Source organism: Arachis hypogaea, chromosome 5 (assembly GCF_003086295.3).
Source record: "Arachis hypogaea cultivar Tifrunner chromosome 5, arahy.Tifrunner.gnm2.J5K5, whole genome shotgun sequence".
NCBI classification, from domain to species: domain Eukaryota; kingdom Viridiplantae; phylum Streptophyta; class Magnoliopsida; order Fabales; family Fabaceae; genus Arachis; species Arachis hypogaea.
The window spans coordinates 10,688,508-10,760,596 of record NC_092040.1 but is presented as its reverse complement, the minus strand read 5'-3'; the positions used below and the strand labels follow the sequence as shown (position 1 = coordinate 10,760,596).

At 30.7% G+C, this 72,089-nt stretch overlaps 4 protein-coding genes across 6 annotated transcripts; 2 read left to right on the top strand and 2 right to left on the bottom strand.

Moving 5' to 3' along the window:
- The first annotated feature begins 15,701 nt into the window (after positions 1-15,701).
- Positions 15,702-18,971, top strand: LOC112800721 (tubby-like F-box protein 5). The gene is made up of 5 exons (XM_025843092.3): positions 15,702-16,230; positions 16,785-17,185; positions 17,285-17,372; positions 17,706-17,835; positions 17,940-18,971. The coding sequence occupies exons 2-5, from the start codon at positions 16,832-16,834 to the stop codon at positions 18,610-18,612; spliced, it is 1,245 nt and encodes a 414-aa protein (XP_025698877.1). The 5' UTR covers positions 15,702-16,230; positions 16,785-16,831; the 3' UTR covers positions 18,613-18,971.
- A 9,546-nt stretch (positions 18,972-28,517) lies between these two features.
- LOC140184805 (uncharacterized) lies at positions 28,518-29,575 on the bottom strand. The gene is made up of 2 exons (XM_072237984.1): positions 29,500-29,575; positions 28,518-29,038 (listed from the first exon to the last, which is right to left on the bottom strand). The coding sequence occupies exons 1-2, from the start codon at positions 29,573-29,575 to the stop codon at positions 28,518-28,520; spliced, it is 597 nt and encodes a 198-aa protein (XP_072094085.1).
- Positions 29,576-34,405: 4,830 nt separating this feature from the next.
- LOC112800720 (U-box domain-containing protein 5) lies at positions 34,406-39,462 on the bottom strand. Of its 3 annotated transcripts, XM_025843091.3 has the most exons (7): positions 39,283-39,416; positions 38,799-39,033; positions 38,058-38,174; positions 37,730-37,915; positions 37,388-37,495; positions 35,987-37,149; positions 34,406-35,597 (listed from the first exon to the last, which is right to left on the bottom strand). In XM_025843091.3, exons 3-7 carry the CDS (start codon positions 38,112-38,114, stop codon positions 34,856-34,858), a joined length of 2,256 nt encoding a protein of 751 aa, XP_025698876.1. In that variant the 5' UTR covers positions 38,115-38,174; positions 38,799-39,033; positions 39,283-39,416; the 3' UTR covers positions 34,406-34,855. The 3 variants fall into 3 exon arrangements, with proteins under 3 accessions (XP_025698876.1, XP_025698874.1, XP_072092781.1); XM_025843089.3 differs by having other exon boundaries at positions 38,799-39,462; XM_072236680.1 differs by having other exon boundaries at positions 38,058-38,689; positions 38,799-39,331.
- A 2,246-nt stretch (positions 39,463-41,708) lies between these two features.
- On the top strand, positions 41,709-68,084 carry LOC112803251 (uncharacterized). The gene is made up of 2 exons (XM_025846761.2): positions 41,709-42,933; positions 67,939-68,084. Exons 1-2 carry the CDS (start codon positions 41,709-41,711, stop codon positions 68,082-68,084), a joined length of 1,371 nt encoding a protein of 456 aa, XP_025702546.2.
- The last annotated feature ends 4,005 nt before the right edge of the window (positions 68,085-72,089 follow it).

The following is a 72,089-nucleotide window of genomic DNA, read 5'->3' as shown; positions in this document are numbered from 1 at the left end:
TGTTATTAACTTATTATCGCCATAGCGGTGATAATGTTATCCAAGATCCAAAATACATATAAAGAAAAATAAAATAAAATAAAACTAGAAGCTACAGGTTTTAATTATTTTTCTGTTTTTTAAATTTTAACAATTAGTGTTTGTTTTGAAGTTATTAAATCGATAGAAAAATATATTTTTTAATAAAAAAGATTTTTTTTAGTTATTAGTAAATTAGTAAATTTTTAATAATAAAAGTAAAGACAATAAAAAATATTTTTTTTGTAAACTACCATTTATATTTTTTTAAAAGATTTTTTAAAAAAAAATATTTTTTACGTAATAAATAAATAAAAAAATTATTTTATTATATTCAAATATAATTAATAAATAAAAAAATTTACATAAAATATCTAAATATAATTTTTTTAAAAATTTTATCTTAAAAATTCAATCAAACAAAGTCTTAGTAACATAATCTTAATAATTAACTGGACTAGGATCCTAAAAGGCGTATTCACTGGGGCATAGAGCTAATGCCTAATGTCTATGGTGGTTGGAAATGGATAGATAGATTTTGCACGGTACACTATTAGATCTAGGACAGTGCATATCTGCTACACGTGCAACTGCAAAAAAGGTTACTAATGAGTACTGTGTTAAGTGTTAACTTCATCGTTTGACACTTGCTTGCTCCAATCTGTATCCAACAACGTTAACTTCACACGCTCCTTCAATTCCCCATCCTTGCTTGATGACTTGCTTCCCACCCCTCCATTATCTTTTCTTCTCTCTGCATTTTGATTCTATTTTGTTTTGTTGATTTTGACGGGAAGTGTCATCATATTTGTATTAAATTCTTAATTAAAATAGTAAAGTTTAATTATTTTACTAATCTTCTAGTTTTATTGAATTTTCAATTAAATTTTTATCATTTATTTTTAATTGAACTTTTATATTATATCAAATTTTGTAATTAAGTATCTGTCGTGATAAAATTGTTAGAATTAACAAAATATTTTGTTAAACAAAATAAATATGCCTAATATTTAATTGAATATTTTTTATAGTTTTGTTGGGCCGCCGTGTAGAGGTTTCGACCACCAAAAAAATTTCGGAGAGAAATTAACTAAGATAACATAAGATGAGAAGACACCACATCCAACTCAAAACCTTAAGATAGTAAATTAATAGGTCTCTCATCTTATAAACTTCTCACTCTTCCTTACTTTTTTTGATGTTGAACTAACTTCAACACTCCTCAGATTTGCAACATTAACAATCTTTCCCTCAAGTGTGAGCTTCCATATCAAACATCAACTCCCTTCTTTCTAACTCCTCCACCACGAATATTCGTCCATCACAGCGCCGCACCACATCGCGGGACACGCCGTCCGGACCACCTTTGTCGAAATGACTTTCGATGTTTCACCTTGAATACTCCTTAAACCAGACCGATTAACCATCGGCTCTGATACTAGTATAAAAGAGCTTAGCAGCGAAAACGACACAAATGTCCAACACAAGAATTATATAGAAGCACGCAAAATACAATATGACAGCAACTATGAACAAGCAAATATAGCAAGTAAAGCAATAACAAGAACACACCGAGATTTAACATAAAAAACTCCCTCAATATGAGAGGTAAAAACCACGAATCGTCCAGATCAATGAAATAACTCTACTATAATCAAATGACCACAAGAGAGTCTCAAACAAAGCACAAAAATGTGCGTATAACTAGCCAAAACATTAAAGCACCAAAGCTTACAAATGAGAAGCAAGAAGATGAAAAATATCCAAAAAAACAAAGCTGCTGTCGAAACCAATTTCTCCCTCTGTAGACCTCCAAGTTTAATATAATATTTTGTTAATTCTAATCTTTTTGTCACGGCAGGAATTTAGTTATAAAATCTGACATGACATAGAGATTTAATTAAAAAAATATAAAGACCTAATTAAAAATTTGATAAAATTATAAAAACTAACAAAATAATTAAAGTAAATACGATTTTTCTCAAAAAAATTTGACTTTGAGATCTATGAATTATAAGTTTCAAAATAAATAGTTAAACACTTTGCAAGAAATAAAAAGAAATTGATAACTTTATTATTGTTGAGTACAATTTTATAAACAAAATTTTTAAAATATTAAAAAATATAAATGTTGCAAATAAGAACAGCTATGATCAAATTGTGAAAATTAAAAATTAATTTAAAAATAAATTTAAAAAAATTGACGGACAAACTAAAGATAAAATACATACAAAATAAAATTATTCTAAACACTCACATGTACTTACATTTTATTGCTTTGTCGTATCAGTGTAACTAGAAACCTTCAAAGCTTCAATATGATTTTGTGAGTTGGAATGAAAAATTTTCTTCAAGTTTTTGTTTTCTATATTTATATGTAGTACGATTCAGTCTCATTTTTTATTTTTTGGAGATTACTCATATTCTCCTACATTATGCTTTAACTTTATCTACAAGACATATATGATTTATATTCTATTTTAACTTAGAGATTAAGCAAATCACCCACGTCTTGGTGCCATTATTTTTTTGGAGGTTAATTTTCTTTACCCAAATTCATAATAGTTACTAATTTAGGTCAAATCAAATATTTCAGCGCTTTTTAATTATGACGCACTGATTTTATTTGTCAACTGTACTTATTCTATTTACCTTTCAAAAATATGCTAAGCATCTATTACTCACATATTTCGACTTCACCTTACCCGTTTTAGAGTAGAAATATTTGCTTTTGTGCTAACACTACTCTTATGAACTTGTTTCTTCCATTTCTATTTCGATTCTTGTAAAAAATACTAGGTCAAAATAAATTTTTTGGTCATGATACGTGTAATATTTTTATTATTAAAATATCATATTTTCAGTTGTGTCATTTTGATGACAAAAATATTAGAACGATTTTTATATACTTAATAATAAAATAAGAGTCTTTAACTTGAAACAGTATTGCTGTTTTCTTTAAAAAATCAAAAGCTCTTTTTGTTTTTACAAACATACATACATACAAAAATACAATCACAATCTTCATATATATATATAAAAGATTTTTTATATAAATAACTTACAATACTGGACATATATATCATTACAAATTACGATTTCTATCCCTCTTGTAAAAATATATAATAGGACGAGAAAAAAAATTATAACTAAGATATATATAACATAATTAGATATGCAGAAAAAATTCCTTAAACGGTGAATTCTATGGTATAAAAGGAGAGAATCTTCTACACCTATATATATTTGTTGTCAATAAAAAAACTATTAAGTATCTAAAAAGAGAAAATTTAAAAGACAATATCTGCTAACTACTATTATTTTAATAAGTTGTAAAAAATTTTTATTTTTGTTGCTTTTTAATGCACGTGAAGGGATTTAATAACTAAATATAGTAAATATTTATTTAATTAGTGATTATGAAAATAATGTTGGACTTTTTATTTTTTTTATAAATTTTATTTATTTTGGATCAGATCACATTTATAAATAAAAATTGAAAATATAGACCTAAATTTTATAAAAAATTTTATATGTATTAAATATGGTGCAGCAGAGAAAAAAAAAGCTTCCTTCTAAAATATTCACAAGAAATACATAAAACTTTTTTATGGTAATTAGACGTGTTTTTTAGAATAATAATTAACAAAATTTATATTAAAATACTAATTAAATTAAATAATTATTTAAAATAACTGTCAAAATTTATTAGAAATCCCAAAAGCGTAATAATTTGGTTAAAAATTTGAGAAAGTAATATATATTTAAAAAAAATAATAATGATTACGGTTTAAAAGGTTAAAATATTTTCATAAATAATAATTATAGTAAACAATATAAAATTTGCAATATACATACGTAAATACAATTCTTAATTAATATGTGCGATTTGAATACTACTTTAAATTTAAATTTAAATTGATCTACTTTATAATATTAAACCGTATTTCATACTGTATTTTGATTTTTAAGTTGATAGATAAATAATTAATTATTTTTAGTTTATTATGTATTAATTTTTAATTATGAGATAAATTTGATTATTTTACATATTAAGTGTTAAATCTGATCAGATTTAAATGCATAATAATACCAAATTTTAAAGTTACAACACACTTCTTTCTTTTTTAATAGTAAATTTTATATTATCTATCTATTAATAATATATTAAAAGAGAGTTAAATGTAGCTTTTTAAGAGGCTAAGAATGAATATAAAAAATATTTTTAGCTCTTTTTTAATATATTACTAATAGATAGATGGTGTAAGTTATTTTCTACAGATTGAGTTCACTACTTTTAAACGCAGTAAAAAAGACAAAAGTGTCTTATAACTTTGAGATTTAGTGTTGTCCGTATTAAAATTTAATACTTGATATGCAAAATAATCAAATTTATCTCACAATTAAAAATTAGCATATAATAAATTAAAAAATAATTAATTATTCATGTATCAACTTAAAAATCAAAATATAATATAAAATATTATTTAATATTGTAAAATAAATAAATCTAAATTTAAATTAGTATTCAAATCATATATATTAATTAAAAGTTGTATTAATGTATATCACAAATTTTATATTGCTTACTATAACTATTATTTATGAAAATTATTTAACCTTTTAAACCATAATCATATTATTTTTCTAAATATATATTACTTTCTCAAATTTTTTTAACCAAATTATTACTCTTTTAGTATTTCTAATAAATTTTGATAGTTATTTTAAATAATTGTTTAATTTAATTAATATTTTAATATAAATTTTGTTAATTATTATTCCAAAAAACGTGTCTAATTATCATAGAATTTTTTTATGTGTTTTTTGTGAATATCTTAAAAAGAGACTTTTTTTTCCTCTGCTGCACCATATTTAATACATTCTTTAATACATATACAAAATTTTATAAAATTTAAGTCTGTATTTTTAATTTTTATTTATAAATGTGGTCTAACTCAAAATAAATAGAATTTACAAAAATAAAAAAAATAAAAAATCCAACATCATTTTTATAATCACTAATTAAATAAATATTTACTACATTTAAATTCCTTTACGTAAATTAAAGAGCAACAAAAATAAAAAATTTTTTGCAATTTATCAAAATAATGACAGATATTGTCTTTTTAAGTTTTTTTTCTCTGAACATTTGGTAACTTTTTTTATTGACAACAAATATATATAGGTGTAGAAGATTCTCTTCTTCTACATAATAGAATTTACCTATTTTTAAATTATAAAAAGACTCAATCAAACATAATATCCAAAAAATTTCACCACATACCAAGGACCTATTTTAACTAGACTTACCAATAATTCGTTTAATCTCGGCCTCCGACTCAAAATATAATCAAATCACGGCCTCTGGCCAAATATATAATCAAATTACGACCTTCAACCCAACATATAATCAAATCACGTTCAAACCATCATAATCCGAACCAATCAGTGACAATCACAAGTAATGAAGTTCAAATACAATCAAGAACAATTACAGCAAGTATGACAATTAGTGATTAAATAAAAATATTCACATAGGCAAAATAAATACAATATGCACACCTAAACAATGTCACATAAATGCATATAATGCATGTCTGTCCTACTGACCATGAGCTCACTTGTCGTTTAAAGTGTCAGAACTTGACACATCCGGTAGCTAACCACAATATGGAGCAAGTGGGACTAACCACAATTCTTGTGTCTACCCGAACAAGTAATACTCATCACATCCCGTAGCAAGTAGGACAAATCAGAGTACTTGCATCTACCCATGTCGGTACTTCACCATAATCCGGATGCAAGTGAAACGAATCACATCCCATACCCAGGCAGGTGCCTTTCACCAAAATCCTGGATGCAAGTGGGACAATACCACAACTCTTACATCTACCCAGACAGGTACCTTTTACCACAATCCTGGATGCAAGTGGGATAACACCACAACACTTACATCTATCTAAGCGGATGCATTTCACCACAATTCTGGATGCAAGTGGGACAAACCACAATCCTTACATCAACCCAGGCAAATGCTTAAAATCTCAACTCGGAGCAAGTGAGGTGAACCACAACCTTTGCGTCTACCTAGACATGTAATCAATAATTATAATCAACTCAATTCATAATCATAATTGAAATCAAATTCAAATACTTTAACTCCTCTAAAACTTCTCAAAACTAAATGCTTCAGTCAAATTAACCAACTTCAAACTTCTTTTCAAGCTCAAAACTTTCTTTCAAAGACTAAAACATGACCTTGTTTGCAATTCAAAATCTTAACTGAAACAACATAACCATTTATTCTTTAATAATCACTTTAAAGTTCGCTAAAACACCCAAAACCGTATTCTTTTCTTTAGTTAAATCAAAATCAAATAAAATAATTATTCAATCAAATTAACCAAAATAAAATTTCTAAATTCTCATAAAAATTTTGGCAGTATCTCCTCTAAAATGCGAAGTTTGTCACCTTTCTTGGGTTCCATCCAAACATCTCTCAAACCCTTCTCAATTATTTTCAGTATCAAATCAATTTCCAAAATCAAACCAATTTCAATATTAAATCATTTCCAAATTTCAAATCATTTTCAAATATCAATTCATTTCCAATAAATCAAGAAAACAAATTCAACAAAGTCAACCAACAAACCAGAATACCCAACCTTCTCAAATAGTCAGTAAATCATTCAGGCAAATAATTACATTCATCTAGAGCAACTCAGTTCATCCATAAGACTTATGTAATCATAAAAATTATATTTTTCATATCAATATCAACTTGTAATAATTCTTGATAATAAAACAATTTTAAGAAAAATCCCCTACCTCGAATAGTCGAAACCCATAAGTCATAAAACGCATCAAAACCTCCTTTTTCTCCCGGCTCGCAACAACGGTAGCCCGCAATCATAGCTCCATACTACTTCCGCATCAACAGCCGTACTTTAATCACGACATGCAATAACCAGAACTCAACCTGTATTTATAAAAGAACCAAGGAGTGGAGCAGTTGCAATTCCAATAATGACTTTTGACGAATAGAACGGCGGCAGAAAGCTTCGGCGGCAATGCAGTAGCTTGGTGTCACCTGCAGCAGCACCAACACCTTCCCCCGTCACCTCTTCTCTTCCAGTCAGACCCCAATGGCGACGACGATGGCTCGTGACAGCTCCGGCAATAGCAGCGGCGGCAAGGGAAACCACCAACCAGGAACAGTTCTGATGGCGGCATTCAGTTCAACGGCGGCAGGATCAACTTCCTCTCTTTTGTTGACGACAATGGCGATGGCGAAACACGATGGCAACAGTTTGGTGAGATGCGGTGGCATGGACCGTCGACGACAGCTCCTCCAGCTCGCGTTCCTTCCTGTCTTAGTGACGTTCGGTGACGACGCATGGACGGCGGCGACGCATAGCTCAACAACCCTCTCTCTCAACGCGAACACGCCGGCAAGGATGGCAGCATGTCGATCGGTGACGACACCTCCTTCCGAGTTTCCTCTTTTGCGCTCGTTTTCTTTCTCTGACGCATCTCTCTTCCTTCCCTGCAACGGTTCGGCGGCGGGCTGGACAGTGGCTAGACGTCCCTCCCTCCCTCCCTGTGCGCGCGCGTGTGAGGGTTGAGGAGGCGGCGGCATGAGTGAGTTGAGTGGATATAGAATAATAATTGAAAACCAAATATAATTCTATATAATTACTCTTGAGAATATTATTTATTTTTATTTATATAATTATTTTTTAAATAAATATTCTAATTTAAAAATTAGAGATAATTAAATTAATTTTTTTATTCATAAAATAATGTTTAAAATTTAAATATCAAATTAAAGTATATAAATTTTTTATTATTTTTTAATTACTAAAATTTTAAATTTTAAATACAAAAATTATTCAATTAATATAAAATTCTTTAAAATTATTTTTTATGAATATAATAAATTAAAAATAACTTATTATTTAATTTATAAAAATTCAAAATCTTACGGTATAAAGTTAGACCTTTCGTTCTCTTTTAACTATTTTTTCTTTCGATTTTCACGTTCAGGATAACACGTTTATATAAAAAATGTACATACTTTCATTCCTCCTTTTAGGCTATGTTTGGTTGAAAGAAAAGAAATAGAAATGAAAGAAAAAAAAGAAATTGAGTGGATTTTTATTTTTATTAAATGTGTTTGAATGAAAAGAAAATAAGAAGAAAAGAAATGTTAAAAAAAATAATTTTAATCTTGTATTATAAAATATATTAAAAAAAGTGAAGAGATAATATTAGAAGTGATTAAAAAAAATAAGTTTTTCTTCTTTTTTCTTTTCAATATTAAAAAAAAAAATTGATAGATCCCACCAATTTTTTTCACCATTTTTCTTTTTTCTCTAATTTCTCTTTATAACCAAACAATAAAAAATAATCATTTTTTTCCTCTTTTCTTTCCTCCCTTCTGTTTGCTTCTTGTTTCAATCGTTAACACATCAAACGTCAATGTCTGGTCGAAATCTTTTTGCAACAAAATTCATCTAAAATTAAGAGATAATAATAATAATAATAATAATAATATCACGGTGAATTGGTGATATTTTTGGTGTCTGTTTTTTTTTTTATTTATGAATTGGTGATATAAACATGCATGAATGATGATACATATCTTGGAAGTATTATGAAATATATAATTACATATTTTTAACACTTGCATTTATCCATTTCTGTTACTATATATAACACGAGATCTGTATCGAGCATAATGTTAATTACTCCCTTTAAGGCTGCCTTCTATTTCTATACACGGTTGTGAATAGTATCATCCACTTGTTGAGTCACCAGCCTTGTGGCATCGACCCACCAAATCACTCTTTCATTTTTTTATAATTTATTTTAATTTTCATTATAAGAAACAATCATTATAACGTATAAGAGTACTTTACTTTACATATCAACACTCGTGAATGCTATCCACTAATATCCAGCTGGAAGTTTCCGTACATCTCTCTATTTTTAAAATAGTGCTAAGCTAAAATGATTCATCACTTATTCTCCCCCCCCCCCCCCCCCCTTTTTTTTTTGTTTGGTGGAGTTCTTTTCCTTTTAATATATGCTAAAATAATTGCAATGTATGACGTATAATTAATTTGTTGTTAATACATTTATTTTTATTCTAATTAATAATTGGAAAAATTGCATGCGCTTTTATGTAGTGTGAGACGGCTTTTCCTTTGTTATAATATAAGTCAACCATCAAATCCATATCTTTAAGTGAGAATCAAATTTTATTAAGAAAAGAATCTTATTTACTAAATTTTACAGAAAGCACTAAATCATATACTATCAGTTACAAAGACTTTTCAAAGTAATCAACAACAAAGGTTCGGTTTAGTAAAATTTTTTTAAATTAATTTTTAAAAGATATTTTTTTAAATTATAGTATTTATATTTAATAAATTAAAAATAAATTTTAATAAATACAAATAACAATAAACATATTTGGTAAAATAATTTTTAAAATTTAAAAATATTATAATAGACATTAATATAAAAATTAAATTTAAATACTAATTAATATATGAAATTATATCAAACTTTTTAATTTTAATTATCATAAGTATAAGCTATTTTTAAAAAGTTTTATTTTATGGCTTGGTTTGGTAAAACTTTTGAAAAAGTACTTAAATTCTTTGTGTTGCATTTGTAAATAAAAAAAAATCATGTATTTGTGCTTGTAACCAAGGTTGCGAGAACCGGACCGGTCAAAGAACCGATAAAATTATTGGTTCAATGGTTCACTGGTTCGATCGGAATTTAACTGGGGTTCAATCGGTTTAATTAAATATTAAATAAAATTATTAAAAAATCTAAAAATAATTTTAAATAATAAATATACAAATTTAATAATTTCTAACTTTATAAAATTTAAAATTTCACATAATAAAAAGCAAAATTTCAAGAAGAAAGCTATGTAGAGTCAGCATCTAAGCATAAATATGCAGCATATACATATAGTATTCTTCCATACATTTTTTGAAACAGAGAAAATTTCATTCAGGATAAAGGAAAGACATCTAACATAGCCAAGTTCTGAACATGGCTTGGGGCATCTTCCATCCACATGCGATTTGGAGTGGTAAGAGCTAAGGTTGCTAATTCATGAGCTACTCTATTCTTTTCCTTCTTAACATGACTAAATTCCACAAATCTAAATAATAAGTGAAATGGCATCAGTAATAAAAGTTCCAAAACAAGAATTAAAACACCTTCTCTGTTTGAGGGCACCCATTACTTTTATATTGTCACTTTCAAGAATCACCTTTGAAAAACAACAGTCTTTTGCAAAATTCAACCCCAAAATGCTGCATATGCTTATGCTTCATGTCTAAATTGTTAATAACTACAACACCAGCAGCAGTTTAAATACAACACCAAGAACAACACAGCAAGATTATTAACAAAAAAATACATATTATTGTGTAATATAAATTATTAACAATTAATCAATAACACAGCAAAAAGAACAATTATTAACACCATAACAAGAACACAGTAATAGCCAAAAACACAGCAAAAAGGATTGCAACAGCACACCATTCCATACCATAACACAGCAAGAACGACTTTCCAATACCCAACACAGCAAGAACACAGCAAAGAGGAAAGGACTCACTTACCAGAATCTTCAGCGAGCACAAAAGAGCAGAGGGAGGCGACCGCGGCAGAGCAGAGGGGGCTGAAGAAATTGTGGCGAGTACGGTAGAACAGAGGGAGGCGACCACGGCAGAGCAGAGGGGGCTGGAGAAATTGCGGCCAGCACGGCAGAGAAGAGGGATACCTGCGACGAAGGAGAAGGAGGAGCGACTGACCACTAATGGACGACGCACACGAATGGCGGCTGCGGGACGCGGTGGCTGCGGGACGTGGTGGTTGCGGGACGCGGTGGCGGTGGGCTGGTGGCTGCAATGGTTCTCAGCTTCTCACTTCTCAGAGAAGAGAGGAGAGATGAGTGGCTATGGCTTCAATTGACAATTGGGATTTAGGGTTTTCACTTCAGCACTTGCCCTTTATCTTTTTCTTTTTCTTTTTTTTTTTAAATTGTATACAAAACGGCGACGTTTAGAGGATGCATTTTCGAACCGAAAACCCTCTAAAAAACTGGACGGTTCTACCGGTTCACCAGTTAATCGCCGATTCGACCGGTTTTTTTACCGGTTTTTTGCCAAATGGCTTTTTAGACTTACACGGACCAGTTAGCTAACCGGTTCCCGGTTATTCCGATTGAATCGACCGGTCCGGTCCAATTTTTAGAACCATGCTTTTAACATTTAAAAGATAATGATATTTTTAACGGGTCTGCTACACATACAAGCAAAAAGGCCCTACAAGTTTTACAAGTTTCCAGCCCACACATCATTCACACGCGCACTCATCTAAGTTTGAATGGAACGTAAATTACACGCGCCCCACTCAAACGGTTTCTCTTCGCAAATAGTGCTCCTTAATAGCGCACTCTTCCACTTCTCCAACCCGTTCGAAGAAAACACAAACCGTCCATTTTCGAGCAACATTCCAAACTACAAAGATAGCACTCGTTGCGAAGATCAAAACTCTCCATCAATACAACATAGAACTCTCGATCAACAATCTCCAGAAAAAACAAAGTTATAATACTCAAGGTACGTTACGTTACTACTTTACTCATATTCTATACTTTTCAGATTTTGAAAACGAAGAACTAGGTTTTACTGTTCTTCTACATTCTTCTAGGTTTTACTGTTCATCTACGTTCTTCTAGGTTTTACAGTTTTTAATGTTCTACTTGTTCTAGGTTTTAGTGTTATTCTTGGTTATAGGTTATATTGTTCTTCTTAGTTGTTCTAGGTGTTACTGTTCTTGTTGTTCTAGTTCTTCTGGTAACTGATTTTTGGAAGTATATTGCTTGATTTGGTGGGTGTATATGGAGTATTTTGTTGGGTGTATATTTCTGAACTGATATACTATAATATAGTGATCACTTGCAACTGTTCTAATATTTGCTTGTCCATGGGCGTATATTGCTTGACCTTGTAATGTTGCTTGACCTTGTATATTAATGCATGTTTGAGTAATATCTGACTGATATCTATGGGTGTATCTGACTCATATTTATAGTGTATCTCAATCATATGTATGGGTGTATCTGAATCATATGTATGGGTGTATCTTACTGATATCTATGGGTGTATCTGACTCATATCTATGGGTGTATCTTACTGATATCTATGGGTGTATTTTTTATTTCAGAAACAATGGCAGGCAGAAACTAAGCTGGAAAAAATGTAAGAACATATATATGTCTTAGACGAAATCAGTTTTATATAATAGAAATATATCTGACTATAATTTCGCTTTGCTTTGTTTACAGCAAACCAAATACCTTAAGTGTGCAACCTATTTGTTAAATGAGAAATTCAGAAACATGAGCGAGGAGAAGAAAACAATTGTTAGGAATTTGGGATTTGGTGGCCTGATGCACATCCCGCCACAGATTAATGCAAACGAACACACAACTTACACCCAAGTGTCAGATAGATTCTAAGGATATTGACACTGATTAATGTAACTATTATATGATTGATGTAACTGATTAATGTAACAAATTGAACACATGCTGTAAAAATTTACCAATTATGAGTAAAATTCTCTCTACTGTATTCAAAATGTCTGAATTACAGGTACAATAATATGAAAGAAAACATCAAACCAAATATACACCCATGACCTGACATTTTTTACACCCAAAGAAAGTTGAATATACACCAAAAATTCTATCTCCCTGATGCTTTATCCCTAAAACCCTGAACCCTAAACCCTAAACCCTAAAAACCTAAACCCTAAACACTAAAACCTAAACCCTAAACCCTAAACCCTAAAAACCTAAATCCTAAACACTAAACCCTAAACCCTAAATCCTAAACCCTAAATCCTAAATCCTAAAACCCTAAACCAAATGTCTGAATTACAGGTACTATAATATGAAGGAAAACATCAAACCAAATATACACCTATGACCTGACATTTTTTACACCCAAATAAAGTTGAATATACACCCAAAATTCTATCCCCCTGATGCTTTATCCCTAAAACCCTGAACCCTAAATCCTAAAAACTAAACCCTAAACCCTTACACACTAAAACCCTAAACCCTAAATCCTAAAACCTAAAACCCTAACCCTAAAACCATAATAAAAAAACAAACAATATTTTATAACATAAACAGCATATTGTGAAATATATATATATATATATATATATGTAAAATGTGAAACACAAGAAAATTCACAAAAATACACCCAAAACAACAGTACTTTTACACCCATATTCTGTAACTATACACCCAAAGAGTTCTCCGCTGCTGCTGGTACTCTGAACTGATAATTCATAACATGTCCTTGAGCATCTCTGTTTAGTTTTCTGTGCTGTTTGAGCATCTCTGCTTTACTTAGACAGCAATGGTGTGAATGATCCAGCACAACCTTTGAAATGATCCAAGCACCAACATCCTTCAATGTGTGTATATAAATTCTTGGTCGGAGATATTTTAGATTTTTATTTTCTCTCTCTGCTACATGTAATCAATTGATTCTTAATCTCGTTTTTCTTCCTATTTGTGCTCTGAACTCTTGTAGAAAAACATGCAGCCTTGGCGTAGTTCCTGTAAAATTTTCCAACATCTTCAAGGGTGGTAAAGGTCATTCTAACCTTGGGAACAAACTGGTCTTCAATAACAGAGAGAGGCTACAGAATTACACCCAATCAGGTCTAATCTAATACACCCAAACGACAACAACTTAACTAAAATAACAAAAAAGCCATAAACTTTAAATACACACATGCTTTCCCAAAAAATACACCCAAAAAATTCTGATCTACACCCGAGCGTCTGCTATAAATTGTAGATAATTAATCAAAACTAATACATTAAATTCAATCCACAGATTTATGTTCACACGTTAGTTTCACAGTCAATGTTACAAATTATTCAGGTATACCATGTCAAAAAAAAAAAAAAATACACCCAATCAGGTCTAATCTAATACACCCGAACGACAACAACTCAACTAAAATAACAAAAAAGTCATAAACTGTAAATACACCCATGCTTCCCCAAAAAATACACCCAAAAAATTCTGACCTACACCCAAGCGTCTGCTATAAATTGCGATAATTAATCAAAATTAATACATTAAATTCAATCCACAGATTTATGTTCACACGTTAGTTTCATAGTCAATGTTCACGAATTATTCAGCTACACAATGCTAGACAAATAACTGCAACAAAATTCAGAGTAAATCGTATGTAAATCAAACTTCAGCAACTATATCAGATTCAAATTCATAATCCACTTTGCCTTGATTCAGCTGACAATCTGAGGTTGAATCATCCATTATCTTCAAAACGAGTTCAAACTTTGATTTCAAAAACTAGAAAATCGAAAAGAAAACGAAGCTGGAGTTACAGAGAGAGGAACTAACGTCAATGACGAAGAACAAACCAATGAAAAAAGAGGGAAAAAGAACGATCGAAAAAGCAGGGTGAGAAGCGCGAAAAGAAGAGCGAAGAAATTTGGAAAGAAGGAGAACGAAGAAGGAAACAAATCTTTTAAATTTGGAAGTTATATATAGCGCGTGTAACGGACGTAGCACTTGGAGCGAATTTTGGGGGGCGGGGGGGGGGGGGGGTTAGGGGTTAATTAACTTGTAATGCTTACAAGCTCTAATCGCTTGTATGCAGAGCTTTTCCGTATTTTTAAAAGCACTTAAGATAAAACTTTTTAAAAATGATTTGTACTTATTAAAATTAAAAAATCTAATATAACCTTATTCATTAATTAATATTTAAATTTGATTTTTACATTAATATCTATTATAATATTTTTAAATTTTAAAAACTATTTTACTAAATAAACTTATTGTTGCTTGTGTTTATTGAAAGTCTTTTTAATTTAATTTACTAAACATAGATATTATAAATTTTTTTAAAAAATATTTTTTAAAAATTAATTTTTTTAAACTATTTTAAAAAGATAAAAACTTTACCAAATCAAATCTAAATATTTTTAAAAATACGTCTATCTTTAAAAAATTACAAATATAAAAACATAATCTTTTTTATTTACCAAAACACAAAATTATGAATTTGTACTTTTTAAAAACTACTAACGCTTCTTCAAAAATTTTTTCAAACCAAACCCTTTCAAACATTATTATTAATAGTACAATACATATTTAGACATTCATTTAATTTATTTATTTTTACATCAATAATGTATCAAAATGGAAAACCCACAATACTTATAACATAGAAACATATTAAATTATAGAAAATAAAATTCAAAATTAACTTTTTTGAACAATAATCAGTTAATAGTTTTTCTTTAGACTTTTCCCCTTTTCTATCGACTACTTTGTTGACTTATGACTAGTTAAAAAAAAAACTTATATTTAGAGGAGAGTATTATACTTTGTCCAAATTGATATTTATTTTGAAATAAAAGAAGCATTAAGCAGAACCGAACAGTAACAATATAACATACATGTAAGTATCATCACATAAAAGTAATAACAGTAATAATTGAAGTGTAGGCAAGGAGGGTTCATGGATGGACATCACATACAACATAACCGTTTTCTTGCAATGAAATCAAGGGCGGACACATGAGCCACGTGTAAGAAATAGGGAGATGGTAGAGCAGAGAGAAGAGAGAGACACTAGATTCCTTGTCGATTAAAATAAGGTTAGAGAAGACGAGAGAGAGAAGGGGAGGGGTTGGGTTTGGTACTCTCTCTCTCTTTCTCTCTCTGTGTAAATGTAAATTGTAAGAAAGAAGAAGGTAGAAACGACGGTCATTACTAAATTAAGGTTCCAAGAATGTGATCCAAAATATAAAAAACCCACCTTCCATTTCTCACATCTCACCCTCCCTTTTCCGCTGCTGCCTCCGCCTCCGCCTCATCGCTTTTCCGGCCACGCGCCGCCTCCATCTCCCAACACTCTGAATCTGAGCATAACGCGCTTTTTGCGCCTTCTTTTCTCCGATTCGGTTCTTCCCACCTCCGTTTCCTCATGGATCCGGATTCTAGAAGCTCATCTTGACCTCGATTCTCTTCTCTCTCCTGAGTTTCTTACCTTTCTCAGCTGATTCGCTGCGTTTTGATCTGTTTCTAACTTGCTTCTATGTTCCAGGTATTGCTTCATCTACTCTCTCTCTCTCTCTCTCTCTCTCTCTCTCTCTCTTTAATAAAAACTTTTCTTTGGGAGGGGTGTAGTTTCATGAATAATCGTTCTGCATTCTGGTTAATTGCCTGAAATGGGGATTAGCGTTATTCTTAGATCTTCGGGTATCTGCGTAGATGCAGCTCGATTTATTTATGTATTAGGTTATTCCCTTGTTATGCTGTTGGTAAATAGAAAAAAATGTGTTAGAAGTTTGTTAAGGATGTAAAAAGTTTAGATTTTAAGCTACTTTTCTCTGGAAATAAAAAGCACTCTTTTTTAGTAGTAACCTTGTTGGATGGTGAATGTGATCCAATGTAGTTTACCCTGAGATTGGCTATTTGTGAATATGGGCTGCTTATGGTTTCGATTTCATTCAATCTAGGGTTGCTTCTGGATGTGTGACATCTCTGTTAAGAGATAGTAGTACTGCTTGTTTATATTTGTTACATTTAACGATCATGTGTTTTCCTATTGGTATGGGAGATTGAAACAGTGGAGATTTACTTCAATTTCTGTTTCAGTGGTGACATTGTTGTGGTGGAAGGAACACCTTGTATGCTGAGCTGCAATGTCGTTCAAAAGCATAGTACGGGAACTCAAGGAGATGAGAGATGGGATTGGTAGCTTATCGAGGCGGAGCGCAGAAAGCAAGCATTGGCACAGTAGAGTAAAGTCACATGTTGTTCCTGATGTCACTCTAAATCCACTTGAACCTGTTCAACAGGGGCAGTGGGCACATGTACCACCTGAGTTACTTCTGGACATAATTCGTAGGGTTGAAGAGAGTGAGACATCTTGGCCTGCACGCACCGTTGTTGTGTCGTGTGCTTCAGTATGTAAATCATGGAGGGCTGTTACAAAAGAGATTGTCAATACTCCTGAGCAGTGTGGAAGGCTCACGTTTCCTATTTCATTGAAACAGGTAATATTTTCTTTTTCCGGTTTAATGGCCCAACTGTTTGTCTACTTTTCCCATTGGATATTCTGTTACTTATGTAATATTTCATTTGTGTATGATCAGCCCGGTCCTCGTGAGTCACCAATTCAGTGCTTTATCAGGAGAAACAGAGAAACTTCGACATATTTATTGTACTTCGGTCTTGTGCCATGTAAGTTTTCATTGCTTATGCAATCCATTTCATTTTTAAAAGAAAAGGGTTGTCGAATTTGCCGTTACTCTTTGAAACTTGGAGTTAATGATTTTGAATGCCGAAGTGCCGGTTTCTTGCCTTAAATGAATGGGATTCATCATAAATAAATGTCATTTACAACCTATTAAATAAGAGAAATTATTTCCATACACAAGTCATCATCCGAATCAGTTCGTGTGTTTTCTTTCCCTCCTTTCAAGATCCATCGAGCCAGCTTATTGAATTTGGATGAAATGTGCTCTTGAATGTACACCTAAGAAGCTTGTTTTTGCTTTGATTTTACTTATACAGCGGAGAATGGGACTGATAAGTTGTTATTAGCTGCTAAAAAGATAAGAAGGGCAACAGGCATAGACTTTGTCATATCTTTGGTTGCAAATGATTTTTCTCGGTCCAGCAACACATATGTTGGTAAACTAAGGCAAGTCTTGGTCAATTGAAACTATACATGAATTACATGAATTCTTTTCAAATTTTTCACCTTGCTCCATATCATATCTCCAACTCGATCACAATCTTTGGCAGGTCTAATTTTTTGGGAACCAAGTTCACTATCTGCGACAACCAATCTCCCCATCAAGCTGGAACTCAGCCAAATGGTCGTTCTAGTAAGAGATTCCACACTAAGCAGGCGTCTCCCAGGGTTTCAGCAGGTAACTACACCGTTGGCACCATTGCCTATGAGCTTAATGTCCTACGCACGAGAGGGCCACGGAGGATGAACTGTACCATGAACTCCATACCTGTGTCAGCTATCCAAGAAGGAGGCACCGCCCCAACCCCGACATCTCTTCCTCAGATAATTGATGAGCAATTCCCTTTGTCGCCATCACTGAAAGGAAAAGCTCCAATAATAGACGTAAGCTCCACAAGCCTCTTGGAGCTGCCAGTGCAAAGCCAAGGCTTGGTTGAGCCTCTAGTACTTAAAAACAAGGCCCCCAGATGGCATGAGCAGCTGCAATGCTGGTGCCTAAACTTTAAGGGTCGTGTTACGGTGGCGTCTGTTAAGAACTTCCAACTCGTTGCCGCTGTTGATCCATCTCATAATTTGTCCACCGCAGAGCAAGAAAAGGTAATTTTGCAGTTTGGAAAGATTGGGAAAGACATATTTACCATGGATTATCGATATCCACTCTCTGCCTTCCAAGCCTTTGCGATATGCTTGAGCAGCTTTGATACTAAACCAGCCTGTGAATGAGACCCATGTCGCAGGATCATCACCTGCTGGTCTGTTTCATATAAATATATATACACTATTCTAGGCACAGTCCATCACATGCAGCTGAAAATCTTAGCTATGCAGTGGTTAGTAATCCCGCCCCCTCCTCCTCTGCGGGGGTGGGGCTGCTCCCCCTTTTGTCCTCCTCCTCCTCCTCTGATGTGTTAGATGTTGATTGTGGATTTTAACCTGTATGTTATTTCCTAGCTCTGCTACTAAGATTAAATTTAGTAAATCTTCTATTGTATAATATATAGTCGCATAGTACTCTTAACTAATGAACCTCCTTTCATTTTCCTTTATCACTTAATTTGAAGTTATAGTTTTTCTTTGCCGAAGATTATTGTTTTCCTTCTATGATTACTTCTTGTCAGCAGCCATGCAGGCATTTTGCAAGATCCCAGTATCATTTTCACTGTTATTTCAAACGTTTTTTTGCTCATGTCATCGGGAAAAAAAAAATTTAAATCCTCGGCTATGTGGTGCATGGTGCATGTTGTTTCAAGTTTTCTTGCAAAATAAATAATTGGAGTTCGGAGAATCTTCCGAGGAAGACGAGGTTAAAGAATATCCAAGAGAAAATTAAGAGAGTAACAAAATGAATTCTAAAAGATGTTTTTTTTTTCCTCCAAAGATATGTAAATGTATTGTTTTGTAAAAGAGAAATATACTGTCCATTGTAGGAATAAAGACAAAGAAAAGAAAATCTTTTATTTTGATAAACACTAAATACTACAAAAAGAAACACTAACAAAAGAGATTGGAGATTTATAGAGAATGGTGTTCTATAATTTGAGTCATTCTTTACTAGAGTTTTTCTGTTATTTTCATAATTATTGTTGCTATCAGTTTCTCATTTTTAAAGAGCTTCAAATTTTTTGCCTACCACGACGTCTAACACAGAGATGCAAGGAGGGCTATAGAAGATTGTTCTCTTTCAATGCCTCTACTTGCCGTGTGTCACCAAACTGCAAATTTCATGGTTCTATTTTCCACCATAGCATTCACAAAAGGAGAGGAAGACCAAATCTCAAGAGCGGAATCACATTGCATTAAGGCGTGAGGATTATTCCATTGCCATTTCTGCATCTTGGGCACATTGTTAAAGTATTTGAGAATCTCTGGTTGATCAAATTGAGTAAAGATAATTTTTTATGGGCTGCTCTCCACAGAATTTTTTTTTTACTTTGAATGATAATTTTAACCTCCAAATTAATTTTCAGAGCATTGAATTCGTCATCACCATTGGAAGGCGCTCAACTGCGTATGAAAAAAAATTATAAGCCACCTAGTATCTTGAGGTCACATCGTACTGCTTCCTCTTGTTCCAAGCCCATTCAAATTTGTCCTCACCATCATTGTTTAATGGCAGGGAGAGAATTCACAAACTGAGCTCAGGAAAAAAAAATGTTTCAATTAGCTCTTTACTTCCATCTTTCATCCACTATAAGTAAATCATGTACCCAATTAATGTTTGTTATTGGATTATTGTTGTTACTGAGTCTAAAAGGGTAGGGGTAGAGATAACTATGGGTTCTCTCATGCCAGATTTCATATTCCATTTCAAACTCTTTTCTACCACTTTTCTTCCCTCTAGTAGACTTTGCCAACCCTAGGAAGGTTGATTTCTTTTATCTACCAAAATAGGGTTAATGTATCTATAGTATTTTTCTTTGAGCATACGCGCAAGTAGCGAATTAGGCTCAGTAATAATTCGCCAAAACTGTTTACCCAACAAGGCTAGGTTTTGAGCTCTGAGATCCTTGAATCCAATGTGCCTTCCTTTTTGGGTCTGGTCATATAATCCCAACTAACCAAAGCCATCTTTCTCTTCATTCCCTTTTGACCCGCCAAAATTGTCTTAAAATCCTGTGTATTTCTTCCACTAAAGAATCTGGAAGTTTAAAACATGAAAGCGTATATATATGTTTGAAACTTCTCTAACAGCTCTGATTAAAATATGTCTGCCACCTACTGATAATAGATTTCTCATCCCAGACTAAATTCTTTTCTGAACTTTATCCTTTATTGCACCGAATATAGATTCTGAATAATAGATGGAACGCCTAGATATTTATCTTCTGCCACATGTTCTATGTTAAGTAACTGCTAGCTGTTGTCTTCTGGCGAGTAGGGTGTTTAGACTAAAAAAATCGTTGATTTGTGGAGATTAATTTTTTGTCCGCTAAACATCTAATAATGATTGAGTAGAGATAGGATATTGTTGCATGATTCCTCATTAGCCTTCCCAAATAAGATAGAATCATTAGTAAAGAGAAAATGATTGACTGTTGGAGACCTTATGTGAATCTAAATTCCCTAAATAGATCTGTTTTACTATGCCTTGTATAGCAGATAGGATAATCCTTCCGCACAAAATAGAAATAGATAAGATGACAAGGAATCTCCTTGTCAGCTATTCCTTATTGGCTTTTTTTAAACCAATAAAGTTGACTTTCCACAAGAACATAATAAGAAATAGTAGTGACTAGTTCTCTGATCCAAGAAATCTATCTGGTTTCAAAACTCATTCTCTCTATGATCAACCATAAAAAATACCACTCAACTCTATCATATGTTTTACTCATCCAATTTAATAGTTATTTCACATTCCAATCTCCACTTGTTAGTTTTGAGATAGTGTATACATTCATAAGCTATTAGAATATTGTCAGAAATTAATCTAACCTTTAAAAATGCATTCTGGTTTGGACTTATTAAATTATTCATAAACTCCTGAAGTCTATGTACCAGAATTTTAGAAATAATTTGATAAAAGATTAAGGATAAACTAATAGGTCTGATTTGTAACATGTCTCTAGCATCCAGGATCTTAGGGATCAAGCAAATCTGTGTATAATTAAATGCCTTGAGTATTTTACCTCCACCAAAAAAGTTACGAACTACCTTAAAATTATCACCACCCACAATGTGTCAATGTCCCAATAAAATTGAAAAAATCATATTGTGAAGCCATCTTGACCTAGAGCACTTTAAAGACAAACGCTGAAAATGAATCTCTTAATTTTTTTTCATAGAGATTCGTCTCATTAGCCTCCAGTTCATGAAAGTGAAACTCTAAAAAATGTTAAGACAAAAATGATCTCTAAAAAATATATTTTGCTAGATAAAATAACTCAAACATTTGGTTAACGATTAATTTACTAAGTCAACTGTCAATTATTTATAAAATTAGTAATGTACCCCATATTCTCTCTCCTCACTTGCCACCTTCCCCAACTCTATTCCCATTTCTTGCCTCAATTCGTCCATTGCCATCAACCGACTCTATCATCGTCACTATTGTTGTCGTTATCATCATCATCAAATTGTCATTAAATTGAACCAAATTCATTAATATAATTAACAACTTCTTTTTCCAAGTTCATAGTCTCTTCTACAGTAAAAAAACCCAATTGTACGGTGTTTTATAGAGAAGAGTTGTAGATAAAAAATACAATTCTTCTCTTCACTAATTGGTATTTTGCAAGACACCAATTACAAAGATGTATAAAAACATAGCAGCTGGTTCCACTACTGAAGGGTGAGAATGGTGGGTGTTCGTTGAAAAAATTAGTCAAGAAACGATAGAAAATGTGAGGATATATTTAAAATTTAAAATGAGAAACTCTAAGAATAAACAATTTAGTATATTTGACTGTTATTTGATCAATATAAACACTAAATTGTCTTTAACTAATAAATTTTATAAATTTATGTGTGCAAACTCTAAAAAATATGAGTACAAACTCTATTGATTTATATATGCAAAACTCTAGTAAATATATGTGTAAATTATATGCTTCTTGTATGTAAAATCTTTGTAAATATGGGTGCAAATTATTGTTGGTCAAGTGTTGACAAAAAATGATAATATTTGCAGTATTACTCATTTAAAAATACTAGACAACCAAGTTTTTTTTATAGATTATCTACCAATTCGGTATCCATAAAAGATGTTATCGATAAAACAGTCTCTAAATGATTTAAAAATACGACAAAAAGAACCAATAAATATTATATTTTTTATAAGTAACAATAGAACTTTCCTATTTAGCATATAACTTATTCATTGGATCTAAATTTTTGTGGCAATATTTGAATAAAGATTTTGAAGATGCACAAAAAAAAATTCAGACCAAACTTTCATCTCTAGATTTTTCTTTTTATTTTTCAACAAGTTGTGGTCATTCACAATAACAAAAATTCACTTGAAAAAAGATTATCAAATTTTAAAGATAAAAAGATCTTATTTTTCTAATAATGATTGTAAAAATTTGCATCCAAATTTGATCGCTAAAATCGTTTTTAAAATATATATTTAATATCTAGTTCCTTTTGTCATGTTTTTAAATATTTCGAAAATTTATTTGTCGTTGACATCTTTTGGGGTTCGTTTTATAAGCGATGTGAATTTTTGGGTACCATTTCAATAGTTTACTCCTTTTTTAATCAAATACAACTAAGTCAAATTTATATATGTGCATTTTTTCTTCATATTCTTCTTCCTCCTTCTCTTCCTCCTTTTCATCATCATCATCATCATCATCATCATCATCATCACCTCATCTTCCTCCATCTTCTTCTCCTCCTCCTCTTCCTCCTCCTTTGTCGTTGTCGTCATTGTCGTCGTCGTCGTCATCGTCATCATCATCATCTCCTTTTCTAAAAAAGAATAAGAGAAAATTATAGCACTCTTATTTTATGTGTCACGTTTTAGAAATTTCGTGTCAAAATTAAAAAATTTCTATGTCACAATTACGAAATTTCGGTGCTATTTTTTGTTTTATATTTTTTTTTCAAAAATTTCTCCTCCTTTTTTTTATAGTTTTTCTTGAAATAAATACCTAATTCGATCCCTGTTTATTTTCTTGAAAGACAAATCGATCCCTGTCTAATAGTACATTGCGGTTCCTAATAAAATTATTTTAGGATAATATAATCTCCTATTAAAAAATTCGTTAAATAGTAACAAAAATCAATTTTGTAGAAGTTTTATTAGTAATTTGTGGGGTTTAAACTATTAATAAAATTATTTTTAAAAAATTACTTTACTAGTAGTGGGTAAATGGAGAAGAACCATTGTCAGAAGTGATGTCACAAGAAGAAAAAGTAATTACAATACGAAAGTCTTTCAAAAAGAAAAAAACAGCATAGCATAAAAAATGAGAGAAGAGAATAGTGATTTTGATGGTGTTGCTATCCATGTTGATGGTGGTAGAAGAGACAATGATGAGGACAAAATATGATTGTATAATTGAAATAATAAAGGTAAAAATTATAGCGACGATGATGAAAAAAATGGTAATGGTGATGATAGTAGTTGGTCTTATTGTACAAAAAAATTATTACAAATAAAATTCGCAGAATACTAATTTTTATTATTATTTAACGGTTTTATTAATAAAATAAAGGATTGTATTGTTCCAAAATAATTTGGTTAGAGACCGAAATGTCTTTTGTTTTTTTTACGGTGATCGCATTGTCTTTCAAATAAAAAATGGACAAAGATTGAGTTAAATGTTTATTCTTTTTCTCGTTTTATATTCTCATCATTTTTATTATTTCACCTTTTAATAAGAATAAAAACAAAACAAAAAAATAATAAAAAAAGAGAGTTATGTAATTTTTTATTTTATTTTTTTTATTTATTATTTTTGACAATAAATACAAAAATTTTTTTAAAAAATTATAAATTTATAATTAAAAACACAGAGATTACGCACAAAGAAAGAAGAAAGAAGAGGCAAAAAATTTTTGCAATTCATAATTAAAAAATTTCGGTTCTATTTTTTTAGTTTATGTTTTTTTCAAATAACTCTCCTTCTTTTTTTTTATAGTTCTTGTTGTTTCACACTCACATAATTATTATTATTTTATCTTCTAAAAAGAATAAAAATAAAAAAAGAGAAAAAAATTAAACAAAAAAAAAAGGAATAAAAAGAAAGAATTATACAACTTTTTATTTTATTTTTTAGTTTATCCTTTTTGACAATAAACACAAAAACTTTCGAAAAAAAACGCGTAACTTTATAAATACAAATAAAGAAATTCTACACCAAAAAAGCAAAAGAATAAGAAGAGAAAAAAAGAAATCGCAACATCAAGTTTAGAATCTTGAAATTTTTTGTATCAAAATAAAAAAAATTGTGTCAGTTAAAAAAGTTCTGTGTCACAGTAAAAAAAATTTAGTGCTATTTTCGTGTCATAGTTTTTATTGAGTTTGGATCAATTTGATTAGACTGATTGATAAAAATACTTATATAAGTAATAAGATTCTTTGAAATTTCATAAAAAAAAATAAAGATATATTAGTAATTTTATAAATAATTAATAGTGAACTCAGTAAATTAATTATTAACCAAATATTTAGAACATTTTATCAAGTGAAATAATCTTTTAGAAATTATTTTATTTTTATTAATTTTAGAATTTATTTTGTCAAAATCTAAATCTTTCGAGTAATAAAAATGAGTAAACGACTATTTATTTAAAGAATAACATTAACCATAACAGGGTTAAAAGTTAAGACAATATGGGTTTTTTGACTTTTTCTAAAGATATGCGCTCACAAAGAAAAAACGCTGATAAACTAAAAAAAATTACCCCGTCAAATATGGCTATACAAGAAAAGCACATTAAAAAATAAATAAACTATAAAACACAACAAATTAAAGGCGACTTCATCTAAATTTTGAAAATGTTTACTAACAAAAAATTAAGTAAAAATAACTAAAATTTACTTTATTTAAGTTTTATTAATTATTACTAGTGTTTCTGTGTGAATGAGTCTTTTCGAGGTATAGCTTGTTCTATCGGTGCTTGAATTTGCTTTTCTTGGAGCAAAAGGGTGGAATGTCGCCTTCCTGTGGGAGAGGCAGCGTTGGGCACCTACAAAGAGATTTCAACGCTCAAGTAAGTAAGAGTGTGGGAGTATTCAGAGTAAAACAAAATGAACTGCGTACCTATAACTTAGTTGGTCACTATTATATATTGGATTTCCTTATGACCGTTATTCATATGTTTGTTACTGGTTTGACGGAGTCTCTTGATAGTGCTCCGATTTGTGAGGCTTGTGGGGTTTTGGTTAGAGAGATTTTTGAAAAAGTTTGGTTTCTTGAGTGAATCTGATTCCGAGGCCGTTGCAGTAGGCCCGTGTTCTGGGTAACGGATCATAGCCCTAAACTTGACCTGTTTTGTAAAACCGAGTCATAGCAAGTCGAGTTTCTGTATAGCTCGGAATCAGATGATGCAATGGTTTTAGTAGTAGCCCCCAAGTTCGAGTTGATAGTTGCGAGTTTGAAAAAATAGGGAAAACTTGATATTTTGGCAGTAATCTAAATGATAGTGTCTGGATGAAAGAGAAAAGATTGGAAAAGACAGCTGCATTTAATGCGCATTGGGGAAGTGAACGATTATCAATTTTTTCCGTTGATTTGCATGGTGTTGCTTTCTAATCGACGGTTGTAGATTTTTAACTTGTTTCTTGAAGGTGTGGGTAGTGATCTAGTGGGTAGATTACTGGACTTTTGACTGCTCATTTGGGATTTACATCTCTTGTGCATTTGTGGAGAATGAGTCGAAAAGGTTAGTGGTTTTCACTCAGTTTCTTCGTTTTATCATATTTCGCTGTATTGTTTGTGATGGAGAAAGCGAAAAAGGTTGTAGTAGGAAAAAGGGATAATGGTCGAGGGAAAAGAAAAGTCATTGATAAAGAAGATAAAATTGTAGAAGAGGTGTTTGTCTAGGACCCAAATGATCCTTTCTCATGGGTCGATGACTCGGTCAAGAAATGGTCATCTGTGTTTGATGACGAGCAGAGTGTGTCCCAGCTAGGTTTGCCATCTTCGTCGGTTAGGGAGGGTAGTGGTATGAAATCTTTGCCATATGGCGTTGTTGATCGCATATTCCACCGCGGCGAAGGTCTTGAATACTTTTTTATGTATAACTGTGTCTTTGTTGAGTTGGGTGTGAGATTTCCCTTTTCGGAGTTTGAATGTGGGGTGTTGATGCAGTTGAAGTGTGTTATGTCCCAGTTGCATCCCAACTCGTGGGCGTTTGTTAGGGCTTTCAAAATTTTGATGGGGTGTTTAGAACTGGAACTGTCATTGGAGGTCTTTTTCGCATTGTTTTAATGTAAAGGGGTTAAGAGGGGTTTTTGGTTAAACTTGGCCAGTGTTTCTCGCCGTGCTATTTTCAGCCTATATAAATCTTCATACAAGGGCTTTAAATCAATGTTTTTGAAAATTGGGGTTGATGAGAATGAATTTCCATGGTATATTGATGAGTGTTTGCTGGAAAAGTTTTCTTTATACTGGGTTCCTAGGCCTAGGCAGATATTAGGAATGGAAAGGATGGAGTATGAGAACGAGATGGTTGTGGAATTTTTAGTGAATAATGTATGTTCATGTGATTTAAGGATGCTCTATCTGAGTATATAGGTAATTGTTAAGTAGGTTTTTGAATTTATTGTTTGCTTATGATTTCATATTTGATTTGTATTTGGTATGTTGCAGTTGAGAAAGCTCAGAAGGTGACCTCAGGTGGTTTGCGAGCTTCTTTTTGCGCCAAAAATGTTAAGAAACAAGGTTCGAGCAGTCAAGTTGCAGCCGAGAAGGGTGCAGAAGTAAATCTACCATCGCCAGTTAAAAAAGTTAGTTATAAGATGCAAAGAGGGGAGGGGAGGAAAGAAAAGGGGGTTAGGATAGCCGAGGATAAATTCAGTGGGAAGGAGGTTGACCTAGAGCAGGTTAAAAGATTTACTAACAACCAGAGGAGTCTACATGGGTACAGAGGTGATAAAGATTTGACTTCTATTTGGAGTGATCATTTCCCTTTTTCGATGGTGGCTGGCGAATATGGGCAAAATCCTTCTGATGTGAAGCTTTTGTATGGTCTTGGTGATACTGGGGTTGCAGTATATCTTCAGGTCTGCTTTGTTGTGTTTGGTATACCTTTTTATGGTTGGTTCTGTTCTTTAAATATTCTGTTTTGTTGTTTTCCTCGGTTATCGGGGCTCGGCTCATGTGTATTGGTCGGACTCAAGAGCTTAAGTGTGCTCGAAGTTTGTTTGATAAGACGGTTGTTGACCAGCTGGTTCAGGAAAATTCTGAGAAGGGGAGAAAACTTCGTGAAGTGCTGGACTTGGTGAATTCCTTAGAGGAGAAGGTAACTTTGGCTGATAGTCTAAGGAAAAAACTTGAGGAGGAAAAGAGTTCATTGGAAACTAGATTGGTGACTTTGGCTCTGAAAAAGAAACAGCTAGAAACTGAGAAGGAGGACCACAGCCTGGAAATGTTTGCCGCCGGTTTTGACAGAGCAGTGGAGCAAGCAAAACTCCTGGCCTCCGAGGTGGATTTGTCGTCGATGGACCCCTGCAAAGCAGTTGTTGATGATCAGTTGGTAGAAGATGAAGATGATGATAATGATGAGCAGGGTGAAAACCCAGATGCTTAGTGATCCTTTGTAATAGATTACTATTTATTTCTAGTTTCCTTGGTTCTGCATTTTAGAATTTCTGGGTTATAGCCCAAAAAACTATTTTGATGTGGTATGTTGGTTAGAACTGTTGGCTTGTTGTTCGTTGGACAAAAAATATCTGATTTTGCATAGTATTTTATGCATATTTTGTTAGTTATTTGATTTTGTTGTTTGAGAATATTTTTGAACACTCGTATTGAGAGTTAGTAATATTTGTAGATAGTACTCGGACGATTAGGGTAGAAAACAGATATATTAAATAATTGACAGTCATTGTATTATGAATTTAGTGATTGGAAGGGTGCGGGGTAGTGCGCTTCATTAAAACCTCTCCAGCAAAACCCAACTTAGGGACAAAATCTGGTAGTAGGAAAAATGGTGCATTACCGTGTCCTACTTATAGGCTAACTGTAATACAACTTTAAAGAATAAATGTTCCAATTATTTGGTAGTACTGTGCCATCAAGTGTTTGTATTTTGTATGATCCTTTCCCGATGACTTTGCAAACTTGAAATGGTCCTTCCCAATTGGCGCTTAGCTTTCCATGTCCTAGTGGCTTTCGCACGTCCTCTACTTTCCTGAGGACGAGGTTGCCCTCTACGAATATTCTTGGTTTTAGCTTCTTGTTGTATTTCCGAGCTATAGCTCGGTTTGTGGCGACTTGTTGTAGTGTTGATTTGTTTCGGTTTTCCTCAACGAGGTCAAGTTCAGTTCTTCTGTTTTGAATGTCGTCTCCTTCATTGATGTTCTTGGTCCGGGGAGATTGTAGTGAGATTTTAACGGGTAGCATGGCGTCACATCCATATACCAGCCTGAAAGGAGTTTCTTTTGTTGATGATTGTTCTGTTGTGTTATAACTCCAGAGTACCTGTGGGATGAGCTTAGCCCATTCTCCTTTGGAGTCTTCGAGTTTCTTCCTGAGCCCTGTAATATAATTTTATTGGCAATCTTAGCTAGGCCGTTAGTCTGTGGATGTTCTACAGATGAAAACTGTTGAACTATTTTGAAATTTTGTAAGAAATTTGTAAATTTTTTATCTATGAATTGTCTACCATTATCGGTTATAATGGAATGAGGAATACCAAATCGACAGAGTATGTTTTTCCATACAAAAGAAATCATTTTTTCGGAAGTTATTTTTGCCAATGGTATTGCTTCTATCCATTTTGTAAAATAGTCAATAGCAACAATTAAAAATTTGACCTGGCCTGGTGCAGGTGGAGAAGGTCCGATGATGTCCAGTCCCCACTTATTGAATGGCCAACTTACCTCGGACGAGTGTAACTGCTCGACTAGGATATGAATGACTGGTGCATGACGTTGGTAGTGGTCACAATGTTTAACCTTATACATGCAATCTTGTTGTAATGTTGGCCAGTAATAACCTGCTCGGAGGATCTTGGAAGTTAAGCTCTGTCCTCCTATGTGCGTTCCACAAATGCCTTCGTGAACTTCATCCATTGCCAACTTAGCTTCTGCCGTGTTTATGCATTTTAGAAGGGGTCTTGTAAGACCTCGCTTGTATAGTTTGGCGCCGAGTAAGGTGTAAAAACTGTCTCTTCTTTTAAATTTTCTTTTGTTTTGGACGCTATCAGGTATGTGACCTGTTTGTAGGTAGTGTATAAAGGGTTGTCACCAGTCTTCTTCCTGTGAAATACTCGAAATTGCTGTTAGTAAAACACTAGGTTCATCAAGTGTTAGTTGAGATAATATAGGTGTTTTAGTTTGACTTCTGGTTGTTGCTAATTTTGAAAGGATATCTGCTCTATCATTTTGTTCCCGAGGTATATGGGAAATTTCAAATTTTTGGAAGCTGTAGACAAGGTTATTAACAATGGCATTATATTTTTCCAATAGTGGGTCTTTTACCTGGAAGTTACTTGTTACCTACTGTACCACAAGTAAGGAGTCACATTTGACACGTAGTTGTGTTATGCCTATTGTGTGGGCTAGCTTCAGTCCTGCTATGAGTGATTCATATTCTGCTTGATTGTTGCTTGCTTGGAAGGTGAATTGTAGAGACTGTTCTAAAGCTATGTCATGTTCGTCCTCAAGCAGGATTCCTACTCCTGAACCTTTTTTGTTTGGGGCTCCATCAACATATAGTGTCCATGTGTCGTCTGTAGGATTAGATTCTTCTGAGGTGAGTTCTGCGATGAAATCGGCCAGTACTTGAGATTTTATTGCTCTTTGGCTTTGGTACTGGATGTCGTACTCAGATAGCACATTGACCATTTGATCAGTCTTCCAGCCAGCTCAGGCTTCGTTAATATTTGCCAAAGGGGTTGTTCTGTTCTGACAATGATGGTATGACTCTGGAAGTAGTGTTGCAAATGTCTGGCCGTTGTTACTAAGGCCAAGTCAAGCTTTTCTAGTTTTGGATATCTGACCTCTGCATGTTGGAGGGATTTGCTGACAAAGTATACTGGGTGTTGTTGCTTTCCTGTTTCTGTTATCAAGACAGAACTGATAGCATGGTTTGTGACAGATAAGTATAGATGTAACGGTTTACTAGGCTCTGGTGTTTAGAGTATAGGTGGTTCTGATAATATTGTTTTAAGCTCGGTGAATGCTTCCTCGCACTCGTTGGTCCACTCAAATATTTCTTGTTTTCTTAGGGTCTTGAAGAAGTGGTGTGATCGATGAGCTATACGAGGTAAAAATCTGGCCAGTGCTGCTAGCCGACCAGTTAGTTGCTGAACCTCTTTGACCGTCTTGGGGAACCTCATGTTTAGAATTGTTTGGCAAATTTCAGGGTTGGCTTCAATACCTTGGCAGGTGAGCATGAAGCCGAGGAATTTCCCTCCTTGCACTCCAAAAGTGCATTTTTCAGGATTGAGTTTCATGTTGTATATGCGGAGTTGTTGGAAGATTTCTTTTAAATCATCTCTATGGTTTGCAGCATGTAGTGATTTTGCCACCATGTCATCAACATAGACTTCTATGTTACGACCAATTTGTTTTGAAAATATTTTTTCCATCAGTCTTTGATAAGTTGCACCTGCATTATTGAGTCCGAAGGGCATGACCTTATAACAAAAATTTCCATTGTCAGTTATAAAAGCAGTCTTATCCTGGTCGGCCGAACATATTAGTATTTGGTTATAACCAGGATAGTTATCCATAAAACTTAAACATTGGAAATCGGAAGAACTGTCAACTAGTTTATCAATGCATGGGAGGGGCTATGCGTCCTTTGGACAGACCTTATTGAGGTCTGTATAGTCCACACACATCCTCCACTTACCATTATTTTTTCTTACCATTACCACGTTGGCTAACCAGGTAGAGTATCTGAGTTCTCGTATGAATTCGGCGTTAAGGAGCTTTTGAGCTATAGCTCAGATGGATAGATTGATATCCAACTTGTGACAAATGATGTTGGGATCTATTCCTGCCATGTCTGCTTGAGTTCATGCGAATATATCAACATTTTGCCTTAATAGCTCGGCCAGTTGTGCTCGTTCTTCGTTTCTTAATGCATTGCCTAGGTATGTGTATTTGCTTTCCTCAGATGTTAGTTGGACTTTTGCGAGGTCGTCTGTTGGCATTGATCGTTCTTGGTGATTGGTCCGAGGATCTAAGTCGGCCAGCGGGGGTAGTTGCTCTGAGTTGTGTATTGCTTGGACATATTGTTGCTCGGGTCATCCTAAGTATTCGTTCTTCAAGCTGGCGTTATAGCACTGTCTGGCTTCTTTTCTATCTCCATGGATTGTTACGACCTTGTTATCCTGCGAGGAAAACTTGACACACAAATGCACAGTGGAGATAATAGCATTGAATGCATTCAAATAGGGTCTGCCTAGAATTATGTTGTAAGGACTTTTGCAATCGACTATTAGGTATTGTATATCAATATTTTTGCAGTCAGGATAGTTTTCGAGTGTGGTCTGTAACCAGATATATCCTCGGATAGAAATTCGCTCACCTGAGAAACCTACCAGTTCTCCGGATGATGGTTGTAGGGCTTTTTCACATAGCTTCATCTTCTGAAACGTTGAGAAGAATAGTACGTCTGCGCTACTCCCCGGATCCATTAGGATTTTCTTGACCAATGGCTCTCCAACCTGCGCGGAGATAACAATGGGGTCATCGAGATTGCGGTCGGTTGCCTTATAGTTGTTGGGGAGAAATGATATCCCCGGTTTGTCTGGGTTGATAGGTTGAGACGAGGTTGATGCCGTCATGGTCATCATAGCTCGGTAGGATCTCTTTCTGGCCGAGTTTGTACATCCTCCACCTGCAAAACCACCAGAAATGCAATTTATTATTCTGCGAGGTGAATTAATATCACCGTCTACCTTTTTCCCTTTATCTCGGGGATTGTTAGTCATTTTGGGATATTGGACGAGGTCTTCTGTGTTTCGTATTCGTCCTCGGCTTTCGATATATTTGTCCAGTAGGCCTTGGTGGGCCAGCTTTTCGAGGAGAACTTTTGCTATTACACAATCATCTGTGGTATGTCTGTATTTCTGATGGAAAGTACAATATTTAGATTTGTCTACATATCGCTGGTCTTGGTATGTGCCAGCCCTGTTCGGAGGCTTGATGACTTTGGAATGCAGGATGTCTTTGATAATGTCTTCTCGTTTGGTATTGAGGGGGTGTAGCTATCAAATTTGGGTGTGATCTGAACGATCTTTAGTCTGTCTTGCTGCTTGAATGCTTGTTTCGTCTCTCATCCTCTTTGTTCGAGCTAGGCTTTTCTGCCTTTTGCAGTTCTTGGAATTCTTCGATCTCGATCTGGGTTGTTGCCTTTTCTCGGAATTCGGCTAGAGTGTTTGGCTTTACAATGACGACCATCTCCTGGAATTTCCCTGGGCAGAGGCCGCTTTTTAGGGCGTGGAGGTGGACTTCTGGGTTTAGGTTGGGTATTTCATTAGTCGCTTCAGCGAATCTGGTCATGTAGTCCTTCAAGCTTTCATTCGGCCCTTGCTTGCTAGTGCTCACGTAGTCGGAATTATGCACGTATATCTTGGATGCGGCGAAGTGGTTGATGAACTGGTCGGCCAATTCCTTGAAGTTCGAGATGGAGCCTTCTGGGAGGTTGGAGAACCAGATCAAGGCGGCTCTATCTAGGAAGGTGGGGAAAGTTCGACATAGGATTGGGTCGTGTTCTTTATTCATAAACATCATCGTATAGAATTTTGTGACATGGATGTTTGGATCGCTTATTCCTATATAGGGTTTTAAAGTCGTTGGTAGGGTGAAGTTTTTAGGCATTTCAAAGTTCATGATTTCCTTTGTGAAGGGGTTGGTTCTTTTGGTGGTTGTTTTTGGGGGACGAGGTATAGTGTGTTTCGCCTTCGATGTGTGTTCATCATTGTCATCTTTGTTTTCAGCGTTCTTGTGCTCCCTTCCTTTGCTTTGACTGTGCTGCCTCTGGCGTAGGAGTTCGGCCATTCTTTGATTTTTGGCCCTGAGGGTCTCATTGATGGCTACAAGCTCGGCGGGATTAGGGTTCGAGGGAGCGTGGCTATATTCGTCCGCCATGTGTTGTGACTTGCAAAAAAGATTATCGGGCACAAAAAGTAAAGAATTGTGGGGTTAGAAAATTCGGGCCCCATGGTGGGCGCCAAATGTTCCTGTGTGAATGAGTCTCTCCGAGGTATAACTCGTTCTATCAGTGCTTGAACTTGCTTTCCTTGGAGCGAAAGGGTGGAACGTCATCTTCCTGTGGAAGAGGCGGCGTTGGGCACCTACAAAGGGACTCCAATGCTCAAATAAATAAGAGTGTGAGAGTATTCATAGTAAAACAAAATGAACTGCGTACCTGTGACTTAGTTGGTCAACATTATATATTGGATTTTCTTATGACCGTTATTCATGTTTGTTACTGGTTTGACGGAGTCTCTTCATAGTGCTCCGATTTGTGAGGCTTGTGAGGTTTTGGTTAGCGAGATTTTCGAAAAAGTTTGGTTTTTTGAGTGAATCTGATTCCGAGGCCGTTGCAATAGATCCGTGTTCTAGGTAACTAGAATTAATAAATATTAAATAAAAAAAATTAACTATTTAAACTAATTTTTTATTATCTCTCTAACAGTAAAAACTTATCGTTGTCGCGATGACCAGATTAACCAAATTTATCAACGTTAGTAATTCTTAATAGGAGTCAATACAATTGGAAGTTACCTTTACAATTATCCATGTCAGAGATATATATTAGCCAATAATCAATAAACCACTAACCTGGCTTAGCATATAAATACAAGCCAGATTTGTCTCCACATTAACATCACTTCCAGTTAAACAAAATAATCAAATCAATAAAAGAAAGAGAACCACAGAATATTTTACCATGCAATAACCAAAAGCCTACAATAATTAGTATCTATTTTACATGGGTGCTGCAGATACAGCAAGTGTGATACATATACACAATAAGAATTACTAAGAAAGAAAAGAAAAAAAAGGGGGGGGGGGGGGGGGGGGTTTGTCAATTGGTCTCTAATATATCGACACTTGATTTCAGGGAAAAAGGGCAAAACTACCTGCTATCTTATCAACTAATAAACCCTGAATTGAAATGTCAAAAGAATACCTCAAAATCATAAGCAGAACTATACATCATCATACAACCTGCTGGTTAGGGTGCAAAATTAAACAGCAGACCCATTTCAAATGAATATGTAGAGCTAATAAATGCTACAGAATGCAAGAAAGACACAACTAATGTCAGAGACATATCCACAAGGCTCCATCTAACAAACATACATATCTGGAAAGCCGAAGAATTCAGTTTCATCTCTTGGTTTTTAAGAAGGGTAGTTTCTTCAGAAATTTTGATCCCTTTGATGATCTCCTCTCTTGAGGTTGGCTGTTTGAATCTCCGGAGGTGTTGTTGAGATTCGGTTCAAGGGAATCATCATCTTCCACATCTTCTACATCTTGCAGAAGACGGAGCAGTTCCAATGCAGTTGCCTGTCCTTTGTCGCTTCCATTCTTGGATATATAGAAAAGATGAGAGATAACATACTGACTCATAACCAATCTACAATAGTCCATGCGTTGAGAACATAGAGAAATTAGGACTTCAAGTGCATGTTCTTTTTCCTCATTGCTTCCTGTTTCGAGTATTTCAGCAACAGAAGCTATGAAACCCTTGGTTTCAACAGCAGAATTCCTACCCTCTTCAGTGTCACAAAGATTTTTCAATATAACTATACAGTATCTCAAAAGGGACCTGTCTTTGAAAAATGGAAGCAATGTTGGGATGCACTTGAGAGATAGCATGAGGGGACAAACTTCACCATTGAAGGATAAATTATACAATATTACAATGGCTTGTCGTTGGAACTCTTTGTTATCAGAATTAAGTATATTTAGAATAGAAGTGAGTGCATTGGATGCTGCTATTTTAGCTTTTCCATGCAAATAACTAGAGAGTTCTTCCATTACGGCAAGAGCTTCTCCTGTCACTTCTGAATCAAGAAAATTGGCCAACAGTGTGAATACATCTTCACTGAAATTACTCAGACCATTTCTGCATAAAATCACATAAAAAGTAAAAATGAATTTCCAGGTTAAAAGTAGCTGCACAGATAAAACAATCAAGCCAGCAATTTTAGTTCAAGAAGAAAAACTTTTTCTTTTGAAAAAAAAAAAAAAAAGAAATAAGAGAGGAAAATTCTGCAGGCTCTAAAGTGCAAACCAGCAAACATGTCGAGTTTGAATATTAAAAGGGCTATGCTTACAAGGAAAACTGCAAACAAGCTTTACTTCCTTTTAAAATCTATTGGCTGCTGTTTTAAAAGGATAAATATCAAATCATTTTGACACAGCTCAACAGAAAATTAAACTAGATGAATGTAACCAAATCAAAATAACTAGAAATGTAAGAAGAAAAAATGAGAAAGGGAAAAGAAATTGTGCCTGCAGTTGTTGACAAATTCCAACAGCAGCTGAGTTCCAGCTCTGAGAGCTTTTACATCATGCAGATCATAAGCACTGTTCAGAAATCTGATGAGTGGTTCAGTGAAATTCTGAGGTGATACAGAAGAAAAAGCTTGGTAATTGCTTTTCAAATTTTCTTTCACTTCTTCAATGACCTGGCATTGAGAATCCCATTGGAGATCATGCAGTTCGGACAAGAGCTGCAAATTTGCTTCACGCATCTGTTCTTGAGCTTGACGTTTGTGAGAATCATCATTAGTCATTATTGACCTCAAATTTGACTCACGAGTGGTCTTAGAATGCAAGACATCTGAATTGTAACTAGTATCCAATGATCCAAGAGACATGTTACTAAGATCCAGTGGCAAGTTAAAATCATTTATGTAACTTCCAAAACTCTTGATGGAAGTCATAGAAGCTTCCCAAGAGTGAAAACCTCCTACTAGCCTGTTTGGGTCAGAAATGGAGACTCCATTGTTTCTGCACCATTTTGATATTAAGTCCTTCATAGCAATATTAGGAGTCATTCCCATATGCACTAGTTTCTTTTTAGTTTTCGGGCATGTATCATTACCCTCATCAAACCACTTTTTTATCCACATCCTTTCATATGTAACACCAGATGCAATGACAACAGGATCATACATCAATCTTGACGATATTGGACACTTATACTCCTCAAGTGGTGTAGCTCTACCAAACTCATCAGTCTGAGTTCTATATTGGTCATAGTGCAAGCATGGATCAGACTCGGTTTGATGGCTTTGTTGAGAATGGTGACTAGAGTTCTCAGTGGCTATTGGTTCATCATTATGGGAATGGACCTTCTCCATTTCTTCTCCAATAATGTGATTTCCATGCTTGTCCAGTATATACCAAAGAAATTTCAAAATGGCCTTCTTTTTCTGGTCATTGGTTCCAATTTTATCTCGCAACTTCTTAATAGATCGTTTCTCTATTAAGATGGCCTTTTGGGATGTAATGTTAAGTCTTGGTGCTGCAAACTGAAGAGCTTTTACTGCAGAACCATCCATTGTATCTGTATCTTGCTCAAGCAACTCCTTAACAACCTTCCCAGCCTCTTCTTCGGCAGAGTCTAAGACAAATGTGGCACACTCAAGATCATCGATTATTCCAGAAACCTGCAAGCCAAGAGACATTTCAGTACCAATGAGAGTATTAAATTGATGTTTCGGCTTAAAAATATACAAATTAAAAAGGGTAGTACAGGAGGCTAATTAGATTTTTTTTTTCCCCTTCTAATAAAACTAGAGAATAAACTCTTCACATTGGGTGGATTGTCTGTAATCTTTAGATCTTATAAAACAAATTCACAAAATGCCTTTCAAAGAATTGAAATGGGAAGATGTCTTCACTAACCTCTGCAGCTAAAATAACTGGAACCATACCCTGAATCTGGATCAAGCTTTGCAATAATGATTTTCTTGCCTTTTGGCATCTTTGAAGTATTGCATTCCCTGTCAGAGCCTGAAAGGAACATTCAAGTCAATTAAACTCTGACACATGCACCCTCCTAGTATAATCCACTGATGATCAATATTTAATTAAGTCACTAATATTTTTCTTCATGTGATATTAACTGGGTAACGAATGGTGACCTTATTTCTCTGAGCAGTTTTTGATATTAACTGACTGAGTACTGATGCATGTCACAGAAAGCTATTTTTATTTTTTTCATCTTTTAAAAAAAGAGTTACATACCAGGTAGAGTTTGCTGCAATCAGAGCAATGCTGCAGTAGTAGTTTGGCTTTATCGATTGCATTGTTCAGCAAACACAGAGACTCTATTCCTGATGAGCTTCGAGGCCGAGCCTCCTCTATTGCTGGAAATATCCTCAAAACTCTTGCTAGTATTTTCATGAGTTCCACACACAGTTTACTATGCACCTGTTAAATTGAATTTATAAAAACAATGCTAAGTTCAAGCATCCAAGTATAGTTGCAAAAACCTAAAGGACAAGGATAGTCACTGAAGTACAATGTCTGAGAAAATCCACACGATATAGTCAAAGTGAATCACATATTTTACCTTGAAGGAGCGCGGATTTGGTAATGACTCCGCTTCTTCACCACTATCAGTTCCCATACTGGTAGGGTTCCTTGAACGTTCCGTTAATTTACACTTTGAACACCAAGTATGATTACTCTGAGAACAAACCACAGGTCAGACAGAAAAAATGGAAAAGCTATAAGCCTGACATTATAAAACTTGCCATAAAATGATCTTTTTAGAGTATATGTATAAGAAGTAATATGCATCTCAAGGAGAAATTCCACTAGTAATTATAACTGTTACTTTTACAAAAGTTTAGAAGAGATCAACCATCTGAAAAAGCCTCTATATTCAACAAAACACTTGCATGAAATATTCTCCTCATAGTTCTTACACAAAATTTAACAGGTTGCAGATTCAACCTGAAGTCTGCAATAAATTCAAATTAAGGGAAGAGGGACTAAACGGTAAAACATTCTGCATATGAGTTAAAGGAAAGGCAAGTTTGCCACCGTAGAAATTAAAAATTAACTTGTATGAAACAGATAGATTGATCCTCATCTATTCCATTTTATTTGTCACTGTCACTTTTTTCGATCAATGGAAATGGAAATAATTCATTAATCTAAAGACGTTCGAAGAAGTGACAGTGGTAAAGCTTCACAATCCTGCACAATTAGGGATAATGAACAGTATTTAAACCTAATTAAGGATGAAACGGAAGGTTTAAAGTAAATCGCAACAGCTCCATAGGAATAAAAGAGGAGATTTGGTTACCTTGAACTAAAACAGTAACTAAGCAAGCAACCTTCCTCCTTTGCTACCAGAGAAAGAAGAATTCCATGCTCCAAGCAATAACAAAAACACTACTAAGCAGAGAGTTGAAAGGAACAAGCAAGGAGTTTCCTTGCAGCAGTACCGTAGATAAGAAAGGTGAACAAGAAGCAACGGTTGAACGAAATTATGAGCGATCTGAAGAAGAAATAGAAGCGTGTGTCCGAGCTCATAATATCTAACAAGCAGAGATTAAAAACCCAAACACAAACCAAACTAAGTTGAATAGAAATAGAAAAAGTTGCTACAAATGAAGATATGAATAGGAGTCATAAAACAACAGCTCCACATACACCAAGAGCGTGCTATATTTCTATTCTATTAAGATAAGGGAAAGAAAGGTATGAGAAAAAAATGTTGCTTGGTGTAGGTAAAGTAGTTGGCCTCAGCTTCAGGGAAGGTGGTACAAAAAGATCGAGTGGTCAACCTGAGGATTCTTTTCCGCAACGAGTTGTATATTTAGCAGCAGTGTATCTCTGTCCATCATAATGTTGCCTTTTCCACCAAAGACCGAGTCGACCAACCCCGGCCCTAATACACAAGAAAACGATAACAATAGTCATCATCACTTTAATAGATACCACATTTAATTACAAAAATAATAAAAATTCGTACTAATTTTATAACTGTTTACCTAAAACATGCAGTCATCGCTAAAAATATTAAATAATTTGATGTATCTAAATAAACTATTTAATATAATACATATTTATATTTTAATTATTATTTTTAGATAAAAAATATTTTTTTATAAATAATTATTTATTAATTTTAATTTTATAATTATATTATATATTTATATAAAATATATGTTAAAAAATATATTTATATATAAATATATAATAATTAATTTAATGACTAATTTTTAATTTTGTTAATTTTAATATTCGTTGCTCGTCATCATTTCACCGTGTAGTGCTTTATAGGTGTTGTATAGTAACAGAAGATGCATGATTTGTAGTGGGTGATGATTGTGGAATGTGGAGCGTTGATGATGAGGACCGAGTAGGGGAAGTGGGTCCCATTGAAGCGTTGAAGAGTGGCTGCTTTTGTCTTGGTTGACTGGGACAAATATCTGACGTTTCTACCCGCAGACTCCCTTGAATACAATAATAAAACTACAATTAAGCTATTTGTTTCGTAATATTTATTTTCCCAAGGTCAAAATCCTAACTTAGCAGTGTTGAAATGTATAGGTATTACTGTATTAGTATCACTACCAGGGCTCCTATTATTGTATTCACTTTTTTTATCCATTTGATAAAGTTGTGCATTCATTAGGGTTGGGATAAGCAGTGGCGGATCCACGGGGACCTTGGCCATGGTCCCTCCCAAATTTTTTTAAAAAAAATAGTAAATAGTAATAATTAATAATATTAAATTTTTTTATATATAATATTAAAAAAATATAACTTACAAAATTTTATAAATTAAAAAAACTAAAAACTGCATTATGTATTAGATATTTGAATTATTGTTGCTCTTGTTAACAAATAGTCTATTCTAATAATTAATAAAAATGGTTCTATTATACTAGCCCAAGCCCATACTATTAATTAAAGTAACCCTAGTACATTTTTCAAATATTTGTTTCAAACTATCATAGGCATAGCGCCACTTTTCTCTCTCTTTTAGTGATTCCCAAACTTTTGGTCTTCTACTCTTCTCATTCTAATTTTCTTTCCATACCAAAACAAGACATATGAAGAAAAACCATTGAAGAGAAGTGAACAACAAAATATTAACCATTGAATGCACAACAAAGATTCAAAGAGGTATATTTCAATTTTTTTAAGTTAATGACAATGTCAAGTATTATTTACATTATTTATTTAAAATAATTAATTTATTTTTTTTATAATGGACAGTGTTCAAAGATTGAAGTGAGGACAAAACTCAATAGAATTATTTTTTTGTGAGACTTGGAACAAAAAATAATCAGGTAAATCAATAACTTTATTTTTGGTTATTATATATTTGTGTTTCTAAAATTATTTGTTATTGCTCAATAGGTTTAATATTTTTTTTAAGAAAATAATATATATGCAATTATTTTTGTTTTTTTTTTGTTAGATAGTTCAAGTTAAGTTAAAAATGTCAAAGATGAAAACAATTCACTCATTTTTCAAGAGAAAAAAGAGAATATATGATGAACAAAATTCAGCTTCAGATTCTTTGAGTAATGTTCAAAATATTATTGAACAACCTGTGACACAACTTGTTGAGCAAGATATTCAACCCCCTGCTTCCAAAATAGCAAGGACTGAAATAGATCAAGTTAATATTGATACATTGATGCGTGATCCCGGAAAGCGTCCGCAAATTTGGAATTATCCTATCAATCAACAAGATGAAATCCGTAGAGCATACATAAAGTTTGGACCATATCAATTTATTATGGATGAGTACCCTCTTTCTGGTCTAGAAAGTCATCCTCGTCGTTTCAAAGCTCATTGGTTTAAGAGTTTTTCTTGGCTAGAATATTCGCCAGAAGTGGATGCTGCATTTTGTCTTCCATGCTATTTATTTTCTAGAAAATCAAGTCCATTCACATCAGGAGGATTTCGCAATTGGAAAAAAGTGAATAATGGAAAGGATTGTGCATTTTTATCTCATGTGGGTAAATCTCTTAATTCTCCTCATAATATTGCTGTAAAGTCTTGTAAAGATTTGCTTAATCAATTATGTCACATTGACAAAGTATTGGCTAAGCAAAGCTCACAACAAGTTTTAAGCAATAGATTGCGTCTTAAAGCCTCTATTGATACTGTCAAATGGTTAACGTTTCAAGCTTGTGCTTTTAGGGGACATGACGAGAGTCATGAGTCTCAGAATCGAGGAAATTTTCTTGAAATGTTAAAATTATTAGCTTCTTACAATAAAGAAGTGGATGCAGTTGTTTTGGATAATGCTCCTCAAAATGCAATATACACATCACCTTCTATTCAAAAGGAAATTCTACATGTTTTTGCTAGAAAGGTGCAAAATGAAATTCGCAATGAGATTGGTAATGCAAAGTTTTGTTTGATTGTTGATGAAGTTAGAGATGAATCTAGAAGAGAACAAATGGCACTTGTTGTTAGATTTGTTGATAAGCATGGATTTGTCAAAGAAAGGCTAATAGATGTTGTTCATGTCAAAGATACTACTTCTGCTACTCTAAAACAAGAGATTTGTTCTGCATTATCTCATCACAATCTCAACATTCAAAATGTTCGAGGTCAAGGGTATGACGGAGCTAGTAATATGCGTGGAGAGTGGAAAGGGTTACAAGCTTTAATTATTCAAGAATGTCCTTATGCATATTATGTTCATTGCTTTGCTCATCAATTACAGCTAGCTCTTGTTGCTGCGGCTAAAGAAGTTGTTGATGTTCATGCTTTTTTCCAAAGTTTGAGTAATATTATCAATGTTGTGTGCTCTTCTTGCAAACGCAATGATGAATTACGATCTGCTTATGCAACTGAAATTTCCCATTTAGTTGCAACTAATCAAATTGAAACAGGAAGAGGTGCAAATCAAATTGGCACATTAAAAAGATCAGGAGATACCAGGTGGAGCTCTCACTTCAACTCAATTTGTAGCCTTTTACGTATGTTTGGAGCAACAACTTCAGTTCTAGAAGATTTGGCTACTAATGGATCTACATATTCTCAACGTGGTGATGCTACTTATGCTCTTAAATCTTTATTATCATTTGATTTTGTTTTCATTTTGCATATGATGAAAGAAATCATGGGAATCACTGATAAACTTTGTCAAGCATTGCAACAAAAATCTCAAGACATTTTGAATGCTATGCATCTGGTTTCTAGTACAAAGTCATTAATTCAACAGTTAAGAGATAGTAGTTGGGGAGCACTTTTGGAGAAAGTTAGTTCTTTCTGCAATGATCATGCTATTCAGATACCTGATATGGGTGCTTCTTTTAGTGACATAATTCGGTCTCGTCGTAAAAAGGATGTTGTCACTGTTGAACACCACTATCGTGTTGACATTTTTACTAGCGTGATAGATTTTCAATTGAAAGAGCTAAATAGTAGATTTAGTGAGCAAGCAACCGAGCTCCTCATACTGAGTACATCTCTAGATCCTAAAGATGCTTTCAAGTTATTCAGTGTTTGCAACATATGCAATCTTGTAAAGAATTTCTATTCTTTAGATTTTTCTAAGCAAGAAAAGATTCAATTGGATTATGAGTTACAACATTATGAACTTGATGTGGTTAAAGCTCCAGATTTTCAGAATTTGTCTACTCTTGCTGAATTGTGTCAAAAATTGACAGAGACAGGAAAATCAAATATATATCCTTTAATTAATAGATTAATTTGTCTTGTTTTGACTCTTCCTGTGACAACAGCAACAACTGAACGGGCCTTTTCAGCTATGAAGATTATTAAAACAAGGCTTCGAAACAAGATGGAAGATGAATTTTTAGCAGATTGTATGATTGTATATATTGAAAAGGAAATTGCTTCAAAATTCACTTCAGAGATGATAATTGATGATTTTAGTTCCATGAAGCATCGTCGAGCAAGTTTAAAAATATCAAAATCTTAAAGTATGTAGTTGAACATTGACTTTTATATAATATAATTACTTTTTTGATATATATGCTACAAATCATATTTTGTTAATTTTTTGTTATATTTTATATTTAATTGGCCCCCTCTTATGAAATTTCTGCTTCCGCCACTGGGGATAAGGATAAATAATCCTCAGTAGTTTTGTGGCTTCCATTTTCATCGAGATCAAACAAATTTTAGAGCTTGAATATATTACTGTTGATAATTATCGATTTGATTTCAACCGTTAAAGTATTTTACTAAAGGATTCCCTCATATTAATTTGTAGGTCCGAATCTCCATGTTTACTGTTGTAGAATGATTTCGGTTACATTATTATTAAACATGTTCAGAGGCAAAATTATATATAGCATTTTATTTTTCTTTTCTTTTATGATCAATGATAAATCACTGTTTAAATGTATAAATTTGAGTGATAAAATAGTAAAGCAAGCACTATATCAAGAAGTGATTCTGAAAAGAGACAAAAAGAAACAGTTAAAAGATAAAAAATCTCATTACCTTTATTATTATTATTATTATCCATATATATATATGAATATTAGATATTTTTATTCTAATAAATATATTTTAACAATTTATATGCATCAGATTATTTTAAAAGTATTTAATTAACATGATAAAATAAACACTAAATTTAAATAATTATATATTTTAATTTTTATAATATTATTTAATATATAATTTTAATTATATTTTTTCAAACTGAAAACATAAAAATTGATGAGACCTAATTTGTCATTACAATAATAGAAGAAATTTTTAAGTGAAAGTAATTTAGTCAGGACATAGCAATTTAGTTGGTTGAAGAATTGGAAACTAAGAGTTTATCCAGTCTTTCTTAGACTCTATCATGATTAGTATGACAGTCAATCTCTATATGTTTAATCCTTTCGTGAAAAGACTGGATTCGCAGTGATATGAAAAACAAATTGATTGTCACAGTACATAACAATAGGACGAGAGAAACGGATATTTTAAAATCTTTTAATAAGTAAAAGAGTCACACTCCCCCACAAATGACCAGAACCATGACTTTGTATTCAACTTCAATAGAGAAACGAGTGTTGTCTCTTACTTTGCCAAGAAATAAATGACTTTCCAAAAAAACAAAAATCATAAGGCAGTGAACGTGAGATTGTTGGAGGTAGAAACTAACACTCCCTTAGCCAAAACACCTTTAAAATATTGAAGTACATGCAGAGCGGTTTAAAATATCAAAGTACATGCAGAGCGGTTGAAAATATTTTGTTGTGACACAATTTAGAAACTAACTCAGCCTGACAACTGCAAAGCATATATCCGCCTATGTATTGGTGAGGTAAATTAAATGTACAATTAGCCATCTATAAGGAGTAACATCATCAAGAGAATTTCCTGGAGATTTAGATAGATAATATAAGTTGTATAATCTATTAGCATGGAGGCTAATTTTGCACTCATCAACCCAAACTCATTAAGCAAGTCAAATGTATATTTACGTTAATACATGGCAATGTCCGATTGATTGGCAATTTTCAAACCGAGAAAAATTTTTAATTTGCCAAGATACTTAATTTTAAATTTGTTATCCAAGAGCTATTTAATCCTTATCATTTCTCTTTAATCATCCCTGCTAAAACAAGGTCGTCCATATAAACAAGGATATATGTGAAGTCTTAATCAGATAGTTTAGTGAATAAACAACTGTCTAATTTTGATTGAGCACATCCATCATCAACGAGAACACAACACAACTTCTGATACCACTGTCTACTAGCATATTTCAAGCCATATAACGATTTTTTCAACGTACAAATTGAACCAATTGGCACTGTTAATCCTAATGGAGGTTTCATATACACTTCTTCTGATAAATCTCCATGAAAAAAAAGCAAAATTGACGTCCACCCGGTGGACATACTATCCTTTAATAGCAGCAATAGCAAAAAATATTCTTAAAGTAGTGAGTTTGATAACTGGTCTAAAGACATTAAAATAGTCCAAATCTGTTATTTGAGTGAATCCTCTAACAACGAGCCTTGTCTTGTGGCGTTTCTATTTCATCGTTGGATTTGAACTTGATCTTGAAAACCCATTGTAACTAATTGCCTTCTTTCCAAAAGTAAGATAATTTTCATGTATTATTCTCTTCAAGGACCTTCAATTAAGCAGTTATTGCCTTGCGTCGGCAATCATAGAGGATGGCTTTTTCATAACTTCTTAGTTTTGTGGTGGAGGATATAGCAGTTGAAAAAAATTTTTATATCTTATTGACAGGGTGTTGTAAGATACATAGTTAGAAATTGGATACTTCACTTTAAAAAAAGTTAAAAATTGTTGAGCTAAAACATTGATTTGTATGCAATGGTACTCTTGCAAATAGGATGGTTGTGTTTCTTTGCCTGTCTGATCTTCTAAGTTCATTAACCTCAGATGTGCTATTTGAATTACTTAATGCAACAGAATTCAAATTATTTGTTTCAAAAATGGAAGGTTGGCCAAGAGAAAAATCATGAGATGTAAGTTCAAGTGAGTGAAAATTAGGAGAAGAATGATGTATGAGAATTAGATGTTGGTGTATGAGGCTCAGAAACGAGAATTTCTTATTATAATGCAAGTCCTTTAATCTTATCAATAAATTATTTTTGAAATTAGAAAGAGTGTCTAAATTACGCAATTTATTTGATATTTCACTATTGCAAAAAGGATTAGAATGAAAATTCATTTCAAGTGGAGAAGAATTAGAATTTTAAGAATACGAATTTTTAATACCTAAGAATTGATCATTTGAAGACAAAATCTCTTTGAAAGGAAAATAGAATTCATAGAAAATAACATTTTAAAAAATAACAACTTCTTTGATTTTAATACCAAACAAAATATAGCCTTTTTTTCTTGGTTTATATCTAAGAAAGATACACTTTTGTGCTCTATGATCCAATTTCTTTTGATGAACATATAAAGTAAAAATAAAGGCTAAACAAAAAAAAATATTTAGATAAATTAACTCTGGAATGTTATCATTAAGAATCTGATATGGGTTGATTTGAATACAATTTGGGATACTCTATTAATTATGTAAATAGCATGAGCCACTTAGAAGATTAGAAGCAAATATGAGAGTTCTAGCCATATTTAGAATTTTTTGATGTTTTCTTTCAACAATTTCATTTTGCTATGGTGTTTTCACACAACTTCTTTGATCTAATTTTTTTTTTTATAGAAAGAAGTCATCAAAAATTTCTGCCCATTATTAGTTCTAATAGTTTTTACCATGATTTTTTTTTGTGTAGATCATTTTAACAACATTCTCTAAAAGAGAACGAATTTTAGATTTATTTTTCATAAAGAAAATTTAAGTAAATCTACCCTTATTTTCAACAATGGTTAAAAAATATCTATATCCACAAGTAAATGTAAATAGTGTGCGAGTAGACTTCCAAATATTAACATGAATCAAATCAAAAGGAAATTCAGATTTACTCAAAGTATTAGAAAAAGGTAACATCTTCTTTTTTGTAAAATAACATGGATCACATGGTATATCATTGTTTGAACATGAGATGAATAGATGCATTTTTTTTAATTGTTGTAATCTACTAAAAGAAATATGGCTTAATAATCATATAAGACTGCAACCTATATTGCCTTGTTACGTCTAATCCATAGCTACAATTACTCATGTAAGTACAAGTCGGTATGAGTCTAAATTCGTCTAGTTCTTCTTATATTTTTTCTGTTTTGTATAGTGAGAGGTGATAGATAACTCACCTTGCTTTGTAATGAACAAATTCTCCCCAAGCTCAACAATTTGAAATAGATCACCCTCGTAAATTTGATGTTTGAGATCCTTCTCTAGTTCGTACACGCTGTAAAAATTTTTGGGCTCGATGATCTATGTAGCTGTGATAGCAAAAACATATTGCAACAGTCTCAAGCATCATAGAAATTATCTGTTGGAGCTGATTTGAGCAACATGCTATGGATGAAAATAATTTTATTCTTTAATTTTAGACAGATCCACACAGATCTAGACTAGGTATAGTAATTTAATATAGTTAGTAGAGTGGTTGTAAGAATGATTCCACGGGTCTCCCTTGAATAAAGGTAATAACAATTTAAAAAAATTTAAAAAAGGTTGGTGTTAAATCTAAAAGTAGCTTAAAATATTTGAAACAGAGTTATCATCATGCAAAATTCTAAAAATCTGTTGCAATGAAACTGAGTATCTAGATTCATTACCTCTTCTATTTTATTCATTGTCATTGATGAATAAATCGGTCAAATCTATCTTTTACGAACTACTCTTACTATAAGTTTTATATATGGTAAAAGATTTACATTTTGTCACAAATTTTATGCTCATCGCATCATAATAAAATTCTGTTTAAACCTACAGAGTTGGATGATAAAATAATATAGCAAGCACAATATGAGAAAGAAATTAAAAAAAAAAAGAAAAAATAATTGAAGAATAAAAATTTTTACATTTATTATTATTATTATCCATATATATATATATATATAAATATTAAATATCTTTACCGTATAAAATATACTCTAACAATTTATATATACTTAATTAACATACATATTAAATTTAAATAATTAACAAAATAAAATACATACTAAATTTAAAATAATTACATATTCTAACTCTTATAATATTATTTAATATATAAATATAAATTTAATTACAATTAACATCATTCTATATATTAATGAATAATAATTTAAATGACATAATTTTTTTATACTCAATTAAAAGATTATGGGTTCAAATCTTCTATTTTTGGTTAAAAAGAAAACATCATTCCATATCCTTATTATATGCTAGTTTCTTGCAAGAATTGTGTTCCTTTTTCTTACAAAAAGGACGACTTTTTCTTGTTGACTTTAATTAATTAAAATATTAAATGTTTTCAATACATTCAAAAATAAATCCACAAAAGACAAATTTTTATGTGGTAATCAATTAGTTGGATATCGTGGATGATTTTTATGAACTCTATAGTATTTCTGATGATTGTAAATAAGTGTAACTCTATAACCGAATTTATATTCTTTTGTGAAATTAAATGCTTGTGATATCGTATCTAAGTTGTTGTCTCTAATTGTCAATGTCATTAAAATAAATAAATTTCTCCTAACTTTTAAGAATCATTATTTCTTTTCGCCTTTAATTAATTAGAGTATTAAATGTTTTTAATGCATGAAAAATATATCCCCAAAGACAAATTTTTATGTGGTAATCAATTAGTTGGATATATGGATGATTCTTATAAACTCTATTATCTCTAATTTTAAATAAGTGTAACTTTATAACAGAATTTATATTCTTTTTTCAAATTAAATGCTTGTGATGTGATATCTAAGTTGTTGTCTCTAATTGTCAATGTCATTAAAATAAATAAATTACTCACAACTTTTAAGAATCAATGAATCATTATTTCTTTTTGCCTTTAATTAATTAAATAAAGTATTCATCAATATTTTTAATACATTCAAAAATAAACCTATAAAGACAAATTTTAAAGATCAATAATTAATTTATTGCAGATTAAAATTTTATTTAAAAATTTATCATTAATTAATAAATTACTACATACACAACATAAAATTTAAATTTTTAATATTTATTTAAGTAACTAACTATTAAATCAATCAAAATTAATTAGTTTAATAGTACTATTTTATCCGATTAGTGATATGAAGTTGATTAAATAATTGGACATCGGCCTCTTAAAGTAGTCATCGACTTTATTAACCCAAAAGCCGAGGCCAGTTTTTTTCTTTTTAACTTCTTTATTGTGTAAACCAAAAAAAAAAAAAACTTCTTTATTTTTCATGTTTTTAAATGATTTCATTTCTTTGGTTATCTGTTGTTTCTTTCGTAACTAATTAACCTAAATTTTTATGAATTAACCCACTTGACGTTCATGTTTTTATGCCAACGACGACGTTAGTGTCCAGGCAATATACCATGTTAACAACTAAATAAATTAAGATAAAAGCACATGTATAGTTAATTTTGTGTGAAATTAATAATTGAGAATTGTTAAATAATTTAACAAATTTAATTAAATTGACTATTAACTATCAACTATCAAAATAAACTCTTAATTATCTTCACATATGGTCTCATCCTCAAACACAGTCTCTGCACTAACCATGAATAATATGGAAAGACAATGATGTTATTCAAAATTTTAAGAGTAAATATCTAATTTAGTTATTGTTTATTTTTGAAAGATAATACGATTTTTGAGTAAAAAGAGACAATTTAATTCCTTTTTTTTTTGTTAACTAGCTATTTTATTGTGATGACATGACCGATAAGTATTATACAAGAAAGGAGTTAAGAATGGTTAAAGATCTATTTTTTTTAAAAAATAAACTTGATCAAAATCAACTTGGTCAGAAACGTTTTCAAAAATATAACGAGCGATAATTTTATTAGAATAATTTAGAGAGATTTAGTTATATCAAGAGTAGAATTATTTATTTGATTGTCTTGATCAGCAGAGTGATGAATATTAAAGAGAGACTAAGTAAATTATAAAAAAAAGTATGCAAAAACAATAACTTAAATGAACATGGTGAATAATAGTTTAAAATTGAAAAGTCAATTATAATTAAAATTCAAAAAAAAATATATTTATCACTTGTTTTTTTATAAAAAAAAATATGGAATATATTTATTACTTGTTTTTTTATTGTAAATTTAATTGGCATGTATAATTTGCATAGTTGTCCAATTTTTATAGGCTATAATCTATTCCAGACACATTGAAGTAATATTTTAAGAAATGGACAAGAGTTTCTATTTAAAAAAAAGTGTAAAAAGTGATTGATAACGTTTTTTACGATTATTTATAATGTTTAATAAGTAAAAAAAATGAAAAAATATTCTAAAAAAAGTATATATGAAAGAAACTATTAATAAATCTTTTTTTAATTATAAAAAATAAAGTTATATAGATCCTTTTTATTATTGATGATAATATTAAAAATGATAATAAATTTTTATTTTTTTTATTTTATTTATTTAAATTTTATTATTTTTCACAAATTACTCCACTTTATTATATTGAGTTCTTTTATTTAAAAAAAAAATTGTCCCTCTTCATTCCTGCCATCACAATGAAAAAGGGCCGAATCCCTTTTTACTAAGGAATTTTTTGGTTGTTTTATAGCCGTTTGGGTTATGTTATGTTCTTAGTTTCCTTTCTTTCATCTTCGAATATTATTTATTTTTAAATTATTTTTGTTATTTTGTTGTGGAATCTAAGATCTGTACTTTTTTATCATCACTGGAAATTACAAATATTTGATAAAAAAATAATAAATTTATTTATTTTTTCAGTTTCTATAATTTTATCCAATTTTTAATTAAATTTTTATATTTTTTAATTAAATATTTATATCATATCAAATTTTATAATTAAACTTTTTATTGTGACAAAAATGTTAAAATTAACAGAATACTTTGTTAAATAAAATATAATAATTAGTCAAATATTAAGAATATTTATTTTGTAAAAAGAGATTTCAGAATGAAAAGACATATTCAATAAAAATATAAACACCAACATAATAATTAAATCAAAATAATAATAATAAATTAAACCAGAACTACAGCTTAAGCTCCAGTGTCTGTTGACAGTGTCTAATTTATAGACGCATTCCTTCTGCGTTTGCCTTTAAACATGAAAAACGCAAGTGGGGAAATTATATTTAACACTAAATAAAATAATAATAGAGCTTTTATCAAAGAAAATGATACGAAAGTGAGTGATCTCCGTGCGACAATTTCTTCGTGTTTGTTTAAGTTGTGTGTTTTTGGCTTTTCCTTCTTTAATTTGTAGCATTATTCTTGCTCCACTATAATTTCATTTTTTTAATCCTTAGATTATATAATATTAGCGAAGTCTTTCAAAGGAAACTACTGCAAGTATGCACTGACTTGTGATGTTTACGACCTCTCACATCAATCTTGTGCTGTATGAGTTATTTTTCTAATACTCAAAAATATCTAATCTCCAAAATCTTTATATATTTGACATAGACATATTTGGATTTTATATTTTCTATCATAGGTAGGATATATATAGATGCTGTTAAATTAGAGTTTAGGTACATCTATGTCCATAAAAATTTGAAAATAATGGGAGGGTGGTAACATATTTTCAAATTAAATTTGAATATATGAAAAATTATATATCCGCAGTTGTAATTTTTTTTAGAAGAGTTTGTCGTATTTCACTTGGTATTTTTCTCTTTTTTTTTTCTTATGATAGCTATCTTCTCCATTTTAATATTTTTTTGAAAAATAAAAGACTTGATTATGTGTTTATAAAATAAATTAAGTAATCCACATTGTATTATTCTATAGCAAATAAATGTGCAATTAACCAATTTGCACGCATCAGTGTGAACTGATAAAAACAAATTAAATTTTAAGAAAATAGAAATATGATCATATATAATGTATATATAAAAAGTCAACTACTAAATTAATTATCTTATAAAAAATATGTTAGAATATAAAATATACATTAAAAAGTAATTAAACAACACATATTTATATATAAATATATAATAACTAATTTGGTGAGTATTTTTTTATATAATATTTTTTATAAAAAAAATAAAAATTTTAATTAGTGAATATTAATCAATTTTTTTTTGTAAAATTATTTTTAAGTCTTATTTTTTTAAAATTTAAAATTTATGTTTTAAAAGTTAGAAGTTAGGGTTAATGATTTAAAATTAGAATTTAAAATAAAAAAACAAAAAAAAAACAAAAAAAAAACAAAAAATGATCGATATTAGTAAAAATGATTAACTCTAATTTAACTCTAAACAAAAATTGCATGTAACACATGCATTTGAATGATTACACGATAACTCTCATTTCCAAAAAGAAAAGTATAGGTAGACAATGAAAATATTAAATAATATGAATAATAGATATATTGGATGTTTATTTATTTCACTAGGTTTTACGAATAATTATTTATTTTAATATTAAGATTTAGATAGTTAATTTAGAGATATAATATATTTTTATTTGATTGGTGGTTGTTTATGTTGTTCAAAATGGTCATTGTTTACCTAACACTCTCTTTTCCAAAAATATCAATAAATTAAAGTCCCAAATTTCACAAATATTTAAAGTAACACATAAAGAAAATGATTTAAAAAAACTTATTCTAGTATTCTAAGGAAAAGTTACCTTAACACACGATACTATACGCTAAGAAATGCAAACCGTTAGTTCATGGCAAGATATTGACCCTTTGTATTGGATTTGCTAACTAGTGGCTAAAAAACTTACTACACATATATATAAATTAAGTGGCTAGAGAATGCATGCCACGTACACATCAATTGCTGAATGAGGACACTACATAAAGTCCAAAACAAAGAAGCACGCGTTTGAAAAACTGGGCAATGCAAGCGTCATAAGACAATGTAACTTCATTTTTGGTTAAAATCAATTAAAAGCTTGGTAGAAACTTGCTCCCAAATCGTCTTTCTCAGAACCAGCCAATGAAAATAGCATATTTGATTCATATCACATCATGTGTGTTTCGCGTCAGTGAAATAAAATAATATATGGCTCCGCAGATTCTGCACCCCAAAAAATTAAACCAATGACTACATGTGTGTAATTGAATGGCTACAACAATATGTATATGTGTGAACGAAGCAGTAGTTATTTTGGCTTATTGTTGATACATATGATTTGGTTAAGTGGACATTGACGTACGGTCAATACGTACAAGCTAAGTAATTCCTGCATGGCCTTTGATTTCTTTAACTTCGAAGGGTAAGTACTAAGTAGTAACATACAATCCTTTTCCACATATCAACCTAACTCCTCAATTTTTTGTTTTGGGGTTAATAGTTAAATAGTAATAATAGAGAGTCAATAATCTAAGAAGATCTTTTTTATATATTATTTATAAGAACTCTGTTAGAAAACAAGAGGGGTTCAACCAACTCCCTACTAATTTTTTAATGGGTTGGACCTCTAAGTTTATCTTAATAAAAATAAGTTAATATATATAGATATTTCTTCTGTTAAGTATTAAAATATTTCTTTTTCATACTAGATGGATGTTCCTTTATATATTTTTCAAATTTTTTTGTATTGCAAATATAAATATCTCTATTTTTTTAAAATTTCATAGTTTTTTTAATTCTATAAATATAAGATATAACTGGATATTTCTTTTGTTAAGTATTAAGATAATTTTTTTCATATTAAATGAATATTTTTTTATATTTATTTAATTGTTCAAGAACAACTCGTGCTCCACCACTCCTTCTTTAAACAATTTTTGAAGGAGATGATGCAGAGGATCAATGCATGAGTGAATCCGTTCCCTCTACCTGTCAAGATAGACACAGGCGGTAGTCTCATTACTAATGCCACTGACAGGTGATCGGTTTAGTTCTAAATCATCTACGCCTCTGGTCCTTTTATACGCTACGATCTTTGATTCAAAAAAGCCCAAAAAAAGTGTGATTTCATTGTTTTCATCAATGTCCGTTGTTGTGACTGGAAGAATGGATTCTGAATCAGATACCCTATCTTCCTTTCCCTTATTCTGAGTGAGGACATATCCTAATGTAATGGTAATGAACTAGGGAACCATTAAAGGAGAAGGGTGGTCGTAGATAAGGTGAGGAAGGTTACTGGCCCAATATGAAGGAAAACGTATAAGATTCTATGAGTACTTGTTGCTGTATGAGATCTCTAAGGCATGCATACCAAATGTAGAGAAAGTTAGAGGAAAGCTAGAACTCTGATTTTTCACGGTGAGGATGCCACGAGTTGGATTTTTCCGACTATGGAAATTGACCGCACCAACGCTAATGATGACAGAGAGGGTATATGTGTGTGATTGTTGGAGGTTGGTAGGTTAATGTGAGAGAAAAGAGAAAGATTTTTATAGATTTTAATTAGATTTATTTAATCAATTTTAAATTTAAAAAATTTAAAATTAATTATTAATAATTATAATTAATTGAGTTGTTCACTTTTTGACTGATTAAACACTTGGTTCTCTATACTTTTTCTATTTATAATTATATATTTATTATAGAGTGAATATTTTTTAGTTATTCAAATACTAACTAATAAAGATTATAAAATATGATAAGTAATAATTATAAATATAAATAAAGTAATTTTAAACGATTTTAAATTATTTTTTATTATTTTTTAAGTATTTTTTACAATTAAAATAGCTCCTTAATTAAGGACGATCACATATCTATTAATTTAATTAACTTGAATTCTTTAAGTTTTGTTTGAGCAAGTGTGTTGAGAATTTAAATCTTACTTTGTATGTACAGTAAAGAAATCATTTATACAAAGATACTTAAAATATATTTTTTAAAATATTTTTATTAGCAATTAAAATTTAATATATAGAATCGATTAAATCATATTATTTTTATTAAAATTAGATCAGACAAATCGATTTGATAAAAAAAATTAATAAACTAAATTTTGAATTGATCTAAATTAATATTTTTTTATAAAAATAACTACAATACCCTTATTATAAAAAATAACTTAAAATACTTTTATTATATATATATTTTGAAAACTCTAAATCCTAACCCTTCTCTTCTCTCTATGTTTTTATAGGATTAGAATTTAGAATTTTCAAAATTAATATATATATATATATATATAATAGAAATATTTTAGTCATTTTTTATAATAACAGTATTGTAGTCATTTTTTCTACAAAAAAATATATTAATTTAGATCAGTTTAAAATTTGGTTTATTGATTTTTCGGTCAAACTAATTTGTCTGGTCTAATTTTGATAAAAATAACACAGTTTGATTGATTATATAGATTGAATTTTAATTATTAAAAATTGTCTTTAAAAAAAGACATGTTGAGCATCTTTATCTAAGTGACTCTTATACAATAATTTATTGGCCAACAACAAACTCTTAAATGGAGTTTAGATCCATAGAAAATTAGTTTCTAGTTTGCCCAAACAAGAAATACCATGAAAAATTAAAAAATATATCTATTAATTTTATTAAAGATATAACTATTTATATATAATAAATGGGAGTACTAATTTATTCTGTTAATTATCTTCCTAAGGCTTAAGAGAGTAAAAATTTAAATATATATGTTATTTTTTAAAAAAAATAAAATATTTTTTATTTAAAAATTAGGAAGATAATTAAAAAATGAGTTAGGATTTGCAATTATTTATCTTTATATATATTTTTTATCATTATTTTAAACTTTTGAGGTAATTAATTTTATGATATGATATTAAAATTTTTATAATTAAATAATTTAATGTTCAATTTTCATTAATTTAAAAAAAATTAATATAAGACAAATAAATAAAAAAAATTTATATTAATATTTTTTTATTTTTTAAAATACAAAATATATATCTAGATATTAATATACAGTAACCTTTAACCCTAATGTTAACCCTAAATCTCAGCCAGAGTGTCCCAATCCACTTTTTCCTTAGTGCTATGGTCCTTCTCCCCGCTTCTTCTCCTCTCTCATTCTTCTTCAATTCCTCCAAATGGCTCTTGATATTTCTGATTTAAGCTAGAATACAAATTTAGAGCTTATACCAAGTTACCAACAGACAAACTTTAGGTGTATGGGTCCATTCTTTCTCCTTCTTTGTGGACATGATGATGAAGAGCCAGGTAGTTTAACTTTTTAATTACTAGCTATTTCTATAAAATATGTGATTTTTAGTTGTGATCTCAGTCATTAGTTTTTTTCTTCTATTTTTTTTACTCCCACGTATATATTTCTGTCATCCATTTATTCACTTGAATAATAACGTAGTAGAAAATTAATTGTTTACAGAGCACGTCGTCACACACTTTAATTTGCTATGAACTCATCATTCGATGTATCCCTAAATAACATTCGCCATTCAACTTGACTTAGGAATTGCTTGTTTGAGGGGTCAATAATAATTATTAATGTGGATATCCCTCCAATAATAATAGAGACCTCAGAACATTACCAACTGGATCATATCGTATCATGCATATCACAATCTCGGATATAAGGAAAAAGATAGAAATACATAGCCCACATAATTTATTTATTATTGGAAAGTGGAAGAAAAGGTGATAATGATGTATATATATATATATATATATATATATATATATATATATATATATATATATATATAAATACAATTTTATTAGATAGACAATAGAAATTATAAATAACGTGAACAATATAAATTATATTTTCAGTTTATAGAAAATGAAAAAAAAATCATCACAAATTACCTTTTAAAAAATCTTATTTTTATTTTTTATATTTTAATTATTCACCTTCTAACACTTTTATTGTTGTATACTTCTTCTCCAAACTCTCATTACACCGTCGGTCCTTTTTTAACCGGTCAGTCTTAATATTGTCGAATTTTTTCTTCATCAAACCATCAGTTTTAAATAAAAATAACCATCCACATATCTAGTAAAATGAATATTTAGCAAATTTTATTGTATCTACTTAAATTCATTCCAAATTAATGAACATCTACTTTAGAATAAAAATGATCATTCACATATCTAGTAAAATTAACATCCACACCGAAAAAAAAAGAGAAAGAGAAAACCACGGCGGCAGAAAAAAGACGACAACGAAACAGTGCGAGACAGCCGCAGTGACGCATGAGGAACATGCGCGATGGCGCATCACTCGTGCGGCAGCAGCACTGCAATAACTCCCGGCGCGACACCTTATTAGCAACGCCGCCAGAAAAGAGTAGTACGAAGAAAACAACAAAACAACAACTACAACAACGACACTCTTATACACATGAATGGGAGAGACGGGTGTAGCACAAAAAATTGATGAAAATGGATAAGTATGGCTGCGCTGTGTCTACACGAATTACGAGAAAGAGAGACAACGGGCAGAATAAGAAAAATGGCGACGTCTGAACAGCTGTCTCCAACGACAATGTCGAATTGTGGTGGTAGATCGAAAATAAAAGATGTATGATAAATAATAGATATAGAACAATAAAATAATCGTATAAATGACAATAAAATTACGTATATCTTTATTTTTAAAATTTCAAAAATTAATATATTAGTTAATTAAAAATCTAAATTAATTAATCTTCCTTTTTTTAACCGTTATTCATATTATTTACGTAATGCATTGTTATCTATACTTTCTCATATAAAATAATAATGTTTCATTCGGACAATATTATTAAAAGGACCACTAGGTGCAGATTCTTCACATGCACAAAGTCGCTCATCACCCTATGCTGATATTTACTTCCACCATCGTTCCAACCTCAAAACGCTTTCAAAGATTCCACATCCTAAAACAAGTTGCAAATTTATTAAAGTAATTATTTCTTGCATCATATAAATTAAATGCATCCCTAGTTTAGTTTCTTCTTTAAGAAAAAACGAGAAGAAGCTAGTGGACAAAGAATCAGAGTAATCTAGAAACCAAGGTCGTTTTATTTTATTGAGTATTGTTAAATGATAAATAAAATTTATTTTTTTTCTTAATATTTAGCCTATAAAAATAATTTTATACGTAATATCTAAAAAATATAATGTTGACTAAATTCTAAATTTTAAATTATAAATTTTAAATTCTAATGGTATAAAAATAAAATATTGACCTAAAATATTAATTAATATTAATAAAAAATATTGATCCTAATATTTTTGAAAAAGAACATATTATTAACTTATATTAATAAAAAAAATATTAGGCTCACAATTCTCAAAAAATATATACTTGTTATATACTCAACAATTAAAAAAAAAAATCCTGCAAGAGTTACTTTGTGGTAGTCCATGGCCAATAGAAAAATAAAAAAAAAGTGTATACATATATAGGAATGGAACTATATTTTAAGTGAAGCATATTAACTAATATATAGAGATGTTGATTCTTGATAGAGAACCCACCACTCGTTAAGATAGCCAGTCTTCAATACGACGGAAAAGTGTTGGATATATATGGACATGTTTTCCTGATAGAACGACTAGAGATATAATCCAACAAACTTTGTTCTATATGTAGTTCATGCATAATTAATCTATTCAGAAGAATAATTTGACCTGCGTCATCGACTTTATTTGTAATGTAATCACAATTTCCCAATAATAGTTTTACTTTTCCTAACATCTCAGACATCAATTAAAAAAAAAAAAAAGCTATTATACTAGCATGAATCATTCAATTTCAATACAACAAATTGCACTATAAATCCACCTAACTCAAATGAACATGAACATCTTATTAAAATTGAATAATGAGCCTACTCAATTCTAAAACATAACTTTAAAAGTTAATATTGTTTTGTACTTTTAAAGACTATTATAATTAGTTGAGTAATGTTAGAGAGACAATAATTTAAAATAATTTTATATATATAACATTTAAAATTATATATTTATTATATATAATATTATATATTTATTTTAAAAATAATTAATAAATATAAAATCAAAGAATTTTAGACTGATTTAGATTAGTTTTGACTCTCACTCAAACATTTCCGTAACTAGTTTTGATTAATGTGTAACTTGTAAATGTTATACGGCAATCAAATTGATGAGAACGCTATTTTATGTCTGTATATGGGGAGTAAGTAGGTCTCTCCCGCTAGTTTACTCTCTCTTGTCAAATTCTAATAATTTGAGAATAATTAATTTTGGATTATCGAGAACCAAAACTAAGATATAATTAATGTTTCGTTCAATTTACTATAAAGTATTTGTTATAGTGCTTAAAAATGTAGAAACATTAAATAAATTTTAAATATTTAAAATTTATTATAAAAATTATGAATAATAGATACTATAGAATTAGCTTTATTATATATAGAATGTGTGATATATTAAGTTGTATGTCATCAATAATTATGAATATAATGTGCTTTTTATGAAATTATTTTTTTTAATTTAAATTGATAAAAAAGACACATGAATGATTATATTTTTAATATATTTTTTTTGTAAATATTTTTTTTAATTTGCGTAATTTTTTATTTTTTGCATGAGCTGTTTTTTTTATTGGTCTTATATATGTTGAAATTATTTCTTTTATTAGAGTCAACAAGAATCAAATTCTAATCATAGAAGTTCAAATACTATATCATGAAATTAGAGATGTTCAAAATTCATTCCGTCTCAAAATCTGGCCCAGATCCGAAGCATATATTGCCGAGTTCGGACTTGCCATTTTTATTCGGTGTTATTTTTTAGTCTGATTCTGATTATGCTTCGGGTCATCCGACCCAATCTAAAGTTGTGCTTTATAATACAAGAAAGACATTACATGGCGGCAGCTTTTTTTTTTTTATAAATATTTTTTCTCTATATTACGATAAAAATATATATTTTAGAGTAAATTAGTAATGTTATATTATACTTTTATACTTCAATTAATATTTTTTATATTATACGATATAATTTTTATTTTAAAAAAATTTATTTTATAAATATGATATAATATTTATTAAATTTAATTTATAAAAATAAAATTTTATTATTTTAATATATAAAATTTACAAATTTATATATACTAATTTTATATCAAATCGATTCGTTTTATTTTTAGAGAGTTTCTTTAGAATGAGTCAAATAAATTTAGTGACCTTTTAAAATTGGATCCGGATTTACTTAAACTCAGTGCGACCCATAAATACTCCTACATAAAATTATTTTTTTCATATCTTTAATAGTGCTGAATTATGTTATAATAAAAACCATTATATGATTAAAAAAGTGTTTTCTATATATGGAATTAATATGTTTATTCATAAACAGATTTGTTAGTATATTAAATTTTTATAGATAAACATAATAATTTATTCCTTATTATTATACATTTATACCTTTGTCTTTCTTCAGGTTTACCCTAAATCCCAACCATGTTTTTTTCCGCGACGTCTGTTGATAAGTGTTTTTTTTTTTAAATCATATTATGTATATTTCTCTTTTTTTTTTTTGGAATCTATATTGTCTATTTTTCTTAAGTCTCACAAAACGGACCTATTGGGCCTTTATAAAAAACTGATCCATTTAGTACATGCACTATGAAGAGATTGGGAATGACTGAGCATTTACTCTAGTGCTAGTAAACTCACTTCTTATTGAAAATTATTGAGTTATATATACACTAAAATTTAGTCATTAATTAATTAAATTAAAATTAAGTACCAATATAAAATAAATATTAAAAATAAATTAAACTACATATATATTTATATATAATTACATTAATGACTAATTTTAATAGTTAATTTTTATATACAAATAGTATTTTTTATTGAATATTAAAATAAAATTATTTATTTTAAAAATTAAGCAGTAGATAAAGATATAAAAATAGTTACATATTTTACATTTCAGGCCCTTTTTTTTTCTTTTCACTTGTTATGTTGATGATTCGTTTATCAATAAATACAAAATTTTAAATTAAATTTAATTGGTCAAGTGATTACATTACTCATTATTTCAATTAGGCAAGTGTTAGGAATTTTAATTATATTTTGAACATGCAGTAATTTATTGACCAATAATGACAAATCTTTAAATGAAACTCTTATCTACGACAAATTAATTATTAGTCTGTCGAGTTAAATACCATAAAAAAATCATAAAATTTTTAATATAAAATTGTTTATTCAAAACACTAAAACTTAGATTTGTAAGTTGAGGAACATATGTATATCTAACAAATTAAAAATGTTTACATAATATATATTTGTTGAAACAACAATAATAATTTAATTCTTAATCATCATAATCAAAGCCGCATACAGATAGATGAGAAGCATGTGGGTAACCTGATGGATAATAACATACAAGAACATAATGTGAGTCCAATTCAACAAGAAAATTAAACACCGAAAAAGATTATATATTTATCTAGCTTCCTTAATTAACACGGGTTTTATTCTAATCTTAGGCATGTACGTACTATACGTAGATCAATATTAATATTTCATATGTTTATTATATATATAACATGGTCATATCTAGGACTGGAAGTGAGTTAAGCCAGCTCATGAGTCAATTCGAATTCGACTCGTTAATAGTTCAATAAGCTAAATTCGTGAGTTGGTAAATCAAGTTTGAGTCTGGAATTGAGCTTAAAAATTAAATGAACCAAATTTAAGTTTGAATAAGTTCAACTTATTAGTTCGTAAACTGGTTCAATTATTTATATATATATATATATATATATATATTAATATATATATTTTATATGCATTTAATTTATATTTTTAATATATTATATACATACATATAAAATAGTAATATATATTAATGATATTAATTATTTAAAATTTTATATTTATCTCTTATATATAATTTTAATGTAGAACATAAATAAAAAATTTATAATTTATTGATAGATAAATAATATATAAAATTGATTTTTTAAATATTTTAAAAATATATAAGTTATAATTTATTGATATAAAATTATATATTATGTTCTTATTATTTGAACCAACTCGTGAGCTCGAACTAGTTCGTAAGTTTTCGGTGAGTCGAGTCGTAAGCCAAACTCAATTTTTGTGAGTCGAGCTTGAGTTTGGTCTAACTCGACTCACTTCCGGCCTAGTCATATTCCTGTGAAGAAAATCAGCGCTAGAACAAAAGGAGAAACGAAAGAAAGAGAAGATGAACGAAGCAAATTCTAGAGAATAACAAATTAAAAGGATTATTGGCGATAACAACAAACAGAAGAATAATTAATTGGTGGTAATGGTGACGAAAGCTTACTTTGCATACACATATGGAACACTCTTCTCTTTTTCATGGATATGTATGGATATGACTTTGCGTTATGCGTATTATATTATATAAAATATTGAATTATTACCTAAGTGATTCCTGATTCTGGCCTGGTAGAAGAGAGTGCGTGTGCGACAAAATCATATGGCGCATCTGAAACCAAAACCCTAATTAATATTTAATTTGTTCTTCTTAGACCAATTGGAGGCCATGCATTAAGTGCTAGTGTTTTGACAGAAAGAATATAATGAGAATAATAGCATTATTCGAGAAAATTAAATATATACACATATATGAAATAAAATAGTTGCAAATTAAACTACGAAAATTATTAATAAGTTTTGTACCAGCAGATGAGTTTAAATTAAACTGGCTCGTATGTATACTTCAAGACTTGTTAATAACCGTATAATTTGAAAGCTGAATGATGAGGTATTAAAAAACTTCATTCAAATAAAAGTTCAATTTATCTTATACGAAGTAACTAACTTAGATAAGTAGGAGAGTATTATTTGATTTTCAATAATCAAGAGACCAGAGAGACTCTAAATATACTAAACTACATGATCACACTAGTTACTATACGTGTCTGGAGTATATTTAAGGTATGTTTCAAACGTAATTATAACTACTTACTTTTAACTTTTAAAATTTGTGTAATACGACTTCTAATGATATGAAAATATCTTGATATAACTGTTTAAAAAATAAGTATTAAATTTGATCCAACAAATATGCAAAGCCTTTTTCTGAATTGTTACCTTTCATATAAGTGTATAATATTGCCCTTCCAATTACGGAAGGACCTTCAGGCAGCCAAGTTGCTTCTTGAGTGGAAACTAGTATATATCCGCCAATATAATATTGCAAGTTCTCTTACTTGACTATTTATTTCACAAAAAAATATATACTGATTTCTTCTCTCCTTTCCCCCCTCCTCCCTTTCTTTTTTAGTTTTTATACTACATGTACTTGGAATAAACGCTAGCTACTTCTAGCATAAAAAATAAAAAATATAATAATAAAATCTAGCAAATCAAGAATTTTCGAGGCATAGAATATACCCATATCTAATGTCCCTTTATGAACAAAGATATCAAATGTCTCGGCATGAAATATCAAAGAGCCGTACTGTTCCAAAAGAAGAGGGAAAAAGCAGCAATTAATGTGAGAATAAAAAAATTTTATTTGATGCATGACGCTGGAGTAGCATATTTGACAAAAAAAAAATAAAAATAAAAATTCAGGTGCAGTCGACTTCACGTGAAGTTGATAGTTAAGAGTCGTTAAATAAAAATTTAATCAAATCAATCAAATCATTTAACGGTTCTCAGGTATCAACTTCACGTGAAATAGAATGTACCTGAATTTCCACTAACAAAAACATAGTAAGGTTATGAGTTTTGCTGAGAAGAGACTAAAAGTATACTTATTTTTTATTATAGAAAATAACAATTTTATATTATTCTATTTTTTAAATTTTAAAATTAAAAATAAAAAAAATTAACTTAAATTAATTTATATTATAATTGATTTGTTAAAATTTTTTCTAAGATTATTCCTTCATAATTCTACTTCAACATAATATACATGTCGAAGTATATAGTATCACATTATTCTTTTATTATATATATGGCTATTTGGTTATATTATAGTATAATTTAGAGTACCTTTCCATAGAATATATATAAATCAGTATCCGATCGATTGCTTATATATTATTGATTGTTGAATATGCATTACGTGTACATATTGTAAACACGGTTCTTGTTTAACTGTTTAAACTGTAAGAAAAATTTTAACTAGAGAAAAATTTTAACTGTTCTTAAAATGCTAGTATTCTAATAATTTTAATAGTTAATTTTAGTTAATATATTTCGATAACAAAACAAAATTAATTAAAAATGGTTAGAATTTATCTTATTTAATATTTATTAATTATTATAATAATTAATAAATATTAAATAAAATAAATTTTAACTATTTTTTATTTTTTTTAATATTATTATTTTTATAATTGAGATAAAAAATATTAAAATACTACCAGTGTTTTAAAAACATTTAAAATTCTTCTTAAACTTTAATTATTTAATAGAAATAAAATCAGTAACTTATAGAGTATTTGACCCAAATTAAATGATAATATTTATGATTAGTATTATTTTTTGTAATATTGAGTGCATGGAGAAATATAAGAATGATAATGGATAAAATAGTATAGGATTTAGATTTCACTCTAGTTCTATTTGTAAATTTAAATTCTCTCTAAAATTCAATTTCATATTATTTGTAATTTGACAATTTTTAAACTCTAACTCTATCCACACTCAAACATTTCACACCGATCCAAGCTGATATGCAAATAATCAAATTTTTTCCATCAATCACAATATTTAATTAATTATTTTTTAGTTCATAAACATACTAATAAAATAGAAAATATAAAATTAAGTCTATATTAAAATTAAAAGCAATACAATTACAGTAAACTCCATGCTGAAATTACAAAAAGAATATGTGAATTTGATCTTTATCAATTACATGATATATGTATAATAATTAATCATATAATATCAAGAATAAAGGTAGGGTTAAGTTTAAATATCTACCCAACTCTACTTTTAACGCAATTCATTTAAGGGAATAGATTTTTCAATTTTTTTTAATCGAAGAAGTAAAATGTGATTTTTAATTTTTTAATAATATTTTTATATTTTTTATTTCACTTATAAAATTAATAATAAAAGATTATAATTTATCTTTTTAAATAAAAAAATAAAAAAATTTATTCTTTTTTACTATCAACCCAACCTATTGTAAATCAAATAGATAATCCTATTTAAATAAATTTAGGTAAATTGAATACTCACGAATAGAACTAATATACAGCTTTAGAAAAACAGATCATTAAATGATGGAAAAATATATAGAACCAACTTTAAATTAGTTAAGATTGGAACAACTTAATTAATTATAAATATAGTAATTAGTTTTATTTATTTATGATTTAAAATATTGGTTATTAAATGTTTCACCACATTCAAATTAGGAAAAGATACGTTTAGTATCATTACAACGTGAATCACGAAAACCGATCCAATTAGTTTCCGTTTCTTCATCTTCCTTGTCTCTCCAAATACTTAAAACATGATAAATTAAAAAACAGATTCAGAACCATCTAATTTATAAAAAAAAACATTCTAATACTTAACATAAACACCATCTACATAAAGATTTTAGATTAACTCAAAGGTATTTGCTGAGTTTTGGTCGGACCCATCTTAGTTCCCTAGTATTATTGTTAAATGATTAAGACATTTATTTGATGGTGCAAATAAAATCAAAATAAATATATTAGCACGTGGACGCAAGTTGGAACAGTAGCGCTGATAAGTACTAGTAACACTAATGTAACAAAAGGCGATAAAAACGGTTATGTTTATGATTTATGATATAGGATAGTTAGTTAGTTTTAGTTACTTGCCATATCAGATTCTGTTAGGCTATTCTAACACTTTCGGCATACTATATAAGCAGCTGGTAGCTCTCCATTGTACTGTAACTCTGATCTGCAATATGTATTCATTCAACAATCCAGATCAATAAATTCCAAATTAATTATTCTTTCGTACTTCTTTTAATTTCTCTATCTGCTACTCTGTATTATGTTCATGATAGAATCTTTACAAACATGATAGTACAGCGGAAACAACTACTTGTGTTTTCTAGGAGCATGCATGATGTCTAGATGCAATGTGGTCCATGTTCTGCGATGCATGCGCTCAGAAATCATTCTGTTAGCATGCATGTTCGAATTCTTTCTTTTGATTTAGAATAAATATAGATTGTTTTGAAATTCTTTAAATTTTTTAACTCTAGGACGATCTATGTTAAATTATTGAGAAGATATCTTATAGCGAAATCGTATATCTTTGTCCTTTACTCACATGAGTATGGTCGAAAAAATACACATTAATAATTATATTTTTAATATGCTTTCTCAAAAAAAATTTTTAGTTTTTTTTTATAGATTTTTTTTTAATTTTGTTTTATGGTAACTTTTTTTAAAATAACAAAGATCGAATTCTAAATCTTTCAGTCACAGAAATTCTGAATTATGTATATCATGATATCACTTATTTTAAAAGTTTAAACTGATAAAAGAAAACACATAAATAAATAATTATATCTTTAACAGTTATATTTCTATCAGTTATTATTTTGATTCGTTACTCCTAGTTCTAGTAGAAATTTTTTTTATTTTTTAATTAAAATTTATTAAATTTTTATTTTAGGCTAAATAATAACTCTGATTGGACAAGAATTACATAATAATTTTAGTATATTGAAAATCAAAACTTTGAAAGATTATTTATACTTGGCTATTGATTTCTTTTAAATCACTACAAGAAAAATATTGAGTACCGTCGGACGTTAGCGGCGAGTTTTCTGTCGGATTTGGCAATAAATTCATCATCCTAAAATATTATTGTTGGGAACAACATTTTCGACGGTAACGTCTACGGTAATATTTGGAGGAAAAAAAATTTTTGACACACCACTACCGTCGGATTTATGGGTGAACGATCTGACGATAACAATGTTTAGTCAAACGCTGTGTTTTGGACATACAGAAAATGTTAACGTCAGACAGAAAATACGGATGAATCCGACAGTAATAATCTCCTAAATGAAAGCCCGAATGTCGTCTGCTCCATTCCAATTTTGACACTCTCTCTTCATCTCCACCCTTTCTCTCTCACTACCGCCACCACCTCAGTTTTTTGCCCCTCCTATCGCCGTCGCCGTCATCCCTTTACGGATACCCCTCTCTCTCTCTCTCTCTCTCTCTCTCTCTCTCTCTCTCTCTCTCTCTCTCTCTCTCTCTCTCTCTCTCTCCGGCATAGCAACTTCGGCGACCACCACAGCAACATTCATGTGTTCCCTTATTTCTTGCTCTGTTATTCATTATAGGTTTTTGAACAACTCTTTTTCAATTCCTTCAATTGTAGTTTAATGTAGTTTAGGTATGAATAGAATTTCAATATTAATTACAAATCAGTTTCAAAATTAGTTTAGTTTAGTTTTCTACTTTTAATAGATTTAGGTTGATTAAGTTAGGTTATATTCAATACATTAGGTTTGGAATAGTTGAAGTATTTGGAATTATCTAATTGTATTAATTACTGTGTTGATGATTGTTTTGCTGAAAAATTATTGTTGAGATTATTAGATAATTTTTTAATTTTAGTTTAATTTAGTTTAGGTTTGTGTAGAATTTGAATTATAATTTAAAATCAATTTCAAATTTAGTTCAATTTAGTTTTTTAAAATTAGTGTATTTAGGTTGATTAAGTTTTGTTTCATTCAATACATTAGATTTTAAATGCTTGAAGTGTTTGGAATTGTCTAATTGTGTTAATTGTTGCGTTGATGACTATTTTGTTGAGAAATTATTGCTGAGATTGTTAGATTATTTTTTAATTTTGGTTTAATTTAGTTTAGATTTGAGTAGAATTAGAATTTTATTTTTGAATCCATTTTAAAGTTAGTTCAGTTTAGTTTTCTAATCTTAGTGTATTTAGGTTGATTAAGTTATGTTTGACTTAAGTGTATTAATTACTGCATTGATGATTGTTTTGCTGAGAAGTTGTTGTTGAGATTGTTTGATAATTTGATATATGTAGACATGATAACAAGAAGAGGTGTTGCGGATCAGGTTGCTAGTCGTGGTCGTCGTAGCAGTGGTCGGGGTAGAGGGAGGGTTTTGTCCGGTATCCCTGGGACTTCTAGATCATCTCCCTCTACTCTGACCACTCCGATCATGCCATAGGTTATGGGTTTAGCAGTCCAACCGTTCATCATGGTCCCTAACCCCAACTATATATCTCCGTCCACGGTGAGGACGTCGCCTCCTACCGCTCAACAGCCTGCATCCATGGCGACTCAGCCTCCAGCGACGGATGTCATTGCAGCCTCGGAGTCCATCCATGGAAGTGAGGCAGCAGTTGATGCCCTCCACCACCTCCCATCATACGGTTGCACATTTGGCCTGATGGCGGCACGTGGTACACATTCAATGCTCACGTATTTTCTAATAATTATCGCTTAAAGTGCCTGAATTGTTTCTAGTTTAGTTTATTTAGGTTAGAATGTTGTTTATTATCTTCTAGTTTTAATTATTATGGTTTCTATTATTGTTGAAAGTTTCTGAAAATTGATTCCTGTTTAGTGGATTTAGGTTGATTTGGAATGCTGGTTAATGATTTCTAGTTTTACTAATTATGATTTCTGTTATTGTTGAAAGTTTCTAAAAATTAATTCCTGTTTAGTATATTTAGGTTGGTTTAGAATGCTGGTTAATGATTTCTAGTTTTACTTATTATGATTCTTGTTATTGTTAAAAGTTCTTGAAAATTGATTCATGTTTATCAAATTTAGATTGATTTGGGTGGATTCAGGTTGATTCTTGTTTGTAGATCATTGTTAGATTTTTGCGGAACTCCAACGCGTGTACTCAGAAGATTACCAATGTCATCAAGTTGATGTACGACCAACCCTGACCTAGCTACACGAAGATCTCCGCTGAAATCAGGCAGCACTGGTTTGAGAAATGAGAGGTAATTACTTTTATTATTTCTCTTTCAAACCTTTATAACTATTTTATATCCTCTATCTTGCTTAACTAATTTTAACATTTCTTTGTTACAACTGCACTTCATTTGGGATGCTGAGCATGACCTGGCTATCCGGAAGATATCCGACCATCGAATGGGTCGGCAGGTCCAGCAGATGCTGGATGATGTTCATCATGAGCAGGACCTGTGGATGGGCTGGCTCCGACCATAGATAAAGAAAGCTCTGTTAGTTCATTGGGAGACTAATGCGGGGTTCAGGCATCGGCATCTCACCAACAAAGCTAAATGGGCATCGGCCAGATCGTCCAAGTATACCAGCGGCTCGGCGACCTTCATGAAGACCAAATCCAGGCTGATACGTAGTTCTTTTTGCATATCATTACTAGGCATTCTAATATTTTTGTATTTCAATGCAACTTATGTAGTCGAAGTCGTTAGACCGCGAGGCCACATTAGCAGAGAAGTTTAAATACAACCATACGCTGAAGGAGAACAAAGCAAGATTGGCTAATCAGCAGTCTCAGAACCATTATGTAAATAAACATACATCTGATTATTTTCTGCTATAAAATTATTCGAAATTTTAATTTTAGTTTAATTTAGTTTAGATTTGAGTAGAATTAGAATTTTACTTTTGAATCAGTTTTAAAGTTAGTTCAGTTTAGTTTTTTAATCTTAGTGTATTTAGATTGATTAAGTGATGTTTGACTCGCCATATTAGATTTTGAGTGCTTGAAGTGTTTGAAATTGTCTAAGTGTATTAATTACTGTGTTGATGACTATTTTGTTGAGAAATTATTGCTGAGATTGTTTGATAATTTGATATATGCAAACATGATGACAGGAAGAGGTGTTGCGGATCTGGTTGCTGGTCGTGGTCAGGGTAGAGGGAGGGTTTTGTCCGGTACCCTTGGAACTTCTGGATCCTTTCCCTCTACTTCGACCACTCCGATCACGCCATAGGTTGCAAGTTTAGCAAACCAGCTGTTCATCATGGTCCCTAACCCCAACTATGTGCCTCCATTCACGGCGAGGAAGCCGCCTCCTACTGCTCAATAGCCCACATCCATGGCGACTCAACCTCCAGCGACGGATGTCATTGCGGCCCCGGAATCCTGCCATGGAAGTGAGGCAATAGCTGATGCCTTCTACCACCTCCCATCATACGGTTGTGCATTTGGCCTGATTGCGGCACATGGTAAGTATGACGTTCAATGCTCACGTATTTTCTATTTATGATTATCACTGAAAGTGCTTGAATTGTTTCTAGTTTAGTTGATTTAGGTTTGAATGCTAGTTATTATTTTCTAGTTTTAATGATTATGGTTCCTATTATTGTTGAAAGTTTCTAAAAATTGATTATTGTTTAGTGGATTTAAGTTGATTTAGAATGCTGGTTAATAATTTCTAGTTTTAATGATTATGGTTCCGGTTATTGTTAAAAGTTTCTGAAAATTGATTACTGTTTAGTGGATTTAGGTTGATTTAGAACGCTGGTTTACGATTTCTAGTTTTACTGATTATGATTCCTATTATTGTTGAAAGTTCCTAAAAATTGATTCCTGTTTAGTGGATTTAGGTTGGTTTAGAATGCTAGTTAATGATTCCTAGTTTTAATGATTATGATTCTTGTTATTTCTGAAAGTTCTTGAAAATTGATTTATGTTTAGTAGATTTAGATTGATTTGGGTGGATTCAGGTTGATTTTTGTTTTTGGGTTGTTGTTAGGGTTTTGCCAAACTCCAACGCGTGTACTCATAAGATTACCAATGTCATCAAGTTAATGTACGACCAGTCTTTGTCTAGCTACACGAATATCCCCGTTGAGATCAGGCAGTGCTGGTTTGAGAAATTGGCGGTAATTGCTTTCATTGTTTCTCTTTCAAACTTTTGTAACTAGTTTATATCTTCTATCTTGCTTAACTAATTTTAACATTTCTTTATTACAGCTACACTTCATTTGGGATGCTGAGCATGACCTGGCCATCTGGAAGATATTCGACCATCGAATGGGTCGGTAGGTCCAGCATATGCTGGATGATGTTCGTCATGGGCAGGACTTGCAGATGGGTTGGTTCCGACTAGAGATAAAGAAGGCCCTATTAGTTCATTGGGAGACCAATGCAGGGTTCAGGCATCGACATCTCACCATCAAAGCTAACAGGGCATTGTCGAGATCGTCCAAGTATACCGGCGGCTCGGCGGCTTTCATGAAGACCAAATTCAGTCTGATATGTAGTTCTTTTAATTTTGTTAACAACTTCGTTATATTCTTTTTACATATCATTGCTAGGCATTCTAATATTTTTGTATTTCAATGCAACTTGTGTAGTCGAAGTCGTTAGACCGCGAGGCCACATTAGCGGAGACATTCAAATACACCCATACGCTGAAGGAGAACAAAGCGAAATTTGCTGATCAGCGGTCTGATAATCATTATGTGAGTAAACATACATTTGATTATCTTCTGCTATAAAATTATTCGAAATTAACTGTGTATCTGTCTTACTAATCACACACTACAAGAAAATAGAATATTTGTAACAAATTTAAAATTGTTACAAAAAATTATTTTTTTGTAAGAAAAATTAGTGTTTGTTACATAATAATAATGTTTTGTAACAACAATATAATTTGTTATAAAATGTTTTGTTATTTTATAATAAAATATCCATTTGTTTAAAAATCTCTAATTATTTTGTAACAAAAAATTAATTTGTCACAAAATTCAATATTGTTTGTAACAAATTATTTATTTGTCACAAAATACAATAATTTTTTTAACTAAAAAAATTATTTTAAAATAGTAAAATCTTTAAAATAATTTTATTTTGTTTTAAATTTTTAATTTTTAAAATAGTATTTGTATTAATTAATTATTTTTTATGAAAAATAAAAGATTAAATGATTAATTTTAAAAATGGTATATATTACTTTATATTTTTTGATAAAATTAATATATAATTTTTACTAATAATCAAGTCTTAAATGTTGACTAAAAATTAATTTTTTAAATTAAAAAATTAATTATTAAAGATAAATAAAAATAGTTAAAATTGAAAAATAAAAATAAATGTAAAAAGTAAAAACCCTAATTCTAACCCTCACTTTCACTCTTCATTCTACTGTTTACTGGGTCACACTCCTTCTCTTATTTAAAATAAATTTATAACAAATATTATTTTTTGTTTCATTACCAC

Coding starts and splice junctions, on each gene's coding strand:
- LOC112800721 (XM_025843092.3), top strand. CDS start 16,832: ATGTCGTTCAAAAGCATAGTACGGGAACTCAAGGAGATGAGAGATGGG. Junction 17,186..17,284: donor TTCCTATTTCATTGAAACAG/GTAATATTTTCT, acceptor GTGTATGATCAG/CCCGGTCCTCGTGAGTCACC. Junction 17,836..17,939: donor ACATATGTTGGTAAACTAAG/GCAAGTCTTGGT, acceptor AATCTTTGGCAG/GTCTAATTTTTTGGGAACCA.
- LOC140184805 (XM_072237984.1), bottom strand. CDS start 29,575: ATGGATGAAGTTCACGAAGGCATTTGTGGAACGCACATAGGAGGACAG. Junction 29,039..29,499: donor TTCCAAGATCCTCCGAGCAG/GTTATTACTGGC, acceptor ATTATATTACAG/GGCTCAGGAAGAAACTCGAA.
- LOC112800720 (XM_025843089.3), bottom strand. CDS start 38,114: ATGGGAACTGATAGTGGTGAAGAAGCGGAGTCATTACCAAATCCGCGC. Junction 37,150..37,387: donor CAGTTATTTTAGCTGCAGAG/GTTAGTGAAGAC, acceptor CTTGGCTTGCAG/GTTTCTGGAATAATCGATGA. Junction 35,598..35,986: donor GAATTTGTCAACAACTGCAG/GCACAATTTCTT, acceptor GATTTTATGCAG/AAATGGTCTGAGTAATTTCA.
- LOC112803251 (XM_025846761.2), top strand. CDS start 41,709: ATGTTAAAATTATTAGCTTCTTACAATAAAGAAGTGGATGCAGTTGTT. Junction 42,934..67,938: donor AACCGAGCTCCTCATACTGA/GTACATCTCTAG, acceptor TGATATATGTAG/ACATGATAACAAGAAGAGGT.